Here is a 57,135-nt window from a genome sequence, read left to right on the forward strand (position 1 = left end):
ACAAGATAATTTTAAAACGTTGATAAATTAGTATTATGTGGCACAGGGGCTAAGCCCGTTTTGGGCCCGAACTCTGTGGTACTATAAATATAGATATTTATGGTATCACAGCGTTCGGGCCCAAAACGGGCTTAGCCCCTGTGTTATGTGGTAATGACACATTTAACTATAAGATTCCTAAAACATCAACACGAAAAGCGTAAAAAGGGACAACATAAATTGGTGAGAAATACACGTACTTATATCTTTCGAATTTCCTCCATTGTTTACAATAGTGCAGTGTCATTAACAGGGGATGCTGACTCCTCCTAGTCACCTGATCCCACCTCTGGTGTGTCCAGGGGTCCGTGTTTGCCCAACTATCTAATTTGTATTGCTTGTAGGAGTTATGAGATTGAACACTGTTCGTTATCTTCACCTTGCATATATATATATATATATATATATATATATAGTGTACAAACATAAAGAATATGTAAAGCATTGTGATGAAGCCTCTGGATCTAGCGAAATTCATATACAGCATGGAAATATGTCTTTCAAAAAGTCTTGATGCGATATATGCCAATGGAATTTTTAAAAAATTGTGAATCTTTACAAAAAGTCGGAGCAAAGAATTCTACCATGGGGAAATATTGTTTTAAGTGTTTCAGTGATTTTTCAGATATTTGTGATGATTCTTACTTGTGGGGAATTTGAAATTAAATTAGTATCTCTTTGAAAATTATATTGTCTTTCTCTTATTTTAAGTCTACCTGTAGACGTCTAAGAAGTTATTGGGTTTACCTGACACTGTCCAATAAGTTGACAATCACTGTCCATTATTTTTAAGAACGGACGGTGCAGTATCTGTCCTTTCTTAAAAATAATGGGCAGCTATTGTCAACTTATTGGACACCTACAGGTAACCTTTTCACTACAAGTGGACTTTCTTCTATATAAAAGCCTAAAATTTTAAGGATTGCGTAACAAAAATGTTTAAAGAAGAATAAACATATATACACTCCCCTTAAAGTATGTGTTGGATAGGGGCAGATTACGGCATGGTGTGTCTGACAGCTAGGGAGGCGATATCTGTAACTGAGCGAGCGCTTTCTGGTAATGCGCAGCTGCGCTTCGAACAAGATTGAAGTTCAGTAAGCGGAGGATTTGATTATTTGTTTCGTGTATTGTATACCGCCCCAAAAGAACAAGAAACATTTCGTTTTCTGTCAATCCGCATAACTCTGCACATAGGCGTATGTCGAAACAGTTCGTGATCACAATTTCAGTTGCTGGACATGCGCAAGAGGAATGTTGAAACACAATAGAGAAAGACCTTCCACAAAGAGAGCAATTTTGGAATTGGTCCATTGAGCACGTATTGGTACACAGTTTGCATTGAACTTGCAGAGTTAAATTTCATTGTAGTTTTTTGTTAAAATCTATACCGGAAGTGAGTACAAGTCTCAGTCTGGTTTGAATAAAGAACATGAAAAGTTTCGTCATCAGCACTCAGCACAAAAGTATCGTCATCAGCACTCAGCACAAAAGTTTCGTCATCAGCACTCAGCACCAAAATATCGTCATCAGCGCTCAGCACAAGACCCTCAAACAAATCCGAGAAGGCTCGATCCCTCTCCAAGGATTCTGGATGTGGCCCATAAAGAAACTACACTCCTGTTGAATAACTAGTACATGTGTATGTAGTTGATTTTCACAACAAGGTACGATAGTGTATATAAAAAAAGGTCCAACAATTTCTCTGCTTTAGATCTGTTTTGAATTAAGCTTGATCTGTGCATTACGTTTAAGGCCAGGTAAGAATCTCAATCTGGCCTGTTACCAATTCTCACTGCGTTATACGTGTAACCATGAGAAGCACAGTGTAATATAAATATAAATACGTGTAATCATGAGACGCACAGTGTAATATATATATAAATATGTGTAATCATGAGACGCACAGTGTAATATATATATAAATACGTGTAATCATGAGAAGTACAGTGTAATATATATATATAAATACATGTAATCATGAGAAGTACAGTGTAATATATATATATATATAAATACATGTAATCATGAGAAGTACAGTGTAATATATATATATATATATAAATACATGTAATCATGAGAAGTACAGTGTAATATATATATAAATACGTGTAATCATGAGAAGTACAATGTAATATATATATAAATACGTGTAATCATGAGAAGTACAGTGTAATATATATATATATACGTGTAATCATGAGAAGTACAATGTAATATATATATATATATATACATGTAATCATGAGAAGTACAGTGTAATATATATATATATATAAATACATGTAATCATGAGAAGTACAGTGTAATATATATATAAATACGTGTAATCATGAGAAGTACAATGTAATATATATATAAATACGTGTAATCATGAGAAGTACAGTGTAATATATATATAAATACGTGTAATCATGAGAAGTACAATGTAATATATATATATAAATACGTGTAATCATGAGAAGTACAGTGTAATATATATATATATATACGTGTAATCATGAGAAGTACAATGTAATATATCTATATATATATATACGTGTAATCATGAGAAGCACAGTGTAATATATATATATATATATAAATATGTGTAATCATGAGAAGTACAGTGTAATATATATATAAATATGTGTAATCATAAGAAGTACAGTGTAATATATATATATATATAAATACGTGTAATCATGAGAAGTACAGTGTAATATATATATATAAATATCTGTAATCATGAGAAGTACAGTGTAATATATATATAAATACGTGTAATCATGAGAAGTACAGTGTAATATATATATAAATACGTGTAATCATGAGAAGCACAGTGTAATATATATATAAATACGTGTAATCATGAGAAGTACAGTGTAATATATATATAAATACATGTAATCATGAGAAGCACAGTGTAATATATATATAAATACGTGTAATCATGAGAAGTACAGTGTAATATATATATAAATACGTGTGAGAAGTACAATGTAATATATATATAAATATGTGTAATCATGAGAAGCACAGTGTAATATATATATAAATACGTGTAATCATGAGAAGCACAGTGTAATATATATATAAATACGTGTAATCATGAGAAGTACAGTGTAATATATATATAAATACGTGTAATCATGAGAAGTACAATGTAATATATATATAAATACGTGTAATCATGAGAAGTACAGTGTAATATATATATAAATACGTGTAATCATGAGAAGCACAGTGTAATATATATATAAATACGTGTAATCATGAGAAGTACAGTGTAATATATATATAAATACGTGTAATCATGAGAAGCACAGTGTAATATATATATAAATACATGTAATCATGAGAAGCACAGTGTAATATATATATAAATACGTGTAATCATGAGAAGCACAGTGTAATATATATATAAATACGTGTAATCATGAGAAGCACAGTGTAATATATATATGACCTTAGTACATGTATACACATTGTTTTGTTAATTGAGAAAAATAAGTAATGAATTTTATCATATTGACACTTATCTAACATGTGTAATTCCTCTCAGGTTAGTGTACAAAATGTTAAGCAGCTGCAAAATGAGGGCAACAATTGAGATTCATAATTAGGCTAGTGCGTCATTATAACATATATTTTGAAGTAATTTTTACAACCGGTAAGATTCCTCGGCTATTAAGAATGTCACTCATTATTGATGTTACATGAACCATTGTGGCCTCTTTTGTCCTCTTTATATTTACAAAATTAAAAATTCAACATTTCATAAAAAAAACAATGATTAATTAAACTAAGCACTTTCATGTATAAACCATCTTTATGAAATAACCACCTGTGATTTTATCTAACATCTATATATTACTTAATATATAACTGAATAAATCAATAAAAATTCCTAAATCTTCACCAGCGCTGCGTGCATCACGTACTTAACGTAATCTTAAACATTCTACTTTTTTAGCGATCGGGCTCGACTGCCGTTTAAATAAACAAGACCACGAAGGAAAACAAGTTGTCAGATTTGACAGGCTGACTTCTATTATTGTTATACAGTTTACACAAAGTAAGTTTGTCATTATATGGGATGTATATATATACTATACAATTATGTATTCTATTTATATGGTGGTGACCTAGACAGCTGTGTTAACTTCTGGTGAAATAGAGTCCGTTAGAATTTCCTCGGGTTTTAGATTTATTCGTACGTACTCGTTGGGAATTACTAAGGCTTATAGCGGCCTATATTCCTTTCTGTTTATGTTCAAAGACTTCATCTTAGGCACGAAGGGGTTGAGTTGAACTTGGGGGAGGGGTGGGGGGTGGGGGCTCCCCGAGAATAACTAGACACAAATTTACGTGATTTTGGAATTAAAACAACGAAAAAGATTATATTTTGATTTACTATATTTGTATATTCATCAATTTTTGTCTTAGTACCACAAAGAAAAGAATGAATAGTTTGTCTTCAACAAAATTTTAAACTGTTTTGCGAATTTGAAGACATCCGTGATAGTCATTTGACTAGTGATTACAACAGCTAGGTCTGGAACACTTCCCAATTATCCTTCATTAGTGAGAGTGAATATATCCCTTACAACCAAGAAAAACACCCATGGAGTACATCTCTTTGTGTTTCACTTGAAATGTATTATTACTTCTGCTAATGTATAAATCAAAACAAAAAACGCACCATTTGCAATTCAGGATTTCAGTCTCCTTAATGCAGCAATGTTGATATGAAATTTCTTGATTGTGTTGTTGATTTTATAGAGACAATTTGCGTCTTGTTGAGTATGTGTCGCACTTATTCAGCATTGCACGGAATTTGCCTTTATTTTCAATCAAAACAACAAAACACCTGTTTATGGTAATGTTTACTCTCTCGCTAAAGAGGGATAATCATATTTTAGCGAGAAAATCTCACTATAGGGAAAGTGTTCCCAACCTGTGTAACAGATGATTCCTTGTCTATGTTTAGTCTGCACTTAGTCACTATTTCACTGGTATTAAACTGATGATAGTAACGATCGTTACTATCATCCCAAGATGGCCGAAGGAAATTCGGGTAAAACCATGTTTACTTATTATACAGGGTTCGAAATTAACTTTTTCAAGCACTAGTCCGTACGAACTAGTAACTGTTGATGTTCACTAGTCAGCAAAGCATTTCACTAGTCTGTCCAGTATATAATAAAATGATCTTCATTTTATTCAATAGTATTTAATCAAATCAAACACATCACAGTTGCAAACAATTCAATTTCTGACACCTATAGAGACCACCATATTTTATTTTGCATTCAAGATCTTCAGAAGCATACAATATTAACCTCCGAGTTAATCCTTTTATAAATGTCCATAAGTGCGTTCAAGATCGACGTCCCTGTTGTTTTGGTGCTCAAATCTTAAAGTCACAAGAGTTCGAAATTTTATCAATAAAGTAAAAAAAAATTCACTCGATTGACCAAGTCATGAGCTATAGTGTTATGAACTACTGTGTTAGAGTCACGAATGTCGAGAAAATGTGCGCACAAACGTGCATGTTCTCAGACCTCACTACTTGCAATTCTTGCACCTAGAACACATTCTCGTGATGTGTACTCGGCGTTCGGAATCGGCAGGAATTTGACAATTTGTGCACGTTCGAAGAACGGCGGTCTCGAACACACTCCATATGTTAGGAAGATCAGGCTGTCATAGTCATGCAAACACTTGACCATGCAGGTAATCAACCATAAGTTCAAACATCTAAGAGACTCAGACAAATCTTGCTAAAAATCTTTACCAATTCAAGATTGATTTCTGGATTTTCACTAGTCCGTACGGACTAGTACTATAAAGAGTTCACTAGTCCGACATGTTTTTTACTAGTCTCGGACTTACGGACATGAGTTAATTTCTAACCCTGATTATATCTACCGGGTATTTGTATCGCTGTTTTTTCAACGACATATTTTCTGTTCATATGAGCCGTATAAAAGATAAAATAACACCTGATCGTAATTGTTGCTATAGTGTTTGATATTTCTTACCTACATATCATTCGCAAATAAACAATACAAATAATTAATAATAAATAACAAATAATAAATATCACTATCAACTTTGCATTGCTTACCGTTTAGGTATAAAAATCCTAAAATAAAAAGAGTCACTAAATTTTCCGTTCAAATGATGACTTCCATGGCACAATATCCTATCTCCTGAAATTGAAGAGTTCCTATAGTCTGTATTATCCAGTTACTGATACAGTGTATCTCCACATACTGTCTTGTATATCGCCAATTTAAAAAACAAACTATTGGAACTCTTCAATTTCGGGAGTTAGAATGTTGTGCCATGAAACTCATCATTTCAACGGAAAATTTAGTAATAGTATATTAATTTTTATGGAATTTACATACTTAGATGGTAAGTAATGCAGCATTAATAGTGATACAGATTTGGTTTAATAGTCAAGTAACTTATGATATCTGAAGCAAACAGCAGTGTCACCTAAGTGCACATTAATTGCTAGAACCAGCCGAAGCTGAAAGTAAATTTCCAAACAAGAATTATGAAGGACTGCTTCGAGATACGGTGAAGGCGTCAGTCCAAATATTCAGCCAAGCCGAATCTCAGCAGAGATTAACCTAGGATATATCTCTCGAACTACTAATATTTGTTGTAAGACTTGCATAATAATATATTTTATATATAGATTCCTTATGAAACGACCTTTCAATTTATGCCATTTTACATGCATAAACATGCCTTGTTTTGGCAATGAAAGCAGCAATATCTCAATAATGTCTTGATAATTTTAAGTTGAGCCTGCTATGCACGAGTTTTTTCTTCCCTTCATTGGATTTTTTAATCTTTGATTTTTTTTGTAAAGATAGAAAAGATGGGTCGTTTGGCAAGGAAAAGACATCACAAGGGAGATAAGCCCATCAAAGAGAAATATCGAACCAAGAGGAAAACGAAGGACTTGGATGAGATCCACGACGACATGCAGCCCGAAAAATCTCAGAAATTAATAAACCAGGAGAAGGACTTTGACAAGCCGGGGGCGGGCCAGTTCTACTGTCTTCACTGTGCGTAAGTACCGGGGGCGGGCCAGTTCTACTGTCTTCACTGTGCGTAAGTACCGGGGGCGGGCCAGTACTACTGCCTTCACCATGCTTAATTGCAGGATGAATGATGAGCTGGAGAGGTTTTTAAATAGTACAAGATGCTAGTCCTTTTTGACTTAAAGAGTCCCATTAGGTCATAAATATTTTGCATTATTATCTTATTTTGCAGAAAGTATTTCATAAATGAGGATTCCTTGAAGACACATTTCAGAAGTAAACCCCATAAGAGAAGGTAATTTTTATTTTAAATGAAAATCTTTAAATTGTGCAGCAAGTTTGGAAATTTTTCTCATTCTTTTCCAAGCAGGAGTGTTCTAAACAGCAACAGAAAATTTGGTTATTGTATAGTAATTGAAACAAAATGACTCCTTAATAAAATCATTTCTGCTAATCTCCTTAAGGTAGCTCACTAAACCCTGAAATAGTTTCTCAAATCAGTACGATATGATTTATAATATGTATATATGCCAAAAATGCAGAAAATATGCAAATTTGGATAAAAACATGATTTTCAAAAAAAATATTTCAATTCATATGGACAAAAAACGCTGTCAGATTTGAACTCGAGATCTGCAGTTCACCAGCCCAATACTTTAACCACTGAGCTACGATGATAGACAAATGACTCGATTGATATAAATAATTTCACAAAACATTAAATCACCATCATGTGATGTGGCGTCATACAGAGTATAAGCTTTAGTGTAGTGTCGAGCTACCTTTACAAGTTTGATTGCGATTAGTGAAAAATGAGGCTTCGTCTTACACTGATGTCCATGAATAGTGGTCATTTTGACAGCTGCACAACACCACAGGAAAGGATAATCTGTTTAAATCACAGTTCTAATTCTTTAAAAAGCCTGAGCAGGGAAGATAACTCCAATGACACTGTCCTCTAGCAATTTTATAATGATGCACATGTAGAAATGGAAGTACCAAGGAAGCTCTCATAGTTAAAAAAGGTTGCAAGTGGTTTGGTTTTATCAGGTCACTTGAGTGACTCGGGTCACTCACTGCAATTTAACTCCGTCCATAAACGCTTGTTGTGTGTTAACAATATATCATTTTTAATTTCTTGATAACTACCATTCCAATTCTTTTTAAATTTGGTATGAAGCATCATTGGGACAAGAGGGGTATGGATTGTAAATTTTAGGACTCCTGCACCCCTGGGGCCTGAGGCCATATTTAATTTAAAGATATGTTTGTTTCCCCTCTCCTGACCCTAAATTTCAGAGCAGGATAGGTTGGTAGATAGAAAGTTTGTTTTAGCCTGCAGAATTTTATTTAATATGGAATTTCCTTGACCATTAAGAAAGCCTGATACCAAAACATCATGAAGCACATTCCATGTTTCCTCATCAAACTTATAAAGTCGGTTCTTGCATAAAGGTTTTCTTTGATTGCCACGTTTAGCAATTAGGGAAGGGTGTTTATATTTCAGACAGTACTCAATGTATTTTGGAAATGTTCATTATCAAACCACTGAACATATTAAACATATTGTACATGTATAACATTTGATTCCATGAACGCTCGGGGTTTCATCTGCACTTTTGAGGGATGTTTTTTAGTATTAAATTACCTTGTGTTTTTGGTGTTTCTGTAAATTTCATGGACTGCTATTGAATATTGATGCCACATATTTACACTTAAATCAAGTCCGGTAGAATGTTGTAACTACGGACAGTGGTGTTGTTATTTCTGACACATGTGTTATAACTTTGAACAGTTAATAAATTCGGTTGCTGCCTTTTATTTTGTGGTTCACTGGCATTTTATGCTTTCATTTTTGCACATTATGTTAATTGATATTTTGTAGTGATTTTGGTTTTGTTTATAATTTTTTTACTATATCGGTAAATTTTTCCAGGAAACTAGGTTTCAACGGGACTTGATTTTGCTGATGAAACAAAATGGATGTTGGCATCTAGTAAAAGTCATTTACTACAACAACCAATCAGAACTGAGTTACACATGCCCTTACAATTAGGTGTTTTCCAGTTTGTAAATATATCAAGTTTGGAAATAAGTTTGAATCCACGTATCAACACTTTGCCGCGAGTTACGTCCCTTTGCGGGGTCAACGAAAGGTCAATCGGTTAAAAACCACGTTTTCCTTCTTTACCTTACCAAATGTAAGGTGTTATTACTTTGAATTTTAGCAAATTACCAAGTTTTCATACAAGTTAATGGGTTGCCCCAATCTGGGGCATTATTGTAGTTAACTGCAATTGATGGAAAATAACAGATGTCAAAGCTACAGATAGGAAAATTACAAAGGCGAATGTAGGGAAATACGATTTTTATCCGGGAGGTGGTGGACAAGGGACGTAACTTTTGCGAAGTGTTGATACGTGTATTGAGTACAAATAACATATAATGCTTTCTTATTGACTGTCGGAAATATCACAGCTGTATGAAATATCAACACTTTCCCCTTCTGAAGAACATAACATGCACACCCATGTGCCCTGAAGTCTCTTGTTTCCTCGTGTAGACGACATTTCTCCATGTTGTTCTAGCAGACCACTTCTGTTCGTATTATTTTTTATTTCAGATCAAAACCAACGAAGACATAAAAACTTCTGGTTTATATTATAAAATACTGATCTGTACCGGAAACGACCCTGAAATTTCCCCCCTAAAAAAACTAGCCAGAATGACGGAATAAAAACATGTGGGTCGGTAGGACTTTCGCAGACTCTGTTGGACGAGGAGAAACAAATAATATTTTTATATTGGCCTTAGGGGCAAGGCAAAACTGCCAAAAATTGATAAATTTTGAAAAAATTCTTTTCTCTACAACTGCACATGTTTAACAAAAACTAAATGTATAGTAATGTAGAGCAGGAAGGCCTCTCCCAAACTTGTAAATGTCATGATCCCTGAGGTAGGGGTTCTGACCCCAGGGCGGGGCCAAACTTGGTGCACAGCGTTTATGTTAGCTGCAATAATGTAGCCCTCTCTGATTTTTTTTTTTTTTTTAGGGAGAGGGCTACAACTCCTTAGGATCTCCGTAATGGTGCAAATGCGGGAGTGATTCACTCCCGCAACATTTGCGCTCATTCTAAACATTTCCTGACTTTCTTTACGTAAATAAAATGATATTCTATGTTTCTTAGTCAATATATAAATTTACAACCTGCAACTTTAGATTTGTGAGGCTCTATTCTACCGTTTTCAACAATTTCAATAAATTCCAATTTCTCGATTCATATTTGTGCGCCATGTTTGATGTACTGAAGTTTCAACTTCCGGTTGTCAAGTCATTTGCATATGCCATATAAGGTAGTATTTACATCAATGGACAAGTATGGAGGCGAAAGCTATTTCGTCGGTATTGAAAAGGTTTGAATTTAAAATCAAGTTAAAAACCGAACAGCAGAGTGTAAATTCTTTCTGCAACAATATGATTTTCCTTTCTTTGTCGAAGTGGCTCGAGTAACTACATTTTTGCGCTGATTGTCAATGTTTAGGCTTTTCATTAGATCCACCTACGAGATCTCGCGATAACAAGCATGGCGGAGCAGACGAAGAATTTTGCATGCTGTACATTATATTTTAATGAAAAACACCTTTATTAGACATGCCCGAGCACAAAGTTGGTACTCCTTTTGGTGTAAACAACATTTGGGACTAATACACAGAGTTTATTGTCGATTATTCATAAAATTATTTTGCACCATTACGGAGATCCTATGGAATTGTAGCCCTATCCCGAAAACGTCCGAATAAAAAAAATTGGATAGGGCTACATTATTGCAGCTACGTTTATGTGTAAAACATTTAAAAACATCTTTAGTGCTATTGATTTGACATTAAAACTAAAGGGATATTTAGGAGGAGCAGGTACTTCTCAGATTTCTCTACTAAAATTGTAAATTCAGTGATCCCAGGGGTAGGGGTTCTGGTATCAGGGTAAGGCCAAAATGGTCAGTCATTATATGTGTGAACAATAGAACATTTTTAGGTCACCTGAATTATTCAGGTGACCTATTGCTATCTGTTTTTGTCCGTCGTCGTGCGTTAACATTTGAACATTTTCAGCTTCTTCTCTGAAACCCCTGAACCAATTTCAACCAATTTTGGCATATAGCATCTGTTGGTGGAGGGGAACAAAAATTATGAAATTCGTGGTCCCTGCCCCCCTGGGGCCTGAGGGGTGGGGCAAAAACCATCAAAATGAGTGTAATTTTAAAAAATCTTCTTCTTTACTCCTGGACATCAAGAAGCCAAACTGTGGGCATAATTATAATGAGCGTTGAGCCCTCTACCAAAATTGTGAAATTCATGGCCCCTGGGGCAGGGGTTCTTGTGTTAGGGTGGGGCTCTATTGGTCATATAGTGAAAATGTAGAAATTCTTTGAAAATCTTCTCTGTCTCTGGGTATTAAGTAGACAAACTAATAGCATGGTAATGATGAGCAAGGATGCCTCTTTATACCCCCCGCAACAAGTTGTGGGGGGGGGGGGGGGTATACTGGAATCGGGTTGTCCGTCTGTCCGTCCGTCTGTAGACGCAATGATTTCCGGGCTCTAAAGCATTATCCTTTCCACCTACCGTCACCATATCATATATATGAACTATCCATGGGATGAAGATGTTCCCTATCGATTTTGGGGTCAAAAGGTCAGAGGTCAAGCGCACTGGACATTGAAGTAGCAATATGGTTTCCGGGCTCTAAAGCATTATCCTTTCCACCTACAGTCACCATATCATATATATGGACTACCCATGAGATGAAGATGATCCCTATCGATTTTGGGGTCAAAAGGTCAAAGGTCACATGCACTGGACATTGAAGTAGCAATATGGTTTCCGGGCTCTAAAGCGTTATCCTTTCCACCTACAGTCACCATATCATACATATGGACTACCCATGGGATGAAGATGTTCCCTATCGATTTTAGGGTCAAAAGGTCAAAGGTCATGTGCACTGGACATCAAAGTAGCAACACTCAGAAAAGAGGTAGTTTATACCTATTACCAACACCCTTTGGGAGATAGGGGTAAGCGGGGGGTATTCTTAGTGAGCATTGCTCACAGTACCTCTTGTTAAAAATTGTGAAATTCATGGCCCCTGGATCAGGGGTTCTGGTGCTAGGGTGGGGCTCTATAAGTCATATAGTGAAAATGCATTATTTCTTTGAAAATCTTCCTCTCTGTCCTTGGGTATTAAGTAGACAAACCAATAGCATGGTTATGATGAGCAAGGATGCCTCTTTCAAAATTGTGAAATTCATGGCCCCTGGGTCAGGGGTTCTGGTATTAGGGTGGGGCCCTATTGATCATATAGTGAAAATGTATTTTATTTCTTTGAAAATCTTCTCCTCTGCTGCTGGGTATTAAGTAGACAAACTAATAGTATGATAATGATGATCAAGGATGCTTCTTTCAAAACTGAAATTTATGGCCACTGGGTCAGGGGTTCTGGTGCAAAGGCGGGGCTGACCACATAGCTATTCAATGTTTCTTCCATCCAAAAGTAAAATTCTTATATTTAAACACAAACCTAATTCAAACATTGGAAGGTTGTTACATGATACTCAGGTGACCTATAAGGCCCCTGAGCCTCTTGTTAACTTCTTGAGAACTCCATTCCAATTCTTTTCAAATTTGGTATGAAGCATTGTTGGGACAAGGGGGACCTAGATTGTAAAGTTATGGATTTCTGCACCCCTTGGGCCTGAGGGGCAGCGCAAAAATTGACAAAAATGCAATTTTCTAACATTTTCTTTTCTACAACCGCACATGTGTAAGAAAAATAAATTCAAAATGATGTAGTTCAGGTAGACTTCTACCAAAATTATAAATTTCATGATCTCCAGGGTAGACTAAGAAGTTCTGACTACAAGGAGGGCCAAACTTGGTATATACAATGTATATGTGTAAAGCATTTTGATAATATCTTTTTATGATGCTATTAGTACTAAATAGATATTTAGAAGGAATAGGCAATCCATTGTAGGGGTAAGGGTTTGGTTCCAGGATTGAACCAAAATTATCATAGTGATTATATTTTCTTTATCATTTGAAAGACTTCTTTAATAGTTTGCTGATATGGTATAAAAATTAAATGCGTATTTTGGAAGAGCAGAAAAAGATGTACTAAACTTCCTCAGGTAGTTACCGTGCAGTGTGCCAAAAGCAATTTAGAAGTGACTGTTGATTAGAAAAATCCTTTGATATGAGATGGAATTGTGTAGTACTTCCCTTATGTTTGTGACTGTAGTGTAGTACTTCCATACTGTTTGTGACTGTAGTGTAGTACTTCCATACTGTTTGTGACTGTAGTGTAGTACTTCCATACTGTTTGTGACTGTAGTGTAGTACTTCCATACTGTTTGTGACTGTAGTGTAGTACTTCCCTTATGTTTGTGACTGTAGTGTAGTACTTCCATACTATTTGTTTCTGTAGGTTAAAAGCTCTGTCTGTGGAGTCGTACACCCATACTATTTGTTTCTGTAGGTTAAAATCACTGTCTGTGGAACTGTACACCCATACTGTTTGTTTCTGTAGGTTAAAAGCACTGTCTGTGGAGCCGTACACTCAGGAGGAGGCCGATAGAGCAGCAGGAATAGGGTCATATAAAGCTCCAAAGAAGGTCGCCGTGGAAACACAATCAACAAACATGGATACCGACAACACTTAGACAGTGGATCAGTGATGTTGGTTAGAAGAGATGGACATCAGATATTGTGTAAGGGGGGTGGGGGGGCAGTGATGTTGGTTAGAAGAGATGGACATCAGATATTGTGTAAAGGGTGGGGTGGGGGCAGTGATGTTAGTTAGAAGAGATGGACATCAGATATTGTGTAAGGGGTGGGGTGGGGGGGCAGTGATGTTGGTTAGAAGAGATGGACATCAGATATTGTGTAAAGGGTGGGGTGGGGGCAGTGATGTTAGTTAGAAGAGATGGACATCAGATATTGTGTAAGGGGTGGGGGGGTGGGGGGGCAGTGATGTTGGTTAGAAGAGATGGACATCAGATATTGTGTAAGGGGAAGGGGGGGGGGGCAGTGATGTTGGTTAGAAGAGATGGACATCAGATATTGTGTAAGGAGTGGGTGGGTGGGGGAGGGGGCAGTGATGTTGGTTAGAAGAGATGGACATCAGATATCGTGTAAGGGGGAGGGGTGGGTGGGGGGCAGTGATGTTGGTTAGAAGAGATGGACATCAGATATTGGGGAGGGGGGGGGGGCAGTGATGTTGGTTAGAAGAGATGGACATCATATATTGTGTAAGGGGGAGGGGTGGGGGGGGGGGGCAGTGATGTTGGTTAGAAGAGATGGACATCAGATATTGTGTAAGGGGAAAGGGGGGGGGGAAGTGATGTTGGTTAGAAGAGATGGACATTAGATATTGTGTAAGGGGGGGGGGGGTCAAAAATAAATAAAAAATAGAAAAATTGTTTATAGGTTGATTTGAATGTTTATTTCCATGCACGGCTGTCTGAATCAGTAGGACTGATTTTATCATCTTATACAATGTACATGTAGATAGTGATTTGACTTCCAATAGAAGCAATAAGATATTTGAATTATTAACCAGAAACATCTGTCTAAATCTACATGTAGATAAGGGAAGATTTAACTTCCAATGGAAGCAATTAGATATCTCCTGTTAAATATATCAATTATTGACCAAAGCACAGCTGCCTAAACGTGTTAAATAGGTAGGACTGATTCTATCATCTTATACATGTACATGTAGATAAAGGCAGATTTGACTTCCAATAGAAGCAATTAAATATCTCTAGTGAGACATTTAAATTATTAACCAGAACACAATGCTCTGAGGACCGGGACAGCTGTAGAGCCGGCTAGTCATGTACTGGAATACAACTTTTTAATTTCCGAATTTCAATGTGCTTCAGAAAAACCACCTGATGACGTTTAATGAGACATTTACTCAAAAGACCACAGGGAATCTTGGAATACGTTTGTTTATTCATGATAATTCGTGTTGGTCAATGTTTGTACTTCTTAGCTTGTGCCTGAACATCAGTGATGATCTGGAGCATTTCCAAATCGATGTGAATTAAACCTGAATATTAATGATTAAAGTCCAGTACGTCGATTTCCAGTGTCCCCTTTAACACCTGATCTGTGATTATAATGGTATATATACAGTCTACTCCGGATATATTGAAATCCAGGACACCGACCAGAATTGTTCATCATACAGTCTACTCCGAATATATTGAAGTCCAGGGGACCAACGGGGATTATTCATTGCAGTCTACTCCGAATATGTTGAAGTCCGGTGGACTGACTTGTTCATTATATCCAATGTTTAGAACCATATCTACGTGTAATAAATATGACTGGGGGTTTATTTTTACTTCAATTTAACAGATAGTTTGATATAAGTGACTTCAGTATAACAGATAGTTCAATATAAGCGACGTCAATATAACAGATAGTTCAATATAAGTGACTTCAGTATAACAGATAGTTCAATATAAGCGACTTCAATATAACGGATAGTTCAATATAAGTGACTTCAGTATAACAGATAGTTCAATATAAGCGACTTCCAATATAACGGATATTTCAATATAAGCGACTTCAATATAACGGATAGTTCAATATAAACGACTTGAATATAAGTGGAGTAGATTGTACATATATATATATATATATAATAACTGCTGAATTTTTCGCTCCCTGTCTCGTACGTGTGATAATGGCTTGTATTGTTATAGAACAATCCGTAAGCAGAATCAGAGATATTATTTCTTGTTTTTGTGAAGAACATCTGATTTGGCGTGGAGCAGGAATCTACTGTTTTCCCTTTGTGTTTGTTAGGACTGCCCTGTACTCGAGCTATGAATGATTAATAATTGTTCTGTACCCGAGCTATGAATGATTAAGGTAGTACTCTACATCGTCATAATGGCTGACTTCCTTTAAAAACATGGATGAAAAAATCGATATCAGCAATATTTGTCTTTTCCTTTTCTATTTAAATACCTAGCCGAGTAGCTCAGTAGGTTTGAATACCGACTGCTGAACTGTAGGTCGCAGGTTCGAGTCCAGCAGGGGTTTTAAATTTTTTTCAGATTACCTTCTACTAAAACTGTCCTTTTTGACAAAATAAAGTAAATTTGAAAATTTTCAACTTCAAAATATTGTTGTACATATCCTCCACTTTTCATCTACATCAAATTTCTCTGGTGTAGCATACCTCCTTAATAATTGTTCTGTGCCCGAGCTATGAATGATTACTAATTATTCTGTACCCGAGCTATGAATGATTAATAATTATTCTGTACCCGAGCTATGAATGATTAATAATTATTCTGTACCCGAGCTATGAATGATTAGTAATTATTCTGTACCCGAGCTATGAATGATTACTAATTATTCTGTACCCGAGCTATGAATGATTACTAATTATTCTGTACCCGAGCTATGAATGATTAATAACTGTCGACAGTTTGTTTTATGTATTTTATTACATTTTAAATAAATACAAGATACATCTCGAGACCTTCATCAACCTTCCATCCTATAGTAGTTTAGTACTCATGTCCTGAAACTTATATAATTAGGAAAATTATCACATGCACGTTTGTATTGGATTGTATCCGATGCCGAATCCACGTGTCAGAAATAAAGAGGTGCACGTCATTCTCAATACTGTTCAGAGCGAGAACTCCAAAACTGTTGGTGTCGGGTATAAAATATAAAATCCGGATAGAAGTGGAAAATGAATTAAAAATGAGGGTAATTTCTGTACTGTTGATAGGATGATAGTATACACTGATTGGATTAATTACTGCTAGACATTTACACCTACAATGTTTGTATATCATTTTCAACTAAAATCATTGGCTGGAATATTATTATGTACTTTACGGGGGTATATCTCAAGGACTAGAATCGATAATTTGATAAAATTGCTCACTCAATTCCAGTCCCTACTTATCTATTTGTGTCTTTGTTTATCGGTATATAAACTTAACAAACAATTAGTAAACATTCCGACTTGTCCAGAACTTCTCGCTGTAGTAGCAGACGTCAGTATGGAAATGGCGGGCTCTCCCGCTGTGCGGCGAGTCAGATAAAGTGTTCCCTCAGACAATATGTTGATATGGAATGACAATAATTGACGCGAGCGGTCACAAAGGCATTTAAATCCGTGATGAAAATTCTTCAAGAACTTTGCTGTCAAACTACTTAATACAAATTTTCAACCCTGTGCACATTAAACGTTGGGTTTTAATCAAGTTTGTGTTTTTCATCAACACTTTGTTCATTGTGTCGGGGCCAAAACATCGCCTTCTGCATTGAATGCACATTTTTTTGTTTGGACTGATGCCCAAAGCACTGCAATACGCTGCGATGAAATCCCACTCTAATCTATAATCCTGCCGAATCGCGGAGACGTGCGAACTTTTCAACGGATCAACACTATTGTTTTCCCAAACTTAATCTTGTAAGCTAAGTAGAAAAATAAAACTGAAGTATGCATGTAGAGATTTCATCACAACCATGAAGAAAATTCAAAACAAAGGTATACAGGCAGCTGTCACACTTTTAGTGTATGAACATCAGTAAACGAGTATATATTGTAGAGGGTATCATTGCGCCTGAATTTCTACGGGAGGTTCTGTAGAATTAGGGGGTGGGGTGTGTCCCCCCACCGGATCGACATGTTGAGATTCGGACAGTCCGTTCGAGGTTGGCCCCTCCTTTTCGGGAGACGCCCTTTTCTGGGATTTCTGACTCGCTTTGCTGTTGACTGGACCGTTCAACTGGCCCTCAACTCCCACTGTCTTCGATCGAGTACCCAGATGGACTCGGGTTGTGGAGAAAGCATCGATTTTATCTTGCACTGAGGTGTCAATATTCGGTAATACTAAGGGAGCTAACTGGTCCTGTTTGGGGTTAATATAATGATTGAGTTGAACGGGTCCGTTTATTCGCTGAGAATTTAACAATTTCACCTTCCGGTAGGGTTCGCTCATGGCTTGGGAAATCAGAGCCTTGACGGGACTAGGGTCAATCCGCGGGGTTCTGATTGGCGAGGCTCGACTGGTTTTGGGAATCAACTCAAATTTCCCTTGATGTTTTATAATTTTCCTCGCTGGAAAATGTTTGTACGTTTTCTCAAAGAACGGGAGAGGGGTGGTAGCGGGGGAGTCGCATTTAGTAGCACAATCTGAGTCGTCTGCACTTATTTTCGGTTTCTGCATCATAAAAGTTGTTGAATAATACGTGATTTCACGGGACCGCGCGCCGGCGCCCCTCTCCGATTCTAACACACACTTATTGGATAGTTTAGAAGACAGATCCGCCACTTCTTGTTCACGACACCGCTGGTTCATTTCCGATAGTATCTGTTGCTGTTTCCCGAGTCGTCTCTTCTCAAAACTCGTGGACAGTTCCATAATAGCCACTTTCTCGGGAGTCGCCACGCGGTGTCTCCCGTCCCTAAACTGGGTGATGTGCTTCAAATTGTCTCGTGTGGGGTCCTTCAGAAACGGGGGTGGGGGCTCAAAATCCTCCATGGAAACTTGGGCCTGGAAGAGCCGCATGTTTCTAAGCCGTGTCGCTAACTACGTTCTTCTCACACTTTCATGGCATATCCAATCGTAAGGAGAAATCTAAATGAGGAATAAACACTCGTATTCGCCTACGTCATCTTCGTTCAATTATCCACAATCACGTTAATTAAATATCAATTTACATCGTTGGACTGTTCCGATTTCTTCCATAAAATATGTGCAGTGTCGACCTCTTGTACGTTCCGTAACTATAGCGGGGATTAATTCACTCGGTGCTCATTTAAATTTCCGATCGTAATCAAATCGTCCATTTTTCTTTCCTCCCTGTTAATTCCTTTTAATCAGAGTTTTAATTCCTTCTTCGCTCATTCAAAAATTCACTTCTTTAAAAGTCGTGTTCGCTTCTTTCTTAAACCGGCGCGCAGTGACAAGTGAATTCCCGATGTTGTCAGTAACAAAGCAGATCGCCATTCGGAACCACGGACCGTGCTCGGTTTTAGATTTCCGATTAAGCCATGTTGTGTATTGAAACTAGTCCAAAACGACGAACCCTAAAAACAATTAAGATTATACCGTATGTATTATCACTGACAGAGATTGGAAAATCTTGAAACCGATACTTTGAATGTTTGCAATAAATCACATTTAAACTAAAAATGGGCCGGGTAAAGTATTGAATTTGTTCGAGCTAAAAGTATATTACTTAACTGTACTTTAAATGTCATTCGACATATTGGAGTGGAAGCTTTATACAAATACACAGTTTCATATTTTATAGCAATTAAGTAGGCCGTATTGATCTTTAAATCACACAATTTAACCGGGTCATTTCGCATCCATTCTACCTCATCCAACCCGCCGCGCGTCCGGCTATATAGCTTTCATTGATGTTGAAAAGAAAGGGGGGGGGGGTATAACAGGGTGCGTGTTTACCAAAATTAAATATAATTAGAATGATGCATTGTTTCCCTTTCTATTGAATTAAAATCGGTAAATATATACTGTTACCTGCTAAGTACCATTGTCCGTCAAATGAAAAGTCAGATTTTGTGCATGATTGGTCCCGTTTTTGAAGAGCGGAAAGAATCATTCGGATGTAATTTAAACTGGTTTTAGAGAGGGTTGAAAGGTTTCAAAAGTCAACATTATGTTTCTTTAACGTCTGGGAGTTTAAATATTTTCAATTCCAATATTTATATAATATGAAGTGTCAATGTTTAACATTACCATGATTTAGAACTTCATCAAGCGATCCCGAAAGCCAAATGTACATTGTTAATTTCTTTTGGTTCGTTTCCAGTGGCGGATCCAGAAAAAAAATAAAGAGGATAGGGTGGGGGATGGGAGTGCAACCTCCGTCAACCCCTCTAGATCCGCCACAAGTTTGTTTACAAAGTTGCCTGATGGCTGATAACGGTGCTATGTTGATATTGAAGTGAGTGTGTGCAGCGGTCGAGGAACGAGCTGGGTTTGAACCCATGAATTCCCACGTGAAAGATCGTGCGTTCTATAGCATACTTCACGCTGTATATATACATACCCCCCCCCCCCCCCCCCCCCCGGTATTCTTATATTGACACGCATCAACATATATCTCCTCTCTCTTGAGATAATTACTAGGATTCATCTCCATGTTTGTGAAATATGGAGTTTGTTTGTTTGTTTGTTTGTTTTTTGTTGTTGTTTTTTTTAAAATAACTATTGCATTTTTTTTTTTGACAGCTTAAGTGCAACCGTTTTTAAAACTCCCAGCCATCCAAAATTTGATGCTGAACTCCCGTAGAGTTGATATGTTTATAATGGGGATACCATTGGTTACATCGTTTGTAGTTGAGAAGATTTGAAATATACGGGGTCAGTAAATTCCATATAGGGCGATAGTGAATCTCTAGTTTCATATAAAATTCACATACACTGTAGTAGTTTCCTCATTATTCATATCCGGAAATCTTGATGTATACTCGATCAATCTTGATGCATATCTAATGAAGATTTAAATTGCATATAAATCCAAATCTATAGCATATATAAAAATCAACTTCAGTTAAGATAACGTATTTGTCTAATATGTGTCTTAAACGTAGCAGAGAGAGAGAGAGACAGACAGACAGACAGACAGACAGAGAGAGACCATTGCACATAATTTAAGTGTTAAATGATTTCTAGATAAATAAATCTACATAAAATATGAAATATATTATGATGATAAAAAAAAAAAACAACGAAAAAGAATCTAAAATTACATTTAAAATATACATGTATATCATTTATAAGAAGTCAATATAAATCAAACTCCTTGTTTTAAGATAAGTAGGTCTATACCAAAACAATACATTTGTGTATGTTCAAAATCTGATCTAGAAAAAATAGTGAAGAATAAACTAACGTGTTTTAACTTAACTAAATGCAATAATTAATTGATGAAAAGATCAGATTATATTGATTATTCAAAATGATCATACAAAAATCTATAAAAGTATGATCTTTCGGAAGGAAAACAAACCCAGTTTTTATCACAAGAGTATAACTGTATACAAGGGCGTAGCAAATCAGGAACAATGGAGACGTGTGTCCCTCTATTAAGCTGCCCCCCCCCCTCCCCCAACTTTGTCTATCTGTTTTCCAAAATGATAACATCAAAAAGTAAATTCGAGTGGGAATGCGGGTTAAAATTCCTCAGTATCCCTTGCTTGTCGTAAGAGACGACTACATGGGGCGGTCCGCAAAAACCGAGATCTCGTGTCACAGCAAGCGTGACACGCTAAAAATCCCTCACTGCTCAATGGCCGTAAGCGCTGAGCTTAGGCTTAAATTTTGCAGTCCTTCACCGGGTAAGGTGACCTCTCCATATGAGTGAAAAATTCTCGGTCCGCAAAAACCGAGGTCTCGTGTCACAGCAGGCGTGACACGCTAAAAATCCCTCACTGCTCAATGGCCATAAGCGCCGAGCTTAGGCTTAAATTTTGCAGTCCTTCACCGGGTAAGGTGACGTCTCCATATAAGTGAAAAATTCTCGAACATTATAAAATCAATTAAAAAGTAAACTTTACACAAGAAAATTATTATTCAAGATTCTTTTGAAGTGATCGTGACTTTGAATGTGGGAATTTTCTCCAGTTAGGTTTTGGGTGTCTCTAACAGACAGTTTACAGTTACATACAAATCATAGATAGTCCGTTTACTGACCGACCTTAGTTCAGTTTGACGATATTTTACATGTATAGGAACGACAACTCGTAAACAACAAACCGGTAGACAGTCATCGACATAAAAATTATTTTTCAGGTCAAAATTTATTCATCGTAAATAATTTTCCTTTGAATTATATATGCGACTATTTCCTTTTTTATTTTATTTTATTTATTTATTTTTATTTTTTTGTAAAAAGAAACAAAGAAGAAAAAGAAGAAGAAACTTCAAAATCTACAGGATTCAGGGGCGTAGCTAGGACTATTTCAATGTATATGCCCGAAAGATGAAACTGAAGGTTTCACCGAGGCGGGGTCGCCCCTCCTGTTGAGGTCGGTGGAGGGGGGTCAGGGGTCACATCCGAGAAAATTTTGAAATATTAGGACTCGTTTGCACTACTCTGAGCATCAAAATGATTGCAACAGACATTAAATATTGTACAACTTTTAAAAGAATTAAACTGTTAAGTTCGAGAGCGAGTCATTGTGATCACCAAAGTCTAGAAAAAAATATATAACCTTTATATAGAATATATTATAAATAGAAAGGGTCCGACGAAATGATAATTTTATATCCTATTTTAAAAACTAGAAATATATATGAACATAATATACATGTATTTTGCAAACATTTATGGACAAAAATGTCTTGAAATTGAAAATGAAAAAAAAAATGTGTAGGCACGTGCCTATTTGAGCCTACCGAAGCTACGCCCCTGGTCCGATCGGGTGTATGACTGCCGCAGTGTTAATACCCTCACAGTCCAACCGGGCAATTCGCATTTCCAAAATACTTGCTTTTGATCAGGGCCGTAAATTACATGGAGGCGGAGGAGGCAGCTGCCTCCTCCAACTTTTGAGCCAAAAAAAAATTTAAAATTTAAAGTTCATTAGAATTTATGTTGTTTCCAATAACTAAGAACATGATACCTCCCTTAAAAAGCATTCCAAATCTTTCTTTTAGAATGAGTTAGTCAAGTAACATCTTAGAAGGCCCTAGAATCAAGGATTTTGCACGAAACGTGTTCAGTGTGCACAAAATGTGCTCAGCGTCTGGGGTCCTGGGCGGCCCCCAGACCCCCGCCTAATTTCCTGCCTCCTCCAAATTGAAGGTTAATTTACGGCCCTGTTGATTATAGATACTAGGGCTGATTCAGTTCGGTTTAGATTTTACTTACACCAAAACAACAAATATGGCGTCCAAGTGATGTGCAGAACATGTGGTTTTTTATGCAACAGAGATTTAAATCATTACTGTGTTGAGAATTAGCATTTTCACCACTCAGATACCAACAGAATATGGTCCGTAAGATCATTGCAGTTTATCTTTACATGTCATTTAGCATTTCTGTCAGTGGTGGAGTGAAATCAACACCGTAGGTAATGACACAGATTTGACAGTTAACATGAGAGAAGTAAATCAATAAAGGAAAATTTTAAAAGACTCTCAATTGATAGAATTGTTGAATTTTTACATATCAATGAAAACAATATCATATGCATTTTAGATTCACTATAGATTTGTTTAATAATCCAAAACTTATGCAGCACATTAATGAAACAAATATATACTGTCAATGTTTTCTTTTTTCTATTAAAGTTATAAAATGTCATTATAAATAGATATGATGTTTATAAATGACGACATAAAGTTAATATATAACTTGAATAAAATCAAATGCTACTCATTAAAATTGTTAATTTTTGTGCTGTCAGTAGATGAATTGGACCTAACATGAACCGAATCGAAAATAACCGAACCGTGCTGTTCTGAATCGAAACCGAACCAAATCGAACTAACCCTGAATCGTCCCAGCCCTAATAGATACTTGTATATTCATATAACCCATGAATCAATTTTATATATTTTTCTCTTTGGGATATTCAAAGCACTTCAGAAACAATAGACAATAAACATATTTATTGCAGGTTGATAAATCTAACCTGTTCCGTCGAACACGTGGATGCTATTTATAGTTTGTAAAGGGATTCATGCGTGTCATACCAGTAAGACCGGTTATGTAGAGCATGATTAGCAGGTTCTGTTTCTCAGTCATTCGAGCTCAAGACTTTGCGCTGTTCACACGCTGTACACCCACCCACCCACCCACCCACCCAACCACATTGTTATTGTGGTGTAATGTATATTGTCATACAGGTATATAATGTATATGTACAAATATGTGTTACAAAGAAGGTATACATATATATATATATATATATATATATATACAAAGACAAAAAGTTTCTTATATATATATATATATATATATATATATATGTCATTGTAGATGTTGAAGATATTATTCCTCAAGGCAGTGAGACAGATCACGTGGTACATGTATATGTACTTATCATGAATAAATGTGCAAGTCTTGGAGCAATTATCCATAAAAAGTGTTATGATTTTGAATCAGGTAATGTTCGTTTGAGACTGGTCGAATAAGAAAGTGTCCATGTTTGCAAGAAACGATTACTGACACCTGTACGAGTTGTCTTTCTTTGACTGGTCGTGTCGATAGGTAGGCGGTCGACGAGATGTCACAAGTGCTATATCAATCTGCAGACATGCTGTCGAAGCCATCTTAGGACTGCGATACTTGGGATGTATCTTAGTCCCAAGTGAGGCCATCGAATCTGTCATAACTTAAGATATATCCTAAGATTTCTTCTAAAGTTGAAACTTGTGTGTGCAAGGAAGAAGGAGAATCAGAGAGACTGTCTTCAAAGGGATTACGACAATCACTTCGATTACATGTGAATGTACTTGGATGACCTGCATTTTGAAAATTAAAAAAGAAATGATACAACCAGCTTGCATATCTCTATACAATTTTACAAGTCATTAAGTTTAAGTTTGAAGTCACTAATGTTATCATTCATTGGTCTGTAATGTTACGTTTCTTGAGAACTATCCTAAGAATCTCTTAAGTCTATCCTAGTTGGATAGTCCTAAGAAAACTTCTTTGTCCATCTTAAGATATGTCTGAGAACCATCCAAAGAATCGTCTTATAAGACATATCTTAAGTCATGTCTTAGGACTATTCTTGAGGAATCTTTGATAGCATGCCTCGATCCGCTCCTCTTTTTATGTTGCTCCTCGATCCGCTCCTCTTTTTTATGTCGCTACACGAGGAAAAAAGAAGAAAAGAGGAACGGATCGAGGAGCTGATTTTAATCAGATTGGTGCTTTATCTAAGAAATAATGATCGCGTTTTCGTATATGTTGCAAGGTGACCTCTGAGGTCGAGAGATGTTTAGAAATAAAAAAGCCGAGGCTTTTATGTTTCATACATTTCGAGACCAAGGGGGTTATCCTGCAACATGCACAAAAACCAGAACTTCATTTCTATTCTACCACAGGTATCTGAATTTTAATCAGTAAATAGATATCTAATAGAAAAAAAAAGAAAAAAAACCTATATCTATATTTATAGATATAGTTTGTTTTTTCTATTTATATCTATATACTGATTACTCTAAGATTCAGATACACCTGTGATTTACTACGGATCATTTTCCTACATGTATATAGATACGAATGAGGTCACTGTGACGTCACGACAATTTCCGAAACAACGTACCTTGTTTTTTGTTGACGAAAAAGATGCGATGGTAGGGGTATTCTAAATCTATTTTGAAGAAAAAAATATTTCAAGTTTTTAGATTACATGTATATCAATTGCTTTGAATATAGGCCAAGAAAAAACTTGTTTGTTCATCGCCATGTTTACATGTGTATCGCTCTCAGAATGCAAACGATGTATTTATGATAAATGTTCTTCAGTCATGTATGACTTTGTTTTGCAACATATATTGATTGAGTTTTTATTGTTATAAAATTGAATTCTCAGTCATCGACTTTATTGTTGTATCAGAAAAACTCGAACTGCGAGCGAGACGAGTATCAATTTTCTCATATTCAGTAATTACGTATGGATGTATATCTCAGAATATTGACCGCGGTATTTCTTTGATCTTTGCAATAACCGTGGTAGAATTAAAAAACACTATTTATTGAGAAATTTAGAAAAATAATTTATTGAGAAATTTAGAAAAATATGCGCTTTCATTAAGAAAAGGAATAAAATGTGCGCCGTTATTAGAATGCCCATACCTCACATTTATAATCACATGATTTTTCCTCTGCAAATTCTCTATTCCACGCATGCATTATTTGTTAATTTTTATGTACCAACTCTTTCTTTCTTTTATGTCTCTGTATACCGTTAACGTATAATAGTGATGAGATTCAATAAATGATTGGTTGGGATTTTCAGAAGTCCTTCCATTGCTATCAAAGACCTAGCTGTAGAGCGGCAATGGGATTTCTTACTAAGTGGATTTATTTTACATGTGTGCGGTACCAGAAATCCACACGACTTTCACACATTGATTCCTCAACAGACACCGGATTCCGTTTATCTGATCAGCTGATTTCCTTTGATAGGACCTTCTCAAACAAATGTGTCTGCCCAGTTTGCAGGATTCTGGCAGGCAACTGGTAACGAGAGAAAAGGCTTACATATTGGACAGGGAAATCCTAAACTATCTGTTCTAGATTCACACGGACTCGCATTGTAGGACGACATCAAATAGTGACGTTACCCATGTAAACAGGGTTTGAATTTGAGAGAGAGAGAGAGAGAGAGAGAGAGAGAGAGAGAGGGGGGGGGAGGGGAGAGAGAGTTGTTCAGTTCTCATCATATTTCTCGGGTCTTGAGACTATATCGACAAAATGACCAAACACTTTAACCCAATTACCAATTTTTCCACACTGAATTAAAACTGAACATTGCCATTTCGTGCAGCCCAGAGAGAAAACTATAAATCGTGGAATAAGGAAAATGTAGATATAAGCGCTAAAGCTTTACGGAGGATTTCTGTGTTTTCTTTTCATATTATATATATATATATATATATATATATATATATATATATATATATATTCAATAAATTATTTTTTCTTGGTATCGGGGTAGAATAAAGTCAAAAAATAAAATCCAATGCTCAAACTTTTATCTATAGCGCTTTCGCCCTGCGGGCTCGTCAGTAAATTTTTAAAAAAGGCGAAAGCGCTATAGATAAAAGTTTGAGCATTGGATTTTATTTTTTGACTTTATATATATATATATATATATATATATATATATATATATATATATTTGTATTTCAAAAATAAAACGAGGAAGATATTTGAATCTGAAAACACTTTGACATTGACATATATTCTCTACCACCAAGAAAAAAAACCCTGCAAAAGTAAGCACAGCAAAACCTGCAAATGTAAACACGGTAAAACCCTATGTTTTCCATAATAACTGAATTTTGCTTAACAATAGAAAAAAATAATCAAACTGTAGTAATCAACTTTCTTTAATCACAAATTTATCTCAAAGTGGTTCTTTTTATATATATATATATATATCTTTTCGTTTTTTCTATTTTTATTAAATGTTAATTTTTATTTCGTAAATTTGAATTGAAAGTTTGGTTAGGTTACATTTGATTTCGTTCACTAATGCCACATCAGACTTGACACCCCCCCCCCCACCCCCACCTACAAACAGCGATGACAGCCCCTCAGGTCCCCGTCCCGGACCCAGGGGCCACATACAAACAGTGCTGACAGCCCCTCTGGTTCCCGTCCCGGACTCACGGGCCCCCATACAAACAGTGCTGACAGCCCCTCTGGTTCCCGTCCCGGACTCACGGGCCCCCATACAAACAGTGCTGACAGCCCCTCTGGTTCCCGTCCCGGACTCACGGGCCCCCATACAAACAGTGCTGACAGCCCCTCTGGTTCCCGTCCCGGACTCACGGGCCCCCATACAAACAGTGCTGACAGCCCCTCTGGTTCCCGTCCCGGACTCACGGGCCCCCATACAAACAGTGCTGACAGCCCCTCTGGTTCCCGTCCCGGACTCACGGGACCCCATACAAACAGCGCTGACAGCCCCTCTGGTTCCCGTCCCGGACTCACGGGCCCCCATATAAACAGCGCTGACAGCCCCTCTGGTTCCCGTCCCGGACTCACGGGCCCCCATACAAACAGTGCTGACAGCCCCTCTGGTTCCCGTCCCGGACTCACGGGCCCCCATACAAACAGTGCTGACAGCCCCTCTGGTTCCCGTCCCGGACTCACGGGACCCCATACAAACAGCGCTGACAGCCCCTCTGGTTCCCGTCCCGGACTCACGGGCCCCCATACAAACAGTGCTGACAGCCCCTCTGGTTCCCGTCCCGGACTCACGGGACCCCATACAAACAGCGCTGACAGCCCCTCTGGTTCCCGTCCCGGACTCACGGGCCCCCATATAAACAGCGCTGACAGCCCCTCTGGTTCCCGTCCTGGACTCACGGGCCCCCATACAAACAGTGCTGACAGCCCCTCTGGATCCAGTCCCGGACTCACGGCCCCCATACAAACAGCGCTGACAGCCCCTCAGGTTCCAGTCCCGGACTCACGGCCCCCATACAAACAGCGCTGACAGCCCCTCAGGTTCCAGTCCCGGACTCACGGGCCCCCATACAAATAGCGCTAACAGCCCCTTTGGTTCCAGTCCCGAACTCACAGGTCTCCCACTGGACAACTGTGAACTCTAAAAGGAGAAGCATTGCCTAATATGACCTAATTTCTTTCCCTAAAACCTCTCTGTACGACTGGGCAAAACAAAATGTCCTTACAGTCAAATATTTGGCTCTCGTTTACTTTTCTGGGATTCGCCATGTCCAGATCCCCTGCTGGACAACATAAAGGGTAGGCACCCGAGCACGAACTCGAATACGCAATTTCCGAGTTGCCCAATAGTTCTTTCCCTTTGTGAGACGCAAAACATACTGTCGTCCACGCAGTGGTTACAAATGCTTATCGCTGACATGATATATTGCCCAAAGGTTGATTATCAGACATCATGCAACCACACAAACTGCAGGGACACACAATAATAGTAAGTTTATTAGTATTTGATAATAAAATAGCTCAAACAACAATTCATAATCACCAATTTTCTTTGAGTAAGATATCACTCGTGCAGAAGAGGAAACAAAAAATAATTTTATATTTGATTTAATGGCCTAATTCAATCAAATACTATTCTTGATATAGTCAGTCTAACGTATACCAACGACTAATAAAAACAAAATTTACACTTTCATTACTTTTATTCGTATTAACATAGCTAGTCTATAGTATATGTATACATCTTGTACCCACCCAAGCGTTCAACAGAACACTGAACGTACCTCTATCACAGAAGAGCTGATATCTCAGAAGTTGCGTATTGGAACCAAACGGAGAGTTTCAACTCTTAAAGGGACTGATTCACGATTTTCCCCATTATTTTGTTTTTCACTTTTGATGATCAGAATCTACTTGTCTAATGTGTTTAAAAGATTTCACACAAAAATTAAGGTTATACATTATCACAGAAGCTCATTTTAGAGAGTTCATTTTTTGTTTTGTAAACAAAGATTGTGGAATGTTTTTGTTTACGAAATTTTCAAAAGAAAGGGTTATCGATCTAAGTTTATTATATCTTTCACATTTCAAGCATTCTTCAGGTAAAATGTGTCATCTAAAAGTTAAAATTTGTGCCTATGCAAAATTTAGATGCTTTATGTTACAAAATTAACATTTCACTGGTGTGTTTGTATACATGAAAAGACTCGAGTCTTTGTTTACATAACACAGATTTAAGGCTAAAATATTGCTTTTATTTTTGCATTCAGAAGGTCAAAATGTTGGCTGTCAACATTAAATGAGTTATATTCTTAATGTTTCACATAAAAAATAAAAAAGATTTTGTTCAAAAATCGTGAACCAGTCCCTTTAAATGACACATTGTGACATCTGAAACTCTACTCAACTAACCCTGTCTTTCACGAGGTTTGGTGTGGTAGGACTATGTCGGTCTTGGAATAATACTGCGCATGCGTCAGTTTTCAAACGATGGATGTGATTGGCTGGAGCATTATACATGGGAGTAAGAAAGAACTTTGTGATATGTACCTTACTAACTCGGGAGACAAACCAAAGTCGCCCAAATGTGTGATCACGCTTTTGACAAAGTGTCACGACTTGGACTCACCAATATAGATATATTGACCTCATAGAATGAAATTGCATTACTGACCGCGACAAACTATTTACAAGCAGGACCACAAAAAACTATTTACAAGCGGGACCACAAAAACTATTTACAAGCGGGACCACAAAAAACTATTTACAAGCGGGACCACAAAAAACTATTTACAAGCGGGACCACAAAAACTATTTACAAGCAGGACCACAAAAAACTATTTACAAGCGGGACCACAAAAACTATAATTTACAAGCGGGACCACAAAAACTATTTACAAGCGGGACCACAAAAAACTATTTACAAGCAGGATCACAAAAACTATTTACAAGCGGGACCACAAAAACTATTTACAAGCAGGACTACAAAAAACTATTTACAAGCAGGATCACAAAAAACTATTTACAAGCAGGACCACAAAAATTATTTACAAGCAGGACCACAGCAGCTATTTACAAGCAGGACCACCAAAAAAAACTATTTACAAGCGGGACCACAAAAAACTATTTACAAGCAGGGCCACAAAAAACTATTTACAAGCAGGACCACAATAAACCATTTACAAGCAGGACCACAAAAAACTATTTACAAGCAGGACCACAAAAATTATTTACAAGCAGGACCACAAAAACTATTTACAAGCAGAACCACAAAAAACTATTTACAAGCAGGACCACAAAAAACTATTTACAAGCAGGACCACAAAAACTATTTACAAGCAGAACCACAAAAAACTATTTACAAGCAGGACCACAAAAAACTATTTACAAGCAGGACCACAAAAAAATATTTACAAGCAGGACCATGAAAGATATTTACAAGCAGGACCACAAAAAATATTTACAAGCAGAACCACAAAAAATTGTTTACAAACAGGACCACAAAAAAGTATTTACAGGCAGGACCACAAAAACTATTTACAAGCAGGACCACAATAAACTATTTACAAAAAGGACCACATAAAGCTATTTACAAGCAGGACCACAAAAAACTATTTACAAGCAGGAGCATTAAAGTGACTGAAAATGAAATTTAACTTCATCTCAGACGCATATATTACTACAACACAATATCGCACGAGTATTTCGTTAAATTCCTCCGTTGTAATTTTAAAATTTTAAAATTTATGGGAGGGGGAGGCATATATTTACTTGAACTGAAGAGTTACTAATTTTTACATTCTGATGATGAACCTGTAAAGTCTTTATTTGATGGTTAGAATCTACACTAAACTTGTAGCCAAACACCCACCCACCCTGCCAACCGTCCTATATATTCCTGTACGTCAATGAGATATGGTGTCTGACAGATTTAATTTATTATCGAATGAGGGCCTTGTGTAATGTAGGAATCTTTTGTGTGTGGCATGAAATCGAAAAAGTTCAAATCAAACACAAAATCATTTCAAAATGGAAAAGTTTTAGAAAATCTCTCCGATAAATGACAGCTATGATGATGTACTTAGGCGATCACATGACCCAAGATAACCCCGTGCTAGTTTTATGTCATCCGTGATTCCCAGTCGTGTTCTGACGACATATTGTTTAATCTTTGCATGTGGTTGCCGGATTTAAAATCTAATCATATTTGTTTAAAGATTTTTATAAAATACCACAAAGATCGGCAGTAAGGGTTACGACACAGGGGACAACGGAGCCACGCAGAAAGCCTTCATTTTATTAGAATTAAATAACATTATTGAAAATGTTCATTTAAAACCTGCTTCTAAAGTCAGCTGAATTATATCTTCCACGCAGTGACAATGGAAGGAATTGAACATTCACATTGCCCCTTCATTATCCGTTATTATTAAAACTATCAATGCACTGCGCGCAAAGAAATGACGTTCAAATATTTAAAATGAGTTTTGAATGACCGGGCTTCTGAATCGATCGTAAATTAAACACTGTCTTTTGAATTATGAATGCGCGGTGTATATATATGTTGTCCCTTAGTATTTCACTCTATCGATAGGATGTGGAGTTCTTTCTCCGGAATATTGATTCGACTTTTGGAATTACAGACTTGTTTAACATTATAATCGTAAAAAGGATTGTTCTCTCTTAATGTTAACTGAGAAAATACGACTCGTGAACAAAATTGAATAACTCGCACAGCCATTCCACAATGAGAATTGTATGCATAATTGAGTGATCGTTTGGAGAAGCAAATAAATTCCCTTATCCAGGGAAAGGTGTGGGGTTGATAAAGCGGGGGAAATGATATTATAGTATAAAGTTCCAGGGTCTGATAATTTTGTTCAGTGATCATATGTGACAACGCATTTTATCTCTTGTGCAAACACTCGTCAGCGACAAGTTTTGTGAAGCGCTTAAATGATACACGCTGGGTTGTGATTGTAATTCGCCTAATCGATGTAAAGAAGATATATTGGTGTTCGTGATTTGTGTGTTTTAATTTCCATATGATAGCGAAATAATCCCTCTCCGGGTATTAGGTAAATACTTCATTCACCGTGTGAGCGGTAGTATGTTTCTAGTTTCGGAGAACTCGTGTTCGGACCATGGACTAAATCATATAACCTAACAGAAGAGGTAATTATTAATATCCCTTCTCGTTCTGGTGATATTTTGGTTTTAATTAACTATGAAACACTGTATTTGATATCGGACGTTTATAGGAGTCGCAATAAGGAGAATTGATGATAGAAGAACGTACTAGTATATGAACATGGACAACTCGCCACAAATTGAACTGATAGATGTCAAAAAGAAATCCCCCCGAAAAGATGGAAAATCTTCAAAATATAGAATGGGTGAGGGTGAGAGACGACTTCCCCGGCCGGTGGTGTTCTGGAGCGAGAACGAGAGGGACGCCTTCAGACGAAACAAGATCGTGCAGACGAGATATAACATGCTGATGGATGACATCGAGAATCAGAAGAAAACGACACAGAAGACACATCGCCACGAGGCGCACAAGTACCACGTGCGCAGCGGAAGGATACGCCAGGAGTGTCAGCGAATTCAAAACGAGGTAACTGAAGATTCGGAAGATCCCGAACCGGACGTGAATAAGGGATCCGGCGAGGACAGTGACTGGGAAAATCAGAGTGATTCGGACTCAGATGACAGACGCGAGAAATCCAGGATTATAACGAAACATAAGAGACCGTCCGTGAAGTTTTCTGTGTACAAAGAATACATACCGAACGATGACAAATGTTCACCAGTGGTAGGGGACACAAACTGTGCGTTCTCTTCGGCAAAACGAAGTTTGTCAGCGTCTGCGACCATTCGGAAAGCCCCAGATCTACCCGGTTCTATTGATAAAAGAGCACATAGTACAATACCCGCGGTTCACGCAGTGTTAGACGATGAAGAACGCCCCAAATCGTCTCCCGCTAGTTCTAAAAATAACAAGTGCTCGAATCAAAAGAAATTCCACAAACCCAATAAGCTGTTCTTTGATAAGTCTATAGCGGCGTACGAACTGCGAAAAGAACTGCAGAAACTGGCCAGGTTACGAAAACAGGGGTCTGTGTCAACAAGTTATACCGTGACGGACGCGCTCCGAGACGAACGAGAAAGGTACGAAGCCAGCCAGGCACGAGTGAGTCAATATCTACAGAGGCTGGAGTCCGAGGCGATAAATAATGACGTCACAAATCAGTGGAAGCAACAGGATCATGGGATAGCGTAGACGATTTTATAGACCAAGGTTCGATTTTTTTTTTGGTGAACTGAATACTTCAGTATCCAAAACGGAAGTGACATAACATTGGGATATAAGAGTGAAATGGTGGTTTATACCACCTAATAATACGATCATGTGTTTCAAATATGATTGTGAGGCAACAGTGTAAAGTAAGTCCCGAAATGACCTAGTGCGATCATGTGACAATATTGAGTGATCGGAAAGCTTGTTCAGTAACCAATCGTCTGCTCACACATCTTGTTCAATAACTAATCATCTGCTCACCAATCTTGTTCAATAACTAATCGTCTGCTCAAACATCTTGTTCAATAACTAATCGTCTGATTACACTTCTTGTTCAATAACTAATCGTCTGCTCAAACATCTTGTTCAATAACTAATCGTCTGATTACACTTCTTGTTCAATAACTAATCGTCTGCTCAAACATCTTGTTCAATAACTAATCGTCTGCTCGCACTTCTTGTTCAATACCTTTTCGTCTGCTCACACTTCTTGGCGGTTATGCTGCTGAGATGGAGGACACATTTTAGAATTGCAAAGGGCATTTATGTCAACGGCATTATGTAGAATAAGAATAAAAGGGAAAATAAAGAAAGCCCATTCAGTTGTTGCATTTTGTTGACACATATCATTTTCTTGGTATCAAAAGGTTTCACGTCCGCTGCTTGATTGTTATTTGATATCATATAGTTTAAGTACAACGGACATAATATTGGATTATGGAACCTTTATCACATCTACATTCATACAGAGTACCTAAACTAACCCGTACTGTACTTAATCATTTCATTACATTTTCACTTGTGAAATGTTATAATTCATCCATTAAGTATACAATGATATTGCTCAATTTTAACAACATTAGAATGACAGTGTTGTTTATTGACCAAGAACCACACAGTTCATAGGTATAAAGTATATACAACTGTACAACAACTTAATAGTAACATGATATATCATACTGATGGACAGGACAGATACTGAGGATAATCTTATAATAAATGAGATCTAATAGATGAACATATATAGGTATTTACCAAGTTTACATAATTCCATAATATTTCCAGTTGATAATAGTTGGATAAGCTTGAAAGTGGAGGGGTGTTTATAATAATATTTTTTTAAAATACTGTTTTCTACAATCATTATAAAAAGGACATACTAATATAAAATTATATTCATCTTCAATACTATCTGAACATAATTTACATTTTCTTTCGTTTCTTGGAATATTGCTAAATCTACCTTGTTCAGTTTCTAATCTATGTGAGGATAATCGGTATTTACTAATATTTTGAACATACATACTTGGAACAGATTTTGTAAGATACAGTTGTAATTTAAAACCTTATTAACACAGCGAGGAAATAACACCGAAACGGATCCTCTGTCATATACAATTATTGACTCGACTGGCCGGCATTTTTTTTTTTTTTTTTTTTTTTTTTTTTTTACAGTTTTAGATATGTTCAATTTTTAATTGTAGTTTATTGTTGTTTTAATGTAAAGCATTTAGAGTATTTTTTTCATTATATACTGCGCTATATAAATACTGTAAATAATAATAATAATAATTATTATTATTATGTTTATTCAGATACTACATGATATACTATAGTAATGCACTTCACAAGGAGCTAAGTCATCATATTGACCGACAAAAACGTCAATTATTATTTCAATTAGTTTGTCATTTAATTCAACGATTTAATAGATGGAAACCCCTCACTAGAACTTAAGAAAGTATGTCCTGTCTGCCATGTTTCTTTACACCTAGAGTGCAAAAATATAATCGAAAGATATTTGAGAAACGAGTTTTCATTAAACAACCAAAATATCACTCAATCGTATCAATTTGAAAATTCTCAAATTAAATTGTGGTCCGATGTTGCAAAGATAAAATGATATTTATCCACATTGAAGGCACATGGAGGTGATAATAACGTCTCGTTCTGTTCTTGATTGTTCAATCTCTGCAATTCAGAAAATTAATTCAAACAGTATTTCATGTTTTAAAACATAATAAGGATTAGGCAGCAGGCAGCGCCAATATACATGTAAGCCTTCTCCTTCTGAAGGTTTGGGCTCGTCCAATCATATTATAGATTTTACAAATGCGCAACATCAGTAAAAGGAAATCTGACAATACAGCATTGGTTCGTACAATTTCCACAGTCAAGGGAAATAACTTAATCTATTGTATAATTTGATCAATTGATCCCGTTCTAATACTAAGATATCATTAAACAATCCTATCACAATCTTAAACCATCATTTGAAAATGTGTTCCCACTTCTAAACTTCATCATCAAGTAATGCTTTCATATTCCTAAAATATCATCACACAACCCTATACCTCTCCTACAATATACGTTAACAATCCTACCCCTCTCTAAGATATCATCAAACGTCCTATATCTTTCCTACAATATCTTTTAACAATCCTACCCCTCTCTAAGATATCATCAAACGTCCTATAACTCTCTTACAATATCCTTTAACAATCCTACCCCTCTCTAAGATATCATCAAACGTCCTATATCTTTCCTACGATAAATTTCACAACCACGCACAGAACTTAATCTGAGATTTTCTATAATCTATATATAAGATATAAAATAATCTATATACATTGTATAAGATGTGATATAAAATAATCTATATACATTGTATAAGATGTGATATAAAATAATCTATATACATTGTATAAGATGTGATATAAAATAATTTATATACATTGTATAAGATGTGATATAAAATATCAGCAAACAGTCCTATCTATCACTCTCCTACGATAAATTCCAGAACTTAATCTGACAATTTCTATAATGAATTTCTATAATGTATTAATCAAATGAAACGTGGCATTGGGAAAATACCATTGACTTTGAAGCTCGTCGGCTTTTAATTTCTTGTATTAGAGAAATTGATTTACAAAGTGATTAAAACCGGCCGGGATACTAAAGAAATAATCGTTTAACCTTGATATACTGCATGCATGGTTAGAGAATCTGCTCATATCAATATTTATTGTATTACGTGTAAAGATAGCTTAATGGGTGTTTATTTTATCACGCGCTGCCTATCTTTAATGGACAAGAAAATCTATACCTATGAAATTACATCTATATTCGAAAAATATCGGAGAACCCCAACCTCGGAACTTTTTTGTGGTGTGGAGGAGGATTCAGTTTAAATAAAAAGTAAACCAAAAAATTGGAGAGAGAAAAATCAGGATTTTCCCGTTTTGTATTGCACTTACTGATAATCTATGATGGGGGAAATATAAGATAACAGGTTGTAGCTAATCTTAATAATAAATGCCCTTATAAGGGTCTGCAAATACTAAATGTCGAGAGTGCGTCATCATGTAGTGGTTGTCTTATCATATTTCTCTGTATCCAATTAACCATCATAATCAGCCGGGTGTTTTATAGACCTTTATTTTGTAGAGACATCATGGTCTGCTGGGAGTTTTATACACCTTTATTCCGTATACACATTTACGACGTGCGAAAGAAGCAGTAAACACTGTATAGAGCAATGAGGTATAAGGGAATTTCTACTCTCCAGATAAAAGCTCGCGCTACCGGCACAGATCCAGAAAAAAAATGTGTAGGTTATTCGTTTCGTTCTATTCAGATTTCCAATGTTTTTCCCTTTGCAAAAAATTGTAATGATGGCCATTTCCTCGTGAAAGCTCTGCAGCTGTAAACACTATGCGTGTGAACGTTGACATGTATATCTATATCAACGGCTGGAATTTCCGAAATAAATGAAAGTAAACTGCAAATATAAGACATTAACTTCAGCTTTGATAATAAATGACCGCGACCCTACACGCTAATTCAATGCACTTCATGACGTATGCCGGTTAGAAACATCACATTTTATGATCTCACGTATTTTCAAAAATGAACGTTTTTCGCGCACGAGGAAATATTGCCTCTATCCACCATTCTAAAATAATATGTTGTACGGTGTGACCGTTGAGACGAGCGAAGCCCATTAACATCTTGTAACACGACTTTTATCCGTCTCTTCATTTAACGCGGGAAATATAGCGCGCTTGATGTAAACAGTTACAAATTGTGACGTCATATTAGCTGCAATGGTTTTTTTTTCTTCTTCTCTCCAACCAAGCAAAAACAAAATGTTTTAAGCTATGAGAAAGCTTGTTTGGAATTTAATAACGTTTATGGTACTTTCTAAATAATCTAATTATTTTAATTACGGGTTTGTCAATGAAGTATACGGCAGTGACGGCGACATTTTTTCGGAAGCATTATGGGTGATACTCATCTTTTTTCAGCTGATGAAGAGCAAATCACGTGACTCATATGTGTAATCATTGGAGCGAGCTCGTCGCGTCGCTTCGCTCGCTATAAATATGATATTCCAGGAAAGAAACAGACAAAAACACGCACCGGTTCTGGAAGATTTCGATTAATATGATTACGGTGTGACCGTTGGGGTGAGCGCAGCATATCTGAATACATTTTCAAAAAATTTATATTGAAAACAAGGACAACTGATCTGGTTCACTGTCAATACGTAGGATTAATGTCTTGCTCTTCTCGCCAATGTAGGAACCAGTTTAGCGGGAAATGCAACGAGCGTGTTGTGACGTAGCCTGGTAGTTGTGACGTAGCCTGGTAGTTGTGACGTGACTGTTTACATTTCTTTAGACAATATTTTAAAAAGAAAGGGGGAAGAATATGATTGTCATCCTTTCCTTTCAAATAAGAAAGGTTTGTAATACTTCAAAGATTTTTTTTAATTATTATTTTACGAATCGAACCATCCGCCATTTTGTACGAGGGACTTCTGGGATTGGCGTAAAAAAAAATTCTTGTTAGAGGTTGAGATTTAGCTCGGATTATTTCCCGCGCTCTAGTCATTAGAGCTCGCAGTACGAGCCAGCGCTCCGCGCTGGCTCGCTGCGCTCGCTATTACTGTATATGCTTTTTAAATTAGAAAATAATGGTTAATATGATTACGGTGTGACCGTTGGGGCGAGCGCAGCATATCTGAATACATTTTCAAAAAATTTATATTGAAAACAAGGAAAACTGATCTGGTTCACTGTCAATACGTAGGATTACTGCCTTGCTCTTCTCGCCAATGTAGGAACCAGTTTAGCGGGAAATGCCAAACTCCCCGTCGAGGCCTCATTACGTCACCTACGAATAGACCTCTCCTATGTGACGCAGCACAATATACAGATTTGTATATTGTGAGTCCGCGATTATCACGCAGGCAAATAACACTAAAGAAGTAGTTCGCAGTTAAAAGTCTGAAGATATTGATAATATGTTTTACGGCGTGACCGTGTTTGAGGGCGAAGCAAAAAAGTTTTGGCATTATTATCTATATCCAAAACAGGACAAAAACAACTCGAAGTTAGCACACGGACGGAGCTGTACCAAAGCATCCTAATTTTGGACATTTGATCCGCCTATATATTGAACACGGGAAATATAACGCAATTGATGTAAACAGTATATTGTGACGTCATATTCAGCGTCGTTATTTAGCAAATTTACAAACATAGCGTTTGAACCACAACAAAAAACATGGCGTTAATTGTGGAATGATTATATATGATTAAGAAAATAAAATTTACATGCTTTTACGGATTTTATGTGTAACATCTCAGAACGACGTGAACTAGGGTAGACGAGATTCAAAATGGAGGAATACATGTCCACGCGCTAATATTCGAATCGACGCCATTGGTACCAAACTTTTCAAGTTCCATAGGTATGGTTTAATTTTTTATTATTTTCCTATATTTTCCTTTTAAACACGTATATACGTGTTACCTATAGGGAGAGCTCCGCTCCCACGGCCCTCCGGGTCGTGAGAGGGCTTCGCCCTCTATTAAGAGCATTAATATAAAAGTATGAATTTTATTTTAAACATAAAATGATCAAAAGATCATCAAAAAGTAGGGAGATTCTGTTCAAATTATTGTGTAAAGTAATGAACTTGATGTTTACGTTCTTGTTTTGAAAGTTGTTTACGTTTGACGTTATGTTTTTTTCGTCATTCTACAGTGACGTCACAGTGTACGCGGCCTAAGAAATCGTAATCCCATAATGCCTAAGTGGAAGAGTTTGGTTTGTGAGCAAACGAACTCTGGTGGAAGTTTGCGGGAAATGCAACGAGCGTGTTGTGACGTAGCCTGGTAGTTGTGACGTGACTGTTTACATTTCTTTAGACAATATTTTAAAAAGAAAAAGAAAGGGGGAAAAATATGATTGTCATCCTTTCCCTTCAAATAAGAAAGGTTTGTAAAACTTCAAAGATTTTTTTAATTATTATTTTACGAATCGAACCATCCGCCATTTTGTACGAGGGACTTCTAGGATTGGCGTAAAAAAAATTTCTTGTTAGAGGTTGAGATTTAGCTCGGATTATTTCCCGCGCTCTAGTCATTAGAGCTCGCAGTACGAGCCAGCGCTCCGCACTGGCTCGCTAATATCTTAATCAATTTCAAGGGAGATACTTTAAAAATTCTGAGATGTAAACGATCAGTAGTCTAAAATCCGGAGATTATACACGTGGTATCAATCACTAGTCTGTACTACTGACAGTGTACACGTGGTATAAATCACTAGTATGTAGTACTGACAGTGTACACGTAACATAAATCACTAGTCTATAGTACTGACAGTGTACACGTGATATAAATCACTAGTATGTAGTACTGACAATGTACACGTGATATAAATCACTAGTATGTAGTACTGACAGTGTACACGTGATATAAATCACTAGTGTGTAGTACTGACAGTGTATACGTGATATAAATCACTAGTATGTACTATTGACAGTATACACGTGATATAAGTCACTAGTCTGTACTACGGACAGTGTACACGTGATATAAATCAGTAGTATGTAGTACTGACAGTGTACACGTGATATAAATCACTAGTGTGTTGTACTGACAGTGTACACGTGATATAAATCACTAGTGTGTAGTACTGACAGTGTACACGTGATATAAATCACTAGTGTGTTGTACTGACAGTATACACGTGATATAAATCACTAGTGTGTAGTACTGACAGTGTACACGTGATATAAATCACTAGTGTGTAGTACTGACAGTGTACACGTGCTATAAATCACTAGTATGTAGTACTGACAGTGTACACGTGATATAAATCACTAGTATGTAGTACTGACAGTGTACACGTGATATAAATCACTAGTGTGTTGTACTGACAGTGTACACGTGATATAAATCACTAGTCTGTAGTACTGACAGTGTACACGTGATATAAATCACTAGTCTGTAGTACTGACAGTGTACACGTGATATAAATCACTAGTCTGTACTCATAACAGTGTACACGTGATATAAATCACTAGTCTGTACTACTGACAGTGTACACGTGATATAAATCACTAGTCTGTAGTACTGACAGTGTACACGTGATATAAATCACTAGTATGTACTCATAACAGTGTACACGTGATATAAATCACTAGTGTGTAGTACTGACAGTGTACACGTGATATAAATCACTAGTCTGTAGTACTGACAGTGTACACGTGATCTAGACCACTAAGAATGTTCATTGAATGTAATATCTGACAGAGACATTCCACCAAAAGAAGCATATAAATAATATATCACGGCTGCTGAGTCCACAAAGTCAGCGGGAGAGTTTTCAAAGTACTGTTTGCTTCCAGATTTCTCTGTTAGACAACGAAACAAGCACCCTCTCCCGATTATTGAATTGAGGAAGTGGTTATTTCACGTTTATGAATGAATCTTCGATTATTAGCCTTCACAAACGTTTGTTCCTTGCATTTTAGTAAACGAGCTGTATTTTTAACAATACCTAAGTTTTCCCTGTGATGAGTTTGGACGACAAATGCATATCGTTTGATGATGGTGATGATGTAAGGGAGAGCAAATAGGAGAGAGAGAGAGAGAGAGAGAGAGAGAGAGAGAGAGAGAGAGAGAGAGACAGAGAGAGACAGAGACAGAGAGAGAGAGACAGAGAGAGAGACAGAGAGAGAGAGAGAGAGAGAGAGAGAGAGAGAGAGAGAGAGAGAGAGAGTTATATATTACAGATGTTTGACTGTAGGTATTTATATTAGAGGTTTTCTTGTATGATCAGCTGCTGCCTCACGGCCTCCTGTAATGTACATGGAGATGTGTGATTCAGGTATTTTGTTCCAGTCCAATCGATTTTATTTCAACCCACTAGCTTTCAGGTAACGTTTTAGAGATATTTGCGAGGAATTCATAAAAGATTTTCTTATCGTTACCATGCCTACTGTGGGCCTTGATTTCCTAGAGAGACCCCAGACACTGACGTTAAATGCCGTGGGAGTTCTGGAAGACCAGTACTAACGTACTAGCCGGGACTTTACCTCAAAAACAGGAGAATCAGCCCTACTGTAGGATACATCACGCCCGAACATCGGACTTTTCTGACAGAGTCCAGTCCCGTACATCGGACTTTTCTGACAGAGTCCAGTCCCGTACATCAGACTTTTCTGACAGAGTCCAGTCCCGTACATCAGACTTTTCTGACAGAGTCCAGTCCCGTACATCAGACTTTTCTGACAGAGTCCAGTCCCGTACATCGGACTTTTCTGACAGAGTCCAGTCCCGTACATCAGACTTTTCTGACAGAGTCCAGTCCCGTACATCGGACTTTTCTGACAGAGTCCAGTCCCGTACATCGGACTTTTCTGACAGAGTCCAGTCCCGTACATCGGACTTTTCTGACAGAGTCCAGTCCCGTACATCGGACTTTTCTGACAGAGTCCAGTCCCGTACATCGGACTTTTCTGACAGAGTCCAGTCCCGTACATCAGACTTTTCTGACAGAGCCCAGTCCCGTACATCAGACTTTTCTGACAGAGTCCAGTCCCGTACATCAGACTTTTCTGACAGAGTTCAGTCCCGTACATCAGACTTTTCTGACAGAGTCCAGTCCCGTACATCGGACTTTTCTGACAGAGTCCAGTCCCGTACATCAGACTTTTCTGACAGAGTCCAGTCCCGTACATCGGACTTTTCTGACAGAGTCCAGTCCCGTACATCAGACTTTTCTGACAGAGTCCAGTCCCGTACATCAGACTTTTCTGACAGGGTCCAGGCCCGTACATCAGACTTTTCTGACAGAGTCCAGTCCCGTACATCAGACTTTTCTGACAGGGTCCAGGCCCGTACATCAGACTTTTCTGACAGAGTCCAGTCCCGTACATCAGACTTTTCTGACAGAGTCCAGTCCCGTATATCAGACTTTTCTGACAGGGTCCAGTCCCGTACATCAGACTTTTCTGACAGAGTCCAGTCCCGTACATCAGACTTTTCTGACAGAGTCCAGGCCCGTACATCAGACTTTTCTGACAGAGTCCAGTCCCGTACATCGGACTTTTCTGACAGAGTCCAGTCCCGTACATCAGACTTTTCTGACAGAGTCCAGTCCCGTACATCAGACTTTTCTGACAGGGTCCAGGCCCGTACATCAGACTTTTCTGACAGAGTCCAGTCCCGTACATCAGACTTTTCTGACAGGGTCCAGGCCCGTACATCAGACTTTTCTGACAGAGTCCAGTCCCGTACATCAGACTTTTCTGACAGGGTCCAGGCCCGTACATCAGACTTTTCTGACAGAGTCCAGTCCCGTATATCAGACTTCTGACAGGGTTCAGACTTACCAGTTTGGTTATACGTTTTTAACACCGTGTCCAAAGCAGAAACTAGGGGAAGGTTGGACGGTATAATGGGGTACAAGCTCCTCAGAAGCTAGAGAGACGAAATAACGATAGGTAGAGAGCTGATATTCTCCTGAACTGTAAGAGTGTAATAATTTGAATTGACTTTTAAAATGAATGTGGTCACACCCCTGACATCCACCACAGTATCCTCCTCTATACATTCTCTGTGTCCCCCCCCCCTCACTTATAAAGATATCATCCACCACCGTATCTTCCTCTGTACATTTCTGTGTCCCCCCCCCCCTCTCACTTATAAAGATATCATCCACCACCGTATCTTCCTCTGTACATTCTCTGTGCCCCCCCCCCTCACTTATAAAGATATCATCCACCACCGCATCCTCCTCTATACATTCTCTGTGTCCCCCCCCCTCACTTATAAAGATATCATCCACCACCGCATCCTCCTCTATACATTCTCTGTGTCCCCCCCCCCTCACTTATAAAGATATCATCCACCACCGCATCCTCCTCTATACATTCTCTGTGTCCCCCCCCCCCTCACTTATAAAGAGCGCACAGTTACCTTAAAGTTACTTTCACGCCTCTGGGGACACATAGTACAAGTTTATTTACAGCTTTGTAATTATTGTGCATGTTCAATTTTGTTATAATGCTAAAGGATATATGTCTTTCGTAATAAAGAAACACAAGTAATAAATAGATTTGAAAAGATAAAATAGATAAACAAATAATAATAATAATGATAATCAAAGCCTTTTCGCTGTTGATCTTAACTATAGTGCTTTATTTTGATAATTTTCACAGATATATGGTCGTTTGTCATGCTGTCACATTCAATTTGTTTTATTAAAGGCACTATATAAATTTTTATTATTATTACTATTAAGTACTTACAAGAGTATGAACATTGTGTTTTCAAAAATTACAAACTCTCTTAATCAAGAAAGCCGAGTTTGATGCCAACTTTGAGTGCAGTTTAATTGGCATGGTCCTATCTTAAGATCTTTAACATATCTCAATGAAAAGTGGATATACTATTATGATAAGAAAGGGGTGTATGTTTTCTGTTGGCAAATATCAATTGGACCCTCTGTCAATATTTTCCTAATTTATTAATCAGATAAATTTCAAGGGTTCTGCACTCTGCACTCAAATCTTGAAGTGTATAAATAAACTAAAGTGGTCTAAATGAGGATAGAGCTACCGTGCTACTAGTTATTAATAGAGAGAGAGAGAGGGGGGGGGGGGCGTTACAAACACGCACCTGCTACTCAAGACATCTACCTTTACACCTGTTTCAAATTTTCTACAATGTATTTGATAGACACTTTAATTGCCCATAACATTGGATGCGAGTACATGTACTATCAACAAAGGCACGAGGCATTATAATTTTAAGATTTATACGAAACTTATACATGTGCTTAGTCCAACCATTCTCCAGAATTTTCTTAACGTTTCCGTTTAACTATTATGAAACATCGCTAAATACGTATTTGTGAGGAAAACATGATAATTTTATGGATGAAACACAATGAGTTCTGCAGACTTGATTTATTATATCTAATGTTACTAAGATCTCAGTTTTCATTTCACGATTAGTCTATCCAGGTGTATGTAACAGGCATTTTATGGACATCATAAATAATTCGATAAGTAGAATAAATAAAAAAAAATTAAAAGATTAGATAAATAAAATGAATAAACAAAATGAATAAATAGATAAATAAAATAAATAAATAAAATGATAAAATAAATAAATAAAATAGATAAATAAAGAAATTAATAAAAATTAATAAGATAAATAAATAGATGAATAATATGAATAATTGAGAAGGAAACTCGAACGATTTCCTGTAAAGACACATTATATAAATCTACATCTAGGTACTATATTTAGTAACCGTTCATGTATCGCTTTCATTGCACATTATTGCATCTTTCAACCATTGTGCATCTATTATAGATCTATGTAAATTGCAAACTCAATCGTAAACAGAAATATACACGATTATTAGATTGTTTAGCAGAGAGACGGGCAATTATAAATGGACTTGGAAAAAAAGTACCTTATATTGCTGAAATGACTATCCGTTATTGTCGTTCGATGGAAGTGAAGGATTAGCAATAGAATTAGTCAATGCTTTAAATTCAATTCATGATAGAGATACACACTGTCTGTCATGTCTGTCCATTTCTGTATTCATTGTGGTATATAGCTCAGTGTTATGTTCAAATGCAGCGAGCAGTGGGTGCTGATTTCTAACCACAGATCTTTATGTACCTTAGTTTGCTGCTCCATGATTAAGTTTAAATCCCATTTGTCAAATGGAGATTATCCCCGTCTCTTACTGCTCAAAGACGAACAACTCTCTCCCCGATGTTGGACAGTATTGTTCCACCTGAATTTACAGTTCCTGCTCAGCTGACGAGAAGAATTTACATCACACACACCTAACGTTTGGGACCACACTCTCTTTGACACTCCCCCCCCCCCCCCCTCCCCCGAGTTTTAAGGTGCAGAGCAAAACTAATATAAAATATTTCCTGGAAATTCATGGATTATATACTTATTTCAGTATAAACTTGGGTAATTTAAGGGTTGCAAAAATGGGCAAAAAAGGTACAGGAAATATGTTTTGCGCATTAACAATTCGGGGATGGTGAGGGAGGGGGGGGGGGGTGTCGAGGCACAAACACCAGGAACTTTTGATTTGCGCGACCTTACAAATATTTCGAATACTCTGGTAATTACTAAAAACAGACTATAGAAACTCCGGTAATTACTAAAAACAGACTATAGAAACTCCGGTAATAACTAAAAACACACTATAGAAACCCCAGTAATCAAGTACATGTATAGCATTTGTGTTTTCATTTGAACAAAAAATTTGGAGACTGTTTTTCTAAAGGCCTCGGAATTTTCACAAATAGTGATAGATAATTAATTTAGCAGTTAAATCACTTATTTGAAGCCGTGTCACCTAAGTGCACATGGATTGCTAGAACCGGCCGAAGTTGAATTATGAAGGACTTCTTCGAGATTCAGGGAAGGCGTCAGTCCAAATATCTCAGCCGAGATTTAATAATTAGTGACATTTTCAGAATAACGCTAAGGACACCGTGGTAACACCTGAGACATCTTCAAAAAAGAATAATGATGTCGCATTTTGTAATCAGCATTTTATGTTAATGAAGTTACGCGATTCTTTGCTTATGACACTTTCCTGCTACATGTACATGCGTTTCTGCGGAATCAATGTTTTCATTTCTACGGAATTTATGCGAATTTTTTTCAAAATTAATGTAATACGTACTTAATTAGAAATTGAAGTTATTGTTGATACATGGTATTAGCTTTCAAGTTGCATAATCTGTACAAATAAATCAAGTGTAATAAAAATGGAATGCTAGTAAACGTTATAGTTGACAGTTGTACTGCATTTATTTCGGCTTGAACTTATTTCATTTATCATTTTTTATCCATTTGTTTATTCGTGAAATACAAAAAACGGTGTACGTAATTAACCAGAAGGAGATTCGATTTAGTTTCATCTAATTAGACCCATGCTAGTAACTGTCCTTTAATACAGTGTTTTGAACTTGTCTTCTGTTATAAGAATTTCAAAATGTCAACAGAACATTGTCAGACAAAGATGCGATTTTCAGTACATACGGTTTATATTTGACATGTGTCTTCGGAGATATTTTTCAACGCCTTCAAGTTTCAAAATATATGTTAACCATACATATATGTTTATAATGTTTTAGTCGCTGCAATTCATATAATTAAATGTATCGATATTCTTTGAAATACAAACACACTTTAAAAACAAAATACTTTTAAAGTACTTTATGATTTCGTTTTGAATATTTTTAAATACATTATTTACATATATGGGTTTGATAAAAGTGAATGAAAATAAAGGCCCGGCAATTCCCACGAGTAACACCAATCGGAGAAGGGATCCCGTCCAGTAATATCCGAGTCCTATTGATTCGGACCGTGCGCTATGTGACGGATCCAGGACTACTTGTCACGACCGGGATCCTGTTTCTTCAATATTCATAACATACTCTACATTCCATACAGGTGTATGGACATGCTGGTCTTTTTAGAAACATGAAAATGGATTTTTTTAATATTATCAATTCATTTTCATTATATTCATTTAGAGTTAATGATGACGATAGAGTTATCTCTCTTATAATAAATGAGAGAGAGAGAGAGAGAGAGAGAGAGGGGGGGGAGGGAGAGAGAGAGAGAGAAGGGATATATATCGAGAAAACGAGATACATGCATTGTGCTTACTCTTCCTAAGCACCTGGTGTGTCCGGGGGTCTGTGTTTGCCCAACTATCTATTTTGTATTGCTTGTACGAGTCGCCTTATATATATATATATAGAGAGAGAGAGAGAGAGAGAGAGAGAGAGAGAGAGAGAGAGAGAGAGAGAGAGAGAATTGAAAAGAAGAGTATTTAGGTTTATATATTTATTTTACAGCATGATGGTATTAAGATAGCGTTTTCGTAGGTATTAAGTTTTGATTAGATGTTCCGGTGATGAAAAGTTTTCAGCGACGGTCTGATTTAGTCACATTTCGATATTTATTGTCGTAGTTGAGAGCGTGCAGTGATGACTTAGGTGTAATGGTTGAGTGAACAAGCTTGTGATTAGTGCTCTCTTTTGTTGATCCAGGGCCTTATGTGAATGTTGTATTTCATATTGGAGACTGAAAGCCTAAGTGTGTATCAACTTGTATGAACACTTGATATATAAACATAATGAACTTTTTCTTTCTTTTTTTCTTGCGACTCATTAATCTGTTACGCTCATGTTTGTCATTTCAAATTCAGTTTTTTAAAACCATTCTCACTGGGCGAAATTCAGAGGCTGTGATGAGAGGGACAATGCTTGGCTAGCTACATTGTATTAGAATATTCCAGATTTTATCAACGCATCAAAATCAACTTTGCGTAATTACAGAACTTATTTTCTGAAGTTCAAAACGGGAGTTTTCTTCACACATTAACATTCTTCCAGCAATGCCTGTAACAGTGCCTCCATCTCCTATGTTATAGAGAGTAAATCATCTGTTCCGCTTCTCAATTCCGTTTTTATACAGTGAAATGGTATCATAAAAAAATGTGTTGCCTTTTCTTTGTAGTGACAAACTTTTAAAAATGATTTTTGAAGGAGTTTTTCGTATCCTTGCTAATTATTTTTAACACCTAATAATTATACAAAAGGTGTCCAGATGGAGAAAAAACTTGTCTGATTTGTCTCATTTACTAAATTGTTGTTTGTCCTTGGATATCCCGTACATCGGACTTTTCTGACAGGGTCCAGTCCCGTATATCGGACTTTTCTGACAGGGTCCAGTCCCGTACATCGGACTTTTCTGACAGGGTCTAGTCCCGTACATAGGACTTTTCTGACAGGGTCCAGACCCGTACATCGGACTTTTCTGACAGGGTCCAGACCCGTACATAGGACTTTTCTGACAGGGTCCAGTCCCGTACATAGGACTTTTCTGACAGGGTCTAGTCCCGTACATAGGACTTTTCTGACAGGGTCCAGACCCGTACATCGGACTTTTCTGACAGGGTCCAGACCCGTACATCCGACTTTTCTGACAGGGTTCAGACCCACACATCGGACTTTCCCGACAAGGTCCAGGCTTAAACCACTTTGGTTAGATATTTTCAACCGTGTCCAAAGCAGATCCCTGGGAAAGGTTGGACGATGTGATGGGGGTGCAAGCTCCTCACAAGCTGGAGACAAGAAATAACACGAAGTAGAGCTAATATTCTCCTGAACAGTAAGAGCGTAGTCATTTTAATTAATTTTTAAACGGATGTGGTCGCACCCCTGTATCCTCGTCTGTATATTTTCTGTGCCCCCCCCCCCCCCCCCCCCCACACACACTTATGAAGAGCTCACAATTACCGTAAAGTTATTTTGGCACCGCTGGGGACATAGAGTACAAGTGATAAATAAATAGATAAAGCTATAGTAAATAAACAAATAATAATAATGATAATTTTTAAAAAATTGGCATCTCTGGGGACATAGAGTACAAGTGATAAATAAATAAAGATATTGTAAATAAACAAATAGTAATAATAATGTTAATAAAACCTTTCGCTGTTGATCTTAAATAGTGCTTTATTTTGATAATTTTTTAGATATATGGTCTTATGTCATACTGTCATTTAAATTTATTTTAATTAATGTGTGTAATTGTTCCATTCTTTTTCTTAACCTAGTAAAGCACCTTAGAGTTTATCTAAGGCGTTATATAAATTCCATTATCATTTTATCAAAGTACTTACACTGGTATGGAGATGGCGTTTTCAAAAATTACAAACTCCCTATCCTTAATCTAGAAAGCCGAGTTAGATGCTAACTGTGGGTGGCACGGTCCTATCTTAAGATCTTTAACATATCTCATTGAAATGTAGATATATCATTATGATAAGAAAGGGATGTATGTTTTTCTGTTGACAAATATTAATTGGATCCTCTGTCAATATTTTCATAATTTATTAATCAGATAAATTTCAAGGGTTCTGCACTCAAATAGCGTTACCGTACTACTATTATTTTTTTATTATTATTATTATTTGGGAGAGAGAGAGAGACAAAGACAAACTGAGACAGAGAGAAAGACAGAGAGAGAGAGAGAGAGAGAGAGAGAGAGAGAGAGAGAGCGGACGTTACAAACACGCACCTGCTACTCAAGACATCTACCTTTACACCTGTTTTCAAATTTGTTACACGGTATTTGATAGACACTTTGATTGTACATAACATTGAGTGTAGGTGCTGTCAACACAGGCTCAAGGTCTCGTCATTTTAAGATTTACCTGTGCTTAGTCCAGCCAATCTCCAGAATTTTCTTAACGTTTCGGTTTAACTATCATAAAACACCGCTAAATATGTATGATATGTGAGGACAACTTCATATGCATGAAATACAATGAGTTCTGCAAACTTTATTTCTTATATCTAATGTTACTAAAATCTCAGTTTTCATTTCACGATTAGACTATCCAGGTGTATGTAACAGGCATTTTATGGACATTAGAAATAAATCGATAAGTAGAACAAATAAAAAAATAAATGAATAGATAAATAAAATAAATAAACAAAATGAATAAATAGATAAATAAAATGAAGAAATAAAATAGATAAATAAGATGAATAAAATAAATAAATACAAAATGTAGATATATAAAATGAATAAGATAAATAGATAAAACAAACCAAATAAATAGATAAATAAAATGAATAAATAAACAAAATAAATAGGTGAATAAAATGAATAATTGAGGAAGCAGTTATATTCATTTCCTGTGAAACACATTATACAAATCTACATTTAGGTACTATATTTAGTAACTCTTGATTACATGTCTTCATTTCCATTGCACATTTATACATCGTTCCACGTCTGTGTATCTAGTAGAGATCTGTGTAAATTGTAAACTCAATCGTAAACAGAAATATACACGCTTATTAGATTGTTTAGCAGAGAAACGGGCAATTATAAATGGACTTGGAAAAAGTACCTTATATTGCTGAAAATGAATACCCGTTATTGCCGTTCGATGGAAGTGAAGGATTAGCAATAGAATTAGTCAATGCTTTAAATTCAATTCATGATAGAGATACACACTGTCTGTCATGTCTGTCCATTTCTGTATTCATTGTGGTATATAGCTCAGTGTTATGTTCAAATGCGGCGAGCAGTGGGTGCTGATTTCTAACCACAGATCTTTATCCACCTATAGTTTTTGCTGCCCTATGATTTAGTTTAAATCCCATTTGTCAAATGGAGATTCGTTCTACCTTTTGCTGCTCAAAGAAGAACAACTCTCTCCCCGATGTTGGACAGTATTGTGCCAGCTGGATTTACACTTCCTGCTCAGCTGACGAGAAGAATTTACATCTCACACACCTGACGTTTGGGCCCACACTCCCTCTGATACCCCCCCCCCCCCCCCATTTTAAAGAATTATTTCCTGGAAATTTATGGATTACATTTTTATTCCAATAAACCTGGGTGACTTTAGTGTTTGAAAAAACCCACAGCAAAATTGCATCGAGGTGCAGGAAACATTCCTTTAGTTTTGGTTTGCACATTAACAATTAAATGGTGGGGGTCTGGCACAAAAGTCAGGCACCTGTGATTTGCGTTACTTTACAAAATTGTCCAATAACATGATGGTACGGTAAGTTTTCTTCTGTTGCGGGCTACTCTAATTTCGGCTGAGATGCAGCTGGACTGTATATTTGGACTGGTGCCTTCACCGAATTCCGGAGCAGTCCTTCATAGATTCACATTCAACTTCTGCCGATTCTAGCAATTATTAAAATGTGAACGTATGCGACACTGCTATTCAAATAAACTAACATTCTATCACCATTAATTTTGTGATTAGGCTGTTAAACTAACATTCTATCACTATCAATTTTGCATTTCTTTTCGTTTAGATATGAAAATCCCAAAACAAAAACAGTGACTAAATTTTCCGTTCAAATGAAGACTCTCATATGATGTAATTGTTTATCTCCTGATACTGAAGAGTTCCAATAGTCTATTGTTTTTTTGTTTGTGATACACAGTAGGTATGAACAATTACTATATATCACTAATGAAAATAAAAACAGACTATAGAAACTCGGATAAACAAGTACAACATGAGACATCTTCAGATTGAATAATAATTGTAGATTGGGTTCACGTGGTCAATTTTTTAAGGTCAAGGGTCAAACTGGACATACATGTAGACTGCAAAGGAATATACTGTTCGCTCAATATCTTGAGAACCCTTTGCTTGGTAGACATCAAACTTGGTACACTGGTACATCTTAAGAAGTCGATGAAACCTATTGATTTTGGGTTCACATGATCAAAGGCCAAGGGTCAAACTGGACATAGTAATATATTGTCTCCTATAGCTTGAGAATCATTTGTTTGACATCAAACTTGGAGCATTGTTACATCCTTAGGAGTAGATGACCCCCATTGATTTTGATGTCACAGGGTCAAAGATTAAGAATCAAACAGGACATAGTAATATATAGTGTCCTTTATTTTATGAATTATTATAAATCATTTGCCTAATTGACACCAAACTTGGTACACAGATACACCCTAAGGATTAGATGACTCTGATTGATTTTGAGGTCACATGGTCAATTAAGGGGCAATCCAATCTGCACATACGAAATATTGTCCGCTCAATATCTTGAATTCTTTGGCACTGTCATCAATTAACCGATACATGTGCCCAACCCTTTTCAATTTTGCATCACGGGGGGGAGGGGGGGGGGGAGGCATACATGTTTTTGAAACATTTCCTGTTCATGTATAATGTTATATTCTTTGAAATAGAATTTTGAAAATAAAATACTTTTAAAGTACTCTATGAGTTCGCTTTGAATATATTAAATACATTATTTACATGGGTTTGATAAAAGTGAATGAACATAAAGACCCGGCAATTTCCCACGAGTAGCACCAATCGGAGAAGGGTTCCCGTCCAGTAATACCTGCATCCCAATAATTCGGACAGTGTGCTGTGTGACAAATCCCGGACTACTGAATTTTTCTTCAAAATTCATACCATTCGCCTCTACTTACATTACAAGTGCATGAACATGTTGATCTATTTAAAAACGCTTTAAAATATATTGATTTTGAAATTGTTAATACATTCTTTAGATTAAAGGAAGTACAAGTCTCAGAACGCTAAAGGATTGTCTTCCTTCTAATGAGAGAGAGAGAGAGAGAGAGAGAGAGAGAGAGAGATGTTCAACATGTCCGATACTAGTGTACCATTTATTACATACTAATATAGAAGGGATTAAATTGTAAACTGAGATAAAATCTACTATTCTCTCTGTAGACATTGTTTTCTATTCCCAGTACAGGTAATTTTGTTTACGCTTTTATCTCCTCTGAAGTGATTGAGGTCGATTGCACTACACTTTTGATATGTGTGCAATTCATAGCTAAGTTATGTAAATAAATATGTATATATCGATTAGATAGATGAAAAGTGATTTTGGCGGTATTAAACAGGTGGCAGATTCAGTTATAGAGAGCCGGAGCGAAATTACGTGCATCTAAATATATTTCTACATGTATATTAATTATCATTTATCTTAACTTTTTAAACTTCATTAATGTCACAACGATTGACGAACAAGTTCCGTAACTCATGTTTGTACCTGTCCGCAGCTGGGATATTTACGAGAGGGGATCATCAGTGAGGGTAATAGGAAATCGGAGAAAAACGGAGGAAATTGGCATTTTCGGGGGGGGGGGGGGGGGGGGGGGGGGGGGCTGATCTGTGTTTTCCGTTCTGTCCGTTTTATAATCTCCTGGCCGTGAATTTCACCGGGGAAAGATAGATCATCATATATTACGAATCTCGTGTTCTTTCTCCTCACGATTGCGTCCTTATCTGGCGAGCCCCGTCATTTATTAAACTGATTAACTGATAAAAGACACGCCATTTATCATTTCAAAGGATGAAAGTGAAAAATTTTCTTGAGTTTTGTCCTTTCAAATTCATAATGATTTCTGATGATATTTCATATCAGTAAAGTTTTAAATGTCTGGTTATATTAGGTGTGTATCCAGAAGAAACAGGCTGTGTTTAAACTATTTGTCAAAATATCTAAAGGGGACTCGTATCCGATTTTGTATCATACAGAACGTCATACACTCGCTGATCTACGAGGAAAATACACGAACCTTTATACCCGTGCAGTTCTACAGCTAAAAATACAGTTTGATTTATAAAACCATGAAATGAATTAATCTTCCCATTCCGTTTTTCTGGTTGATTTCACCTTTGTATCAATTGTAAAACACGTACATTTAAAAAAAAAAACGAATATTGTTTATTAGCACAGCAAAACATATATTAGTTTTTGTTTGAATGATCTACGAATTTGTACACGGTTCATGAATAAAAATATCAAAATTTCATTTCCGGACGTAAAATCTATAAGAAAAACGACAATGACGTGTGAACAATTAAAACCGGGCAGAAAGCAAAGTATATACCAGGTATATATAATTCAAATGAATTTTACAAATCAAATATGAACATCAAAGGCCTTAAAATAAAATATTTGACTTGGTGTATTTGAAGTTTAAAACTTCTCAGTAGTACGTTGTGCTATCAGGCTTATTGTTAACGGACTATTACGCACACGGCCTTTTTAAGACCGGCTGTACACAGAGTCTAACAATGCGTGTTAAACTTCAATGTTAAGTCTATATGTTTGGTAAGAAAATATCATGCAGTTTTGTGTAGTATTGTCTCCATCACATTCTGACCACCCTTTACCATAGAAGGGACGGGATCGCTTTTTTTGTATCCATTGTTTGAAAACTTTTAAGCTTCCTTGGCAAATCCTACTCGGGCAGTTGGATTTGAGTCCTGGTGATTGATGGAAGCTGAAATCAATACAAAGAGGACCAGTGTTCTAGAACAGGCAAACTCTAAACCAGGAATCCACCCGGATTGGGACCTTCACATGGAAGGGGATCTAAATTTTATTGATGTTTGATGAACAAATAGCCATGTAAAAGGTGCCTTTATCTGTGCGAAGTGACATTCCCAAATCTTGTCTTAACAGACAGCGGATCAGGTCTTATCCACTAAGCTTTTGACAAACCTTGTCAAATACTTTCCCGATATGTATGGCACAGCACGTGCACCGATTTATTAAAAAGCCAAAAATATACCAGCAAACTATGTTTTTCTTGAATAAATTGTCACGAATGCGTGGAGTGATTTCAATCCTGTGACGGGAACCAGCGAGGGAAAGTCTTATCAACATTACAAAGCTATTTTTCAACACTTGACTTTAAAATGGGCAGGAGATTTACGGAAAGTGAAGTTCTGGCTATGACGAGAAACCGACGCGAGGACAAAGTCCTGAGGGAAAAGCTTTTCAAAATTTCTGAGGAGAGGGGAATTTACCATGACAACCTGAAGAAAGAAAGAAAAAAGATCTCCCAACTCTGCATCGAAAGTCGACGGACGTCCGGGAATAGTCCGTGCCCTGATTGTCAGTTTTTATGCGAAAAGAGCGATCACGTGACAATACGTCAGATGCAACGTCACAACAAACCATGGTCAGTCACACCATCGGAATCAACATTCAATGTCTTATTTCAGAAAAACAATTTCGCATCATCAGAGTCACAGAAACTCCGCAAGCGGGTAAATTCCGTGGGAAAGTCACGTGATACAAGAAACCAGAACACACCAAGCAACGGTGCGCTCAGTGACGTCACACTGCTTAACAATCATGCAGGAAACCCGGCTAACCTCACCCAAATTCAGGAACTTCCCGTTTCCAGCAACAACGAAAAGGACCCGCACATCATCCAAATTCAGGAACAACTTCCCGTCTCCAGCAACAACGGAAATGACCCGCATATTACACAAATTCAGGAACTTCCCGTCTCCAGCAACAACGTCTATCAATGTGTAAAAACAAAGGGAAGCCAATCTCTTGACTATGATCAGTATGCAAACACGTTGAAACAAGACGCGAATCGCCAAAGGAGTCCAAACTTAATGGCAAAGAAATCAGAAACTTTGGAAAGGAGGGCATCAATTTCTTCGTCATCAAAAGCAGAAAATCAACAAAAGTTAACAACTAAAGTGTCAGGGAACAGTTCAAAAAGGAGTAAAATCGTCAGCGCAAAATCAGAAAAAGAACTAAAAATCGTCACTACAAATTCAGAAAACAAACCAGAAAAATGTCAAGGTGGTGAGGGTGCAGACACGAATCTTGGAATTCAGAGGTGTGTCTTGAATGAGAACGTTTGTGCAAATGAAAAGTCTGACAAGAGACTTGCAGGCATGCAAGAAAACATCGCTGATGAAGCATACAACCATTTCCCGGAACAAGAGACTACAGTAAATAAACACCTGGCTGGAAATGATGAGAGAAACGCCCGGGAAAACGAAGAACACGTGCGTTTACCTGTAGTAGAGGAATCGCCGCATGAAAACTCGGAGGAGACTCGGGAACAGGAATACGTGATGGTGTACACCATTCAAGCGGAAAACAAAAGACTGGACTCGGAGGAAAACGGCGAGCAGGAAGGGACGGGTAAAAGGAGCAGCTACGTCCGTTCTCAGACAAGCGTGGACGACAGGCAAATACAGATCGTAGATGTGGCCCTCGAGAATGATGGAACAGCCGCTATTACTTTATCCCATGTCGAAAAACAGCGCCCTCATACGGTTGCAGGCGGCGAACTCATTTCTTATTCTGAGGATCTGGATTTAAAGAGTTTAACTGATGTAGATCACCGCGATTATCTTTGGTTTAGAGGGAAAAAATTGCACAATTATGTAAAGCCCCAGGACCGTTACAAACACGACCCTTTCAAGATGAAGAAACGAGAAAAGCTCATGAAGAAATTGGCCACGGAGACTCCGGTATTTGCCGAGGATCAGCGAGAACAAATTTTGAATGTGGATCTGACATTCTCGAAAGCTACGCGAGCACGACTCTTAAAGCAGCTTGTGGAGGAAAACTCCAGCAAAAGACAGGGCAGTTCCACTAACGGCTACGAACAAACTCTCAATTCTAAAATCGAACATTTCATGAAATCTATTGAAGACTTTTGTGATAAAAAGTGACGAAATTAACCCCAAAATCGGGGAAAATAACGATTTGTAACCAACAGGTTATATATACACGTGGGTTTCCTCCCACATAAATGACCCCCTAACGCAAACATCCGTGCA

General features: G+C 37.0%; 3 protein-coding genes across 5 annotated transcripts; 2 read left to right on the top strand and 1 right to left on the bottom strand.

The window, feature by feature from the left end:
- Nucleotides 1-3,994: 3,994 nt before the first annotated feature.
- On the top strand, nt 3,995-24,252 carry LOC125675514 (zinc finger protein 593-like). Of its 3 annotated transcripts, none has more exons than XM_048913246.2 (5): nt 3,995-4,096; nt 6,911-7,113; nt 7,318-7,380; nt 13,672-13,852; nt 15,029-15,484. In XM_048913246.2, exons 2-4 carry the CDS (start codon nt 6,920-6,922, stop codon nt 13,802-13,804), a joined length of 390 nt encoding a protein of 129 aa, XP_048769203.1. In that variant the 5' UTR covers nt 3,995-4,096; nt 6,911-6,919; the 3' UTR covers nt 13,805-13,852; nt 15,029-15,484. The 3 variants fall into 3 exon arrangements, with proteins under 3 accessions (XP_048769203.1, XP_048769204.1, XP_048769205.1); XM_048913247.2 differs by lacking the exon at nt 15,029-15,484 and adding an exon at nt 24,147-24,252 and having other exon boundaries at nt 4,018-4,096; XM_048913248.2 differs by having other exon boundaries at nt 4,018-4,096; nt 15,142-15,484.
- Nucleotides 16,593-21,257, bottom strand: LOC125675513 (uncharacterized). The gene has a single exon (XM_048913245.2). It carries the CDS (start codon nt 18,695-18,697, stop codon nt 17,741-17,743), a length of 957 nt encoding a protein of 318 aa, XP_048769202.1. The 5' UTR covers nt 18,698-21,257; the 3' UTR covers nt 16,593-17,740.
- A 7,673-nt stretch (nt 24,253-31,925) lies between the features above and the next one.
- On the top strand, nt 31,926-34,211 carry LOC130053050 (uncharacterized). Its single transcript, XM_056159586.1, has 2 exons — nt 31,926-32,492; nt 32,579-34,211. The coding sequence occupies exon 2, from the start codon at nt 32,623-32,625 to the stop codon at nt 33,598-33,600; it is 978 nt and encodes a 325-aa protein (XP_056015561.1). The 5' UTR covers nt 31,926-32,492; nt 32,579-32,622; the 3' UTR covers nt 33,601-34,211.
- The last annotated feature ends 22,924 nt before the right edge of the window (nt 34,212-57,135 follow it).

Source organism: Ostrea edulis, chromosome 3, assembly GCF_947568905.1.
Source record: "Ostrea edulis chromosome 3, xbOstEdul1.1, whole genome shotgun sequence".
Classification (NCBI taxonomy): domain Eukaryota; kingdom Metazoa; phylum Mollusca; class Bivalvia; order Ostreida; family Ostreidae; genus Ostrea; species Ostrea edulis.

Excerpts from the sequence above, each read along its gene's own strand:
- LOC125675513 (XM_048913245.2), bottom strand. The coding sequence starts at position 18,697 with ATGCGGCTCTTCCAGGCCCAAGTTTCCATGGAGGATTTTGAGCCCCCA.
- LOC125675514 (XM_048913246.2), top strand. The coding sequence starts at position 6,920 with ATGGGTCGTTTGGCAAGGAAAAGACATCACAAGGGAGATAAGCCCATC. Across the intron at positions 7,114-7,317 it reads TTCTACTGTCTTCACTGTGC|AAAGTATTTCATAAATGAGG; the intron begins GTAAGTACCGGG and ends CTTATTTTGCAG. Across the intron at positions 7,381-13,671 it reads AGTAAACCCCATAAGAGAAG|GTTAAAAGCACTGTCTGTGG; the intron begins GTAATTTTTATT and ends TTGTTTCTGTAG.
- LOC130053050 (XM_056159586.1), top strand. The coding sequence starts at position 32,623 with ATGAACATGGACAACTCGCCACAAATTGAACTGATAGATGTCAAAAAG.